At 41.7% G+C, this 72,089-nt stretch overlaps 1 pseudogene; it reads left to right on the top strand.

Annotated features, from left to right (window-relative positions):
- The first annotated feature begins 21,274 nt into the window (after positions 1-21,274).
- Positions 21,275-45,495, top strand: LOC114261001 (actin-like; annotated as a pseudogene).
- Positions 45,496-72,089: the final 26,594 nt, after the last annotated feature.

The raw sequence follows: 72,089 nt of genomic DNA, 5'->3' as shown, positions 1-72,089 counted from the left end.
GAGAAAGACGTGGGGTTGGAAGACATACATCATACACACGCACACTTATTACAGTTGTGCCCTCACGCAGAGGGTCCAAATAAATAGTACAGTCCAAATAATACAGCCCAAATAAATACAAATTCCTAATTAATTTACAAATTAACTAAGAAAAATAATAAACTGGCATGCAAGCCAAAGACTGCCTTGACTCTTCTGAATGATGTATGTTTGAGCTGCCTTGCGCGGAAATCCACTGGGATGCCCCAATTAGCCTCTGTTTTGCAATTATTCTTGGAAAGCGCGCCAATCCCCGAAAGACTGCTGATTCTTGATTTGCTGCAACAGAGAGCATGAGAGGGGCATAGCAATGTATTTTCACAGATGTATGCATGTCTCGATCCTCGTGCCACCAATCATGCATATCGATGCATGATGGCCGAGGAGTAGATTTGCATTACTTAATATAGAATGAATGCACATGAAAACTCAACTAAAACCTAACTCCATCATGGATAATCCGGAGTGTCGGTGACTGGGAATTGAGACACGTTCCGTCACTCGAAGTACGAAACGTCTCTCGTTTTCCGTGCTCGGGCTAACTCCTATCCCGAGCACGATGCAATATGCATGATATGCATGAAATGCAACTGATATACAACCTAGCATGCACAATGCTATGAAATGGCATACATGATGCACGAGATAACATGGCATACACAATGCGCTAACATACGACCTAGCATACGCAATGCTATGAAATAAGATGGCATACACAATGCATAAATGGAATTATACTAACACGAGTGGACCTCAGCCACACTCACATAAGAGGCCATCAGATGAAAATAAGACAACTCGAGATGCGTGCACGCATGCACGTAAACCGAGGACCGACCCTAAGGCACAAAATGCCACTCTAACAAGACATGGCAAGGCATGGAATATGATATGCAAACATGCAAATTTCAGCACTAAAATATGACTTGAAACAGCCCCGAATCATGAACACATGGCACCCGATGCATGAAAATGGTCCCGAAATGCAAGATTAAGCACATGAAATGACTTGTAGCTATATCAAACATGCATTATTTGATCATGACACATGAAGAAAGATTCAAGGCAGCCCCAAAATAAGCATGTTTACAGTTCTAAGTAAGGTCAAACAGCGAATGAAAATGGGGCTAATCTAGCATGCAAAAATGGCCCCGAAAGCAAGCTAATGAAGCAAGTCACAGCTGCAAGCCTCAAATAGATGAGGGCCCTTAAACAATGTTGAAGAGGGGCCCAAAATATGATATTTTACAGTTCTGAAAAGAGCCCAAAAATAAACACAGGTATGGCTAAGCTCTCATGCAAGAAATGGGCCAAAAGATGGACAAAGAAGCAAGTGAAGGTTTCTGGCCTCAAACACAAGAGGGTCCTTCGAAAAAGTTGAAGAGGGACCCAAAAAATGGCATTTTATAGTTGGTGGCCAGACCCAAAACAGCATATATACAAGCCAAAAATACTATGCAAAATATGGCCAAAAATGAGAGATATAACACAAAGTATAAAAAGGATACCTCAAATAGTGAAAGACCCTCAATGAAACATGAAGAGGGGGTCAAAATAAGGCTGTTTTCAGTTCGGACCAAAGTCCAAAAACAGAAGCACAAGAGGCTAATAAATCATGCAAAAATGGATCCAAAAAAGGGATATAAAGGCAAGTGGAAGATAGGAGCCTCAAACAGTGATGATCCCTTCAACAACATTGAAGAAAGGCTCAAACTAAGCCTCTTTACAGTTTATGGCATGTCTCAAAACAATTTATACATAGGCCAAAAATACTACGCAAGAAAATGGCATACAAGAGGGATAATGAAGCAAGTGCAACAACAAGGCCTCAAACAGTGAGAGGCCCTTAAAAAAAAGTTAAAAGGAGCTCAAAATAAGCCTAACTCCAGTTAGGGTCGGAGCCCAAAACAGCAAGCACAAGGAGCTAGAAAAGCATGCAAAATATGGACCAAAAGGAGGGAAATAGAACTTACCCTTGAAGACCAATCTTTTGGCAACTCTTGGCTTGAGTTTGGTGGCTCCTAGGCCTTGAAGAACAACCTCCAGCTGCTGGAATGGAGGATAGAAGGGTGGGGGTTGGTGGTGGTGTGGAAAGGGGTATAGGACTTGAAAGGTTTTTTGAGCTTGGAATAGAGAGGGAGAGAGATATGATGCAAAGGGCTTAAGGCAAAATTTTCCAACCCTAATAACAGAGCTGGAGCTTCTATTATATAGGCAAAGATGGGAGGAAAAAAGGGGGAAAAAATAGAGGGAAAACCAACCAAGTTTCCCTCCAAAATGCAGCCCCCCGGATACAGAATCTGGGGGGAAAACAGATGCATATCTGCACTGTAGATGATGTAAGGATTCTGGCCGGCCAGTTATCTAGGTTGCAGGTGGCCGGCCGGCTACTTCCCATGGCCGGCCGGCCAAGGGTCAAAACGGTCAAGTGTGATTAGTGGCCGGCCACCACAGAAAGAGGGCCTCCCATGTGTGCTCAACACAGCCCTGTGGTCAACAATTGGAGAAAGTGAACCAGGAGAGAGAACAATCCACTTTTCAAAGGGGTTCAAAAGGTTCAGCAACAATTACTGGCCGGCCACCAAATATTGGTGGCCTCCCAGATGTGTACATCACAGATATGCGGTTTAGGGTGCAAGAAAATGGCCCAAGGATGGTCAAAATTGGCTTTGAAGTGGACAAAATCGGGCGACGGAGGGCGATGAAGGGATAAAGTTGGCTGACAGAACAATTACTGGCCTCCTACCCTTATACGGCCTTCCTAGCAATGAAACAGAGGCCCCTGCCAAAAATGAACCAAAACCGATGCAAAATGAAGGTTCGGGGGCCGAAACGCGCAACCCGAGGCCCCGAAAACTGACCGTTAGGCACCGGGAGTGGTGTTCGACCACGAAGTTGGTCTCTCGGATCACAGTGTCCCTTAAAAGGGAGCAAATAAGATGTATGCCAGAAACCGGAGCAAATGGAGATGGTTAAGCAGTCCCGAACCGAGGCACACGGCCAACGGCTCCGAAAAAAACGGGAAACCGGGCTCCAAACGGGCAAAATGGCCTACGACCACGAAACGTAGCCTACGGCCACTGAGAGATGATCTACGAGACCTCTCCCTTCCTTCGGGAAAAGAAAATAGAGAAAACCAAGCCTGGTTCGCAAACCGAGGCAAAGCACAAAAGAGCCCGGAAGTCTGGAGACAAGGCTCGCAGCCGAGACTCTGAAACTTCTGAGCAAGCACAATATGCAATATCACCGAGTGCTCAACTGGTGACGTCTGAGTCTCAAGGTCGGTCAAAAATGGGGTGTCTACAGTAATTTACTAGTCTCTTTCTCCTAATCTCTCTCTTCATTTTCTCTCTCCTTGGAAATACATAACTATGCCTTTGTACTATGAATAATATGAATAGTTCTCTAATAGTTTTACTCCACTGCTGGGAATTATTCGAAGACATCATTGAAGGCACGTGATTTACCCGCATAATCCATGAATTTGGTTTGAGCGTAAAAGGTATGCCCGAATTCGTTTATTTCCGCTGTGTATTATTTCTTATTTTTCCTACATTGATATCAGGTCAGTGTTTGGTGTTTTCGTGTTATTTGTGCATGAATATATGTATAGATATGATTTGTGCATAAAATTGATATTTTTCAAACCATCTCTGATCGTCATAAATTTCATATATGTTGTGGTCCATATAATATAGAGCATATCTGCAACGTTTCTCAAAATTCGGACGGTGAGATTTTGAGAAAAAAATAAAGATTTATTTATGATTTTCATAATTTTGACTGCATGCTAGTTTACATGCTTTATTTTCATATTGTGAAAATTATATATTTGAAATCCTTATTTCGAGACATTCAAAATGATAAATTATAGGCCTAATTCTGACTTACGACTAAGGAGAAAACTCAAATCCTACTTTTGGGTAGGGCTGCTCGCGGGTTGGTTTTGGCCGGGTGCGGGTCAAAATCGACCCGACCCGCACTTATGCGGTTGGGGAAAAATGGACCCGCAACCGCCCGCGATGCGGTTCGCGGTTTGTGCAAGCGGGTGAGGTTCGGTTTGCGGTTTAGTTTTTTTTTTTTTTATTTAACTTAAGCAAATTTGACATTTTTTGTTACTTTTCAAACACTTTTTTTTTTTTTAGAAGAGTTATAAATTAAATTACAAGATATACAATTCATGATCATAATAAATAGTCCACATGTTAGATAAAATGATATGGAACCATGCTTGAGGATAATAATTAATCTTCCTCCTTAGCTTCCAAAAACAAACCCTTAAAAGTCAAACTAGTAACACTAATTTAAATATGCAAAAACAAACCCTTAAAAGTCAAACTAGTAACACTAATTTTAATAGTGGATTAATCTTCATTGTTTAGTTTTTAATATGCAATAATGTGATAATAGAATGACAATTCAAAATATCATATTTAACCGTGTCTACTAGACTAATGGAATATAATGATTTTTTTTATATATATATAAATAAAAGTCAAACTAGTAACACTAATTTAAATATCATTAGATCATGATAATGTATATAAGTGCCTATATAATAAATTTTACTTTCATCCAAAATGTAAATATAAAAATAATAACTAGTTATCTCCATCCATCCAAAATGCAAAAAATAATAATAATAATAACTAGTTATTTTTTCTTTAAAAAAAAAAAAAAGATGCGGGTTGCGAATTGGGATCCTCCCCTTCATTTTGGTCCTTCATTCCCTCCTTGCAAAGCCTTCGGGCTCACTTTTTGGCCATTTTTGATAATTCGAACCGTTCATATTTTTAGATTTATTTAGTATATCATACCTGTAAAAAATCAAGTTGATCGGATATCAGAAAGTATGTGTTCGGAAAACTGTTTATTAAAAAATAGTTTGTAGTCCCAATTTTCTGATAACATACTTTCTGATATCCGATCAACTTGATTTTTTACAGGTATAATATACTGAATAAATCTAAAAATATGAACAGTTCAGATTATCAAAATTGGGCTTCAAAGTAGACCCGAAGACCCCTGCAAGGAGGGAATGAAGGAGGGGGCTCAAGGAGGGGATCTGGACTCGCGGGTTGCGGGCGGGTCGGGTTCGACCCAAATCCAATCTTTTGCGAATTTCTTGACCTGCACCCGCTCGTCTACCTACATCGAAATCGCCTAAAGCACTACGAATAGGATAGGGTCGGGCAATTTATGCGGACGGATGGGTGTGTTACACAGCCCTACTTTTGGGTGAAGATGGAAGCCATTTGAGCCAATAGAAAAGAATACAAAATTGTTGACATCGTCAGCTCTGTTGACTTGACGCTAATAGATGCACTGACATCATCTGCTTAGGTAAGCGCTGATGCTGGCGCAATTAAGGCCCTGTTTGTTTGTTTTTTAATTCAAAACTACATTAATTACTTCTATATTATTCATTATAATTTTGATTGAAGCATGGCTTATACCGTTGAACTAGTAATTAATTTTTCTACAAGATGTTAAAAGTTCCAGAATTTTATGGAAAATAAAATATTTTTCATTTATGAATAATTCAATATTTTTACATTAAATTACTCTTGGGGGGGCATGACATGAATTCTAGACTTGGAATTTTTACAGTAAACTATTATTATGTAATCTTATTTACTGGTATACTTTTTGTATTTTTTCAGATTCTATAATATTTATTTCTGATTTTCTATGTAATTATTAATTACTTATAATTCTAGAAAATTTCAAAAAATTGCAGAAATTATAGAAATATGTTATGACATTATTTAATATTGTATACAACATATTAAGTTCTTTTAAATTATTAGAATTTGTAGTATATTGTTATTTTAAATAGCATAATTTTTTTATATTGGCGAATTTTAATTCTGTGATTAAATATTCTAGTATGTTTTCTTTTATAAATTATATTGAGATGTAATCATGTGAAATTAATATTTTGTACAACAATAGCAATACATGTTTTCCTCCTCCTCCTTTCCATTTTTAGTTTTACTGATATCAAAAGTACTATCTTTGCATGCTTTCATTTCTCTTATTAAATAGCATGTTTTAGACTTGTTTTAAATCATGTAGTATGCATGTATAAGTCCGATTTGATCATCATGTAGTTTTAGGTTATTTTTGCTTTCTTACTTGTTAGTTGCTTTCCTTGCATAATCATCATGTTAGTAACCTCAAACCGGGCATAAGATCATATTTTGTGTGTTTAGTTGCATATTAGATCATATTTATTTCAAGTATTGCTTGAAAGACGATTGAGTGGGCGTCTGGGTAAGTCTCCTTGAACTTTATAGCATAAGTTTTTAATTTATGTTTAAGGCTATGGATTGTCAAAAATTCACTGTTAGTGAAAAATCACTTTTTATAAATAATAACACAAAGAAAATGACTTTATTTGTTGAATCTAAAATATATGATATTCATTTTTAACCCAATCACATAGTTTAGGGCTTAAAATGAATTTATGTGAATAATTAACCATTAAAATCATAAAATAGAAAGTGAGTAGAGGTCAATTTTCGAATTGGTTAAGAGGGGATGCTATCATTCAATGATATTCTCCTCAATTTTTTTGGTCATGATAGACTGGTCCTTAAATTAATTTTCATTGTTAAAGATTTCTTAGTTTCCCTTAAATAATTAAGTGGCGACTCTTTGTTGGTTAAAGCAAATTAGTGTAGAATGCATGTGTTAGACTCGAAAAAGGCATGACACCCACACCCACTACCCAGTCTTCATTCTCTTCGTTTTTTGTAGACATTCTCTTATTCTCAATGTCGCTTTAGGAACATTGCGTCAACATGATAGTGTAATGGATTTCTATCTCCAAAGATTCTTCCCATTGTGCCATTCTAATTTCTGAGTGAATCTCTAGTTTAGCTTTTCTCTTCATCCATTCTTTCAAGATTTCTTTGTGAATTTTCTCCACTTCTTCCTTGGTCAAGTTCGGGCACTCCTCTTCTTTGTTTTTGTTAATGTACACCTCCTACACCACTAAAACCTACCACTACCACTACACACCTCCACTACTCCTCACCCACTCCACCTACCACCTCCATTTTACCTACTACCACCACCCACTCTACACCTACTACTCCCAAAACCTCTCTATATATAGGACTTGTAATATACAGATAAAAATAACAATACAACAATCTTGTAATAAATCAATCAATAATACATTGAATTTTAACATGGTATCAGAGCCAAGTTGAGAAGCTAGTAATTCTGCTTCACCGGCGGGCGGCAGCCTCGTCTTGGCCGCCCGCCGGACCTCAACACACACCTTCCATTCTGGGTTTCATCAGAACACTCATCTCATTCCTTTTCCGATCTCTGGTTCTCGGCGATTTTCTTGCATGGCCTATCCGACCCGACTGCTCTTCCGAGCCCCACTCAATCTCCAGCGGTTTCTCCACTGTCACCAAACCCTCAAATCCAACTATGCTCTCCTCCAAATCTCACCGGAAGGTCGTTCCGGCCGCCACAGACGGCGGCGACTCCGCCGACAAACTCGACCAACTCCTCCTCTCTGTCTCCATCTGCAACGGCGAAGACTTAGGCCCCTTCGTCCTAAACATCTCCCAGCCCATGCACCCACCAGCAGCCATGATTAACCCCAACACACGCATGAGGCAACACACGCCACCATTGCCATCACACACCACACCTTATCCGATTTGGAGCCCTCAACTGCCACATTTGTGACCTTGACCCATACCCAGACCTTGGTCTTCATTCCTTCTATGTTCGTAAGTTTTCCCCTCAAAAGAATGCCTTTTACTTGTGTTGCATACCTTATAACGGATGAGTCCTTGAACGAAACCTCGCAGGCAGAGGACAAGTATACAGTCAGCTTGGACTTTGGCTCATCAAATTCGTAGCATGTTATGTTCTGTGAAAAAAGACCTGGAGGCAAGTTGTATTCCCGCAGCAGCTTCTGCCCCAGCACCCGCTACAAACAGTATGGGTTCTGATGCTTGCAGTGTGCTGTCCAAGGCATTTCAGTAGGCGATCACGTGGTTACATTCATGTTTTCCACTTGCTTTGTCCCTTTTTTTTTTTTGCTTCTATTCCCACTTCTTTATTTATTTTTAATCATTTTTTATGTGACTTTCGGCACCACTTTTGACCCAACAGGGAAAATGATCACACATGGAGACCCTCACCCCACTCCACTGTCTTTTCTTTAACACACTCCACTTTCTTTTCTTTTTTTTTATATTTATTTTAATCCTTCTTTTGAAACCAATCCACCCCACTCCACTGTCTTTTCTTTTGTTTATATTTATTTTCATCCTTCCTTTGAAAAGAATCCACCGCCCACCTCCCTCATTTTTTTTTAAACTCATCTTTTCTTTTATTTTAATATATATATATATATATATATATATCTTAACATAATGAATCATCAAAATTCAAATCCTGTGCTGATTCCCCGTTATTTCTCACCTCTCTTTTATTTTAATATATATATATATATTTTTATTATACTATATTTTCCCTACTTTTCTTTTATTTTATTTTCTTTTATTGTTTTCTATCTTTCTTTTCCATCAATATTTCCTTATTATACCACTCGTCAGTGAGCATCATTTTTTTTTTTTTTCCATTATCTTCTTATTATTTTTTATATTCCAACAAAAAAAAAAAAAAAAAAAAACAAACAAACAAAAAAAAAAAAAAAAAAAAAAAACAAACAAACAAAACAAAAAAAAACACAACCCAAAACCCTTTACCCATTTGCACAACAACCATATTTTTTTCATCTCAGGGGTTCACCCCGATCCACATTTTACACCAGAACCAAAAAAAAAAAAAAAAAAAAAAAAAAAAAAAAAAAAAAAAAACAGAAAAAACCACACAAGATCCCCATCACAACAACAACAGATTTGTTTTCTTTTCTGCAAACGGCCACCCACCGACCTACTCTGCCGCCGGTCTCTTCTTTTTACCCCCGTCCTGAGCGGCCCTTGACGGTGTTGCCTCCGTACTTCCTCGACCACCAAGCCAATTGCCTCCTCCCTGCTCCTCCACTCCCGCATCTGGTGGCCCTCCAAATCGGAACATCACGGTGGCCTTCCGCTTCAGCTCCTTGTTTTCTGCCCTTAGCACGCTTATCTCTGCTCGCGCATCCTTATACATGCGTTGGAGCAGAGCCAGTTGGGCGTTTAACTGCTGCACCTCATTTGTCCTACTCTGCAGCCGGTTCGACAAATTTGTGACCGCCGTCATGCTTTCCACACATGCCTTCAAGGTATATTGATTGGCCTCCACATCCGACTGCACCGCCATTTTTTGCTCCACAGACCGCATCGGAAAGTTCAGCGGAGCAAACCCAGCAGTGTTTGGTTGCGGTTCATGGGCCACCGCACCAGTTCTCTCTCCTGTGGACTCGTTCAGGTCGGGAAAGAGAGTGAGCAGACCACGGGACGACGAAGCCATTTTCTCTCACAACAGAGTGTTACAGACTCTCTCTCTCAGCACAACAGTGTTACAGCCTCTCTCTCTCAGCACACCGAAGAGTTTTACAGAGGATTTCGCAGGTTTCTTGCTTCTGCCTCAGCCTCAGGTTCAGTCTTGGTTATATAGCCGAGGCAGCCACGCGCATCGCGCGCCTCTTCTCGCCGACAAACAGGCACGCCTTTTGATGCATTCGGGCACGCCTTTTGATGGCACGCCTTTTGAGGGTGCGGGCACACCTTTTGAGGGCACGACTTTTGAGGGCTCGATATCTACATCCATGTATATTTTTTTTTTTTTTGGGCAGCCTATATACACACTCATACAGTGTCTTTTACACCGGTCAGCTTTATCAATCCCTTTGTTTCAACCTCAAATAGGTTTCTATCTTCACACCTATTTGAGTTTGAGGGGGGGTTATACCAGTATAATGTATAAGTCGCCCATGGCGCACTCCCTAAGTCACCCCCTTGGTGCACCACCACAATCTGCTACAACGGTCCGACATGACCCCATAAACTGTCTTCTACATCGGTCTGACACGACCACACAGTGTCTTCTACATCGGTCCGACATGACCCCGTAAACTGTCCTGCTACAACGGTCCGACATGACCCCGTAAACTGTCTGCTACACCGGTCCGACATGACCCCATAAACTGTCTTATACAACGGTCTGACACGACCACACAGTGTCTGCTACAACGGTCCGACATGACCCCGTAAACTGTCTGCTACAACGGTCCGACACGACCATACAGTGTCTCCTATCCCATTTTTAATTGTCAGCTTATTTTTCTGTTTTGTTACTCTCTCCAAACTCAAGTTGGCTAGTACCTATCTTCCTTAAGTTTGAGGGGGGCTGTTAATGTACACCTCCTACACCACTAAAACCTACCACTACCACTACACACCTCCACTACTCCTCACCCACTCCACCTACCACCTCCACTTTACCTACTACCACCACCCACTCTACACCTACTACTCCCAAAACCTCTCTATATATAGGACTTGTAATATACAGATAAAAATAACAATACAACAATCTTGTAATAAATCAATCAATAATACATTGAATTTTAACAGTTTTCAACTCCGATAATTTTGTCATCTTTGTGTTCTTCGCTTCCATTTCTTTTGCTTTCATTTCTTTCTTCCATCGAAAATTGGGGGATCAGGCATTGGGAATCTAAAATGTATCGTACCTTGAGGAGGCGATGAATTTGGACTATGTTGATCAGTGTCGATTGTTGCTGTATGTTTTATATTATGAACATTGTGGTCAAGTTATAAATGTAGTGTAAATGATAAGAACTACATGTAGAGATAAATATTACGAATAATTTTACTGGAAAAAAATTATGTTTTCTTGTTATGTTTATTTACGTATGTTGTGATATGATGTATACGCTTTTAATAACAGACAATAATAGTTTCATAGAATTATAAAGTTTAATTTAATTTAATAGAAAATTAACCCTATAAAATAATAAATTTTAATATAAAATAAGAAAAGAATTTTATTATTGTTAGGGATGGCAATGGATAACCTACCATGTGGGTATCCATGGAGACCCAACCCAAATACATGGGTTTTCCCCCTTTTTTCTTATCCATTGGGTAGGGTAGGTGATATTCTTTGAATATCCACAGGGGATGGGTTGGGGATGGATACCCACTAATTTCCCTCTTTTTTTTTTTTTTTTTTTTTTTTTTTTTTTTTTTTTTTTTTTTTAAGATTCACAACCAAAACTAAATATACATTCAATCTTTTTTCTTTTATAACCAAAGCTAAATATATATTCAATCTTTTTTTATTTTATTTTTTTATTGTTATTTTTTATTTTTTAAGGTTTACAATCATTTTTTTTTTTTAAGATTCACAACCAAAGTTAAATATACATTCAATCTTATTTTATTTTATTTGGCTCAACAATAAAATCAAATACACTTTAATTAATATTGTCACATTATTCTTGTTAAATTTTATGCATATCTAGAATTTTTTTAATTTATTTAAAAAAATTAAGGATATTGTCTAGTGCATGTTTCAGTTTGCTTTTTTATGTTATTTTATTTTGTTATGTATTGTAATTTTTAGAATGGTTTGCTTGTTCTAAAATTTCAATTAACGAGTATAAATCTATTTGTTTTATATTATCACACAATTTATACAACATATATATACATATATATATATATATATATGAATGTATTTGAAAATAGGAAAATTGTAGAGAATCGAAACAAACATGAGTCGTGATTGGTTAGAAAGGATGGGTACAAAGATTTATGTGCTGGAAAAACAAAAAGGGGATACAAAGTTTTACTAAATAATTTTTTTTAAATAAAAGAATTTTTCTTAGTTATGAACAGATTTAACTGAAATCAGCTTGTTTCCCAATGTTATGCTTCATTTATTTAGATAGAAAATTTTTTTTAATGAAAAATATTTTTATAAAAAAAATTAAAAATACATTTTTTTTATATTTGGTGGTGGTGGTGATGAAACGAAGGTGAAAGTAGAGATTGTGACATAGTGGTGGGGTGATGGCGGTAGTGATGGTAGTGGCTATGGTGATGGTAGTGGCTGTGATGAAGGTGAGAATAGTGGTGATGGTGTTGCGAAATTAGTAAAAATTTAATTGAAAAAATACTTTTTGTTTTTTAAAAGTAACAAACAACAAAATTCGTGGGGGACTAAAGGAAGAAGATGGAGGATGGATTGGGTGTGGTAAGGCATAGATATCTTAAAATGAGTGGTTCAGATTTGTTAAAAGGTATAATTAGATTTTGGATAAATTAAAATGAATGGTTCAAATTTGCTAAGAGAAAGATGGTTGAATGTCTAACAGGTTCTTTCACATCTTATTTCTTCAAACAGGCTCTTATAACATTGTAAACAGGTTCTTATAACATGTAGAGGAAAAGAGTGAGAGAGAGAGAGATGGTTGTAATTTTTTTTTAATCTTCCACGTTCTTCCACATTTTTTTTAATTACTAAAACTTATTTGATTGTCTCAAAATTATATATTTGATTATTATAAAACAAACTTTTTAATTAATTAATTAATGTGTATTTGATTTTGTTGTTGAACCAAATAAAATAAATAAGATTGAATGTATATTTAGCTTTTGTTGTGAACCTAAAAAAAAATAAAAAAATAAGTTGTTAACATTAAATATATTAAAAAAGAAATAAAAAAGATTGAAGGTATATTTAGCTAAAACCTTAAAAAAAAAAAAAAAGAAAAAAGAAGTTATTAACATTAAATATATTAAAAAAGAAAGAAAAAAGATTGAAGGTATATTTAGCTTTTGTTGTGAATCTTACAAAAAAAAAAAAAATGTTAACATTAAATATATTTAAAAAGAAAGATAAAAGATTGAAGGTACATTTAACTTTTGTTGTGAACCTTAAAAAAAAAAAAAAAAAAAAAAAAAGAGGTTGTTAACATTAAATATATTTAAAAAGAAAGAAAAAAGATTGAAGGTATATTTAGTTTTTGTTGTGAACCTTAAAATAAAAAATTTTAAAAAAAAATTTGTTGTTAACATTAAATATATTAAAAAAGAAAGAAAAAAAATTTGAAGGTACATTTAGCTTTTGTTGTGAACCTTAAAAAAAAAAAAAAAAAAAAAAAAAAAAAAAAAAAAAAAATTGTTAACATTAAATATAAAAAATAAAAATAAAATAAAAATGGGGATTAAAGTGGGTTGGGAAAAATCCAAACCCATTAGGAAATGGGGAAGGTGGTACCCATGGGGAATGGGGAATGGGGAATGGGAAAAATTTATTATAGGAGAATGGGGATGGGGAATTAATATCCACCCCATTAATCCCCATTACCATCCCTAATTATTGTATGCATCCTTCCATGACATACGTAATATAATCATAACATTCCATAATAAACACAACAAAAAAATCATAAATTTTTCCACAAAAATAATTGGCAACATTTTTCACTACAAATGATTTATATCATGTATGCATCATTCATAATTTAATCACAGCATTGGTAATATAAATAAGAATTATTTATAATTTTCACTTTAATATGCACATTATAAATTTATTATTCATAACTTTTATCTGGAGTGACATAACAAGTTATAATTTTTTTTTATAATTTTTACTTTAAAAACAATATTTTATTTTAAAAAATGTCACATTTTAAGGGTAACTATAAATTTCTCCAATTATATATATGCAAATATCATTTTAGTTAAAAAAAAAAAAAACACATATGTGGGTCATTTACCGAAAAGACTTTGGCCCACTTAATTTTCTTCCACAAGAAGACAAGTTTCAATCTCAACTACAAGCTCATCTCATTAATGAGGTGGCACTCTCTTCGGTATATTTTTATTAAATAAATAACTAAATATTTTATATCAATGTAGAGTTTATATTTTTATAAATTTTATATTTATATAAAATATTTAATCATTTATTTAATAAAAAAATTTAAAAATTATGGCCTTGTTTAGTTTGTGTTTTTCAAAAAATTTTGAAAAAAATTCTCTATAAATAAGTTTTCAAAAGTAATCAAACCAAACAAATTTTTCCAAAATTTTTTTCCAACACTTGTTTGGTTTACAAGTTTTCTAAACAAATCTCTCTCTCATACACATCAAATCAATCATTTTTTTCAAAACTCTCTTTTAAAATAATTTTTCAAAATATTTTTTTAAAAAAAATCAAATCAAACAAATTTTCGTACTTTTTATCCCAAAACATGTTTCTCATAACATTTTTCCATCTTGATCCACAACGCCGACCCTCCTTTATGAATGACCAATACCCCTTCACTTTTATGTGACCCCACCTCGCCTCGACAACTTTATGATTTTCGTTTCCATGCAGGACCTATTTCAGTAACAACAATGTTAGGTATTATGAAAAACCTTTCATGAAAATAATCATGAAAATTTTGTAACCCTTAGATTACATTTAGAATAAAACACCACACACTAATCAAGGTAATCTAAGGATCATAAATTTTTCATGATCATTTTCATGACAAAATTTTCATGATCTGTAACTTTTCCCTTTCAATAAATTTGGATGAAATGGCTGCGGATGGTTGAACCCAAGTCATTGGTACTTTCTCCGGCGAGACAACCTTCTAGCCTTTCCCTAGCAAGAGGCAATATTGGCGAACAATCATCGAAGACCTCTCGTCCAGTGCAACCGCAAGATGAAGAAGATTGACAAATACTATCATGATTCACAAGAGATTCAATGAACCTTAGCAACAAACCGCAAAAGCCAACAACTATTATTTTCCTCTTTGGTTCACTTTAATGGCTTGGATTCCATGGAAAAGGATCCAAATTCTACCTCTATTACGGTCGATTCAATCCCCATCGGTGAAGATATTGACCATGATGAAGAAAATTTGTATCAGAGCATTAAGCATATCACTAAAAATCAGAGTATTTATGGGTCAACGAGTAATGGGATCGAAGGGTTTCGGATCAAAATTTCCAGTTGATCAAGTATGGTAGTGCTTTCGCGGATGAAGAATCAATAATAAATTTGATGGAAAATCGTATCCCAATGTTTACCTTACCCTAGAGATAGGTATTTAGAGAGGTTAGGGTTGAGGAAGGGAAATGGCGATGGCAGTAGTCATAGTGGCGGTGTGTCGTTGAAAGGTTAGAGGCGTTGGTGAAGGATGAGGAAGGGTGGGGGTGTTGGTTGATATTTTATAATGGTTAGTATTTGACATAAGCAAATTTCTTTAGATGATTGTTAGGCAACTTACAGTGGTATTTTGTAATACAATTATAAATCTTAGGAAGATGATGTACTTTTTAAAATTACAAAGTTTAACTTTGAGCATCTATTAATTTTTTTAAATTAATATAAAATCATTGTTCTATTCAAACCACGGCCACACAGCCTAACACTATTTGCATTTAAAATATATCAGTGGACAGCATACGGAATGTGTGTGTAATTCAGATAACTAATAATAAAAATAAATAATAAATAATTTAATATTATAATATATATGTTACTTAAGTAATAAGTATGTACTTAATAAAATTTAAAATTTTATGTTCCAAACTTACTTACAGTGCATAATAATTTTTTTATTTTAACAAATTTAAAGTTGTCACGTGATATGAAGAGAAAAAGATTTCACTAAATGAAGGCATGCACTTAATTTTTTTTTCTTTTAGCATATATAAAGTGATCACATAACATGAGGAGGAGAACATCTCACTAAACTAATTTAGATGTTTATTTAATGATAATATAGATATATGTATAAATTTTAAAATTGACATTGTATATTATATTATTTTTAAAATTTTAACACTTTCCATAAAAATTGGAAGGAGGGAGTAGTTGACACCACCACCACTCATCATGGGTAGGGGGTGTTCGCGGTTCAGTTGCAGAGAATCTCCAATCCGTCATCTATTTGTCGGATTAGCATATTAAAAAAAATCAATTCGCATTCATCTGTCGAATTGAGAGGATTGACGAATGAATGCAAATCAGTTTGGCGGTTTAAACTTTTATAAATTTTGAACATAATACAATAATTTATCAACATTTTTTTTTATAGATAACAATCTAACTCAACATAACTAAAAGTTTATCAAGTAAATTGTCAAATACCAATAATAAATATATATATATATATATAAGAAAATCATAAATTATCAAAATTATTTCATTACTTTTTTTTTTATTCAAAAACTATTTAATTTGATTTTTTTTTATTTTTAAAAAATGAAAAAATTAAGTCTCATATTTTCTGTGGAAAAATATCAAATATCAACAGTTGCTATTTGATAAAAGGATTTTTAAAATGAAAAAAAAAATTTAAAACATAACAGAATATCTAATTTTTTTTTCAATTCAAAATACAAACAGAATATCTAAATAAATTAAAAACACAAATTTTTGTAAATTACTAAAGTGCTCGCGGTTTGGCGATTCGGTTATGGCCAAATTAAAGGAACATCAAATCTATCATCTATTCAAAATTAGACAGATTAAAAAAAATCAATTTGTAATTATTCATTTGTTATCATGCATACGTCTAAAATGTGGCGGATGAATTCGATTTAATCGATTTAGAGCATCTCCAACAGTGAACTTCTTTTTTTACCAAATTTGAGTAAAAAATGACTCATTTTCTCAATTTGATATCAGTTGCTCCAATGGTTCATTTTCATCAAATCTACTCCGGTAACAACCGGTTGGTCGACCTGCCAGTCGACCAATAAGAGGAATTTTTTTGTTTTTGAATTGTTTGAACCAATAAATTTGAACTGTTTGAACCTTTTAGTGGTCGACCGGTTGGTCGACCGGCCGGTAAGGCAAATTTTTTTTTTTTTGAATTTTTTGAACCTATAAATTTGAACTGTTTGAACCTTTTAGTGGTCGACTGGTTGGTCAACCGGTCGGGGAACCGGCTGGTTGACCGATTCCTCCCTCCAACGGTCACGCACAGTGTTTTAATGAATTCTTTTTTTCTCAGTTTGATGAATCGTTTGGTGAAATCTCATTTTAATATTGATTTAGTGCAACCGTTAAAACACCAAACAATAACTTTTTCATTAAAATTTAAATTTGACATCAAATTTAATGAACCGTTGAGGATGGTCTTAACCGAATTGAAATATACCTGCGCACTCCTGCCATACCCTTTCTCCAAGTGACGTGTGGTCTTGTCCGTACATTTAGACTGCAAATTGATCCAACCGCTTGGATTAAATCTCTCCTCCTTAGGCCTCGTTTGGGAACAGGCTAATTTAGTAACTTTTTGGCTATTTGGCTAAAAAAGTAGGTAAAAAAAACTTGTATGTTTGGGATGACTTTTTGGCTAATTACGAAAAGATGTGCAAAAAGTAGAGAGAAAAGAGAATCTTTGACTTTTTGGTATGTGTTGTTGGCTTTTTGACTAATTTAATAACTTTTTGGCTAATTAGCTAAAATAGCCTCTTGCCAAACGAGGCCTTATTAACCCCAAACCATTCTCTCGTTTCGGGTAGACCTTTATTTGTGGCCCAAGAATCTTCTGTTCCAAAAGTTTCTCTCTCATATTCTAAATTATCCATAATTATTAAATTTCTCTTGAATTTTCGAATCTTAAAATTCTCAAATAATTCAATCATCATGACTTATTTGAGACAGGGAAACAGTGCAAATTTAAAAACAATAATATTACAATGATCATATGGGACAGGCGATCCTTGCTTTTATTTGTGCTTACTCATTGACTCTCCGCATTCTTAATGTCTCTCTCTCTCCTCTCTTTCTACACCACGAGTTCTAGAGTGTTTTTGTAAGGTAAGAGTGCAATCGCACTCATTTTCACTTGATCTCGTTTCGCCCTCTTTATCTCTTGGAATTCAATCCAAAAACCTCTGTTAGATCTATCTGGTAGTTTTTTTGTTTTTGTTTTTGTTTTTGCTTTTTTTTTTTTTTTTTTTTGAGGTGTTCGATTTGATTGTATCGGCACAAATTTGGAGAATTGGGTTTGTTAAAGGTGACAGCTCTCCAATGTCTGCTTTGATGCACACCCACTTGCTTACATTACATCTATATTTACAGCGTGCAATATGTATATATTTGATGTTAACTCATGCTTCTTTTGGATTTGATGATATTAGTATTGTCATTTGGTTGGATCAGTTTGAGATCGTTTGAGTTATTTCTCACTTGGGAATCGATGATATTAGTATTGTGATTAGGTCCCCGAATTTTGTTCCTTCCTCTCATTCTAAATCAGTTTGATCTGTATTTTAAGCACAAGAAAAAATAAGTTGGTCATTTTTGTATGACTATTAAAACTTCAGAGATGGACTTTCATTTTGAGGATTGTATACAAAAGCTTCTTTTATAAAAGAAGAATGAAGCTTGTAATCTTTGGTATTAGATCTTGGCCCTGTTTGGTAAGGATTAATTTCAGCTTATTTCAGCTTTTAACTTAATTAAAGCTATTTTAATGTGTTTGGTTCAATTTAACAATACTGCTTATAACTTTTTGTAAGTCAAAAATCAACTTATTCTTTGAGTGGGGGAGGAGAAATTTAATTTACAAGTCAAAAATCAGCTTATGTTCATAACTATAAGTTATAAACTGTTAGGTTATAAATTATAATCACTTTCTCACAGTTCTACCAAATAGGCCCTTAGGTAAATTACACTAACACCTGTTTTGTTCCTTCGAAATCACACCCCTTTATTTTCTGAAACAACAATGATTCATCCCACTAAAAATATCACCACTAATAGCACTAATGCATTAAAAAAGTAAAAAAAAAAAAAAAAAAATACAACTCCAAGACCAAAACATCACATCATTAATAGCGAGACCCACTACTACCTAATTAGTGGGAGCACTAATTAGTGCTCCCAAGCATTTCTCTTTCTGAAATATCATTGCACTCCGTTGCTTTAGACAATTTTGTAACAATTTGACCCAATCATTAGTCAACAGTCAATTCACTTAATAGAAAAACATTACATCAGCACAATAATTCCTAAAATGCCAACTTTGCCGCTATGAAGCTCTTCTCTTCTTCTTCTTCTTCTTCTTCTTCTTCTTCTTTATTTTTTATTTTATTTTTATTTTTTTTATTTTTTTTATTTTTGCAAGATCATATGGGTAGATTGAATTTTGTATTTGTTGCTAGGAAAAAAAAATTGAGAAGTTCCATAAGTTTATCAAAGTAAAAAGTTCCCATGCATGTATATATATGTTTGTATATACGAGATTTGGAAATCAATTGAGAATTGGGTTTTGTTTTTATTTGCTCATAATAAAGTTGAATTATTTGCTGGAAATCTAAAGAAAAAAATTCCTAGTATAAAATAATTTTTTATTTTTTAAAATTTCTTTTCTCAGCAATTAATGTTTTCTTATTTCTTGGTTGCTGGTGTTTGGTGGGGAATGCTATTAATAATGATTTCGGAAAGATGTTGAGGTTAGAGTAAAAGCATAAAGATGTGAGGAAGAAGAACAAAAACAAGGGCATTAAAGTAAATTAAACAAGTTAGTAGACATTGTTAACTAACAAGGGAGGTCAGTGGTATTTCAAAGAATAAAGTGAGTGTCGGTATGATTTCAAACAAACAAAAGAGATGTCAGTGTAATTTACCCAGGATTTTAGCTATTGTTTTATGGAGTTGACATATGAGGGTGGGTATTGGGTGTACTATGGAATTATTTAAGTGCTATAATAATATGTTTTGCATAGCATTTCAAGGTAAGAAAGTCGTCCTCAAAAGAAAATAATAGATCTATCAGCATTCGCGAATACTTTTGCTGAACAAGTGTTACACCAATTGCATCATTTGAATTGATTGATTTCATCATCAAATGCTTCCTGAATTATAATGCAGTGTGTCAAAAACAGAAACATTGGAGTAGTTTGTTAAATGTAAGGGCAATTGTTTTTGATGCTCTCATTTCCTTATTTTCTGCCCAATTCTTAGTTCCTTGATTTGTGACTTTTATATTGCTTTTGGCATTGAAACGACATGTATATATTTCGGATTTTGGCTCATTTCTTTTCTTTATCATTTATCATAATGATTTATCATAATGAAACAAATAGGATGGACATAAAAAATATTTCTCATACACTGACTAATTGATTTGGGGTGCAAAGGTTTCTTCAGATTATGAAATACTTTTTGAATACTACAAGGAGATTTAATAGAAGATTATTCTTGGTTGAATTTGTATGTAGTTTTAATCTGATATGTGATATTCCTATTCTTGTCAATTGTTATGAACTTCAGTGAGTCCTTTGAAAAGATGTGTTATTAAAGCAGGAAACATGTAAAACGGGGTAGTTTATTATTTAAGAAAAGTCTAGTTTTAAACCATGTTAGCTTTTAGAGGGGTTTTGAAAAATCTACTATTGTGATTACTCATATTCACCAGTCATATTGTATGATGTTTAGGTAACGGCTAGTGTTTTTGTATTTAATTTGTTGTGGTGGAAGCTATTTAATTTATCTTCAGATTGCTCCCTTTTCTTCTTGGAGAGCTCTACAGAAGCTCTTAGTGAAACAATTGTCCTGTGTTTTTCTTGGCTTCTGTATTTTATTCCCACGTTATTTTTTGTTAGATTTTTTTTACCCAGAACCCTTTTGTAATTTTTTACTGCATGCTTGTTGTCTGCATGTTTCACTAGTACGTTGACTACATAGAAATCCTGCAGGAAATGTGTGCTAACCAGGGTGAAGTCTGGGTTTCCAGTCATGGTCTGAATTCTCACCAACTGGGTTTCCAGCCATGGTCTGAATTCTGCGGCTGCCCATGGTCTGAATTCTCACCAACTTGTTCTCATGGTTGCTGATCTGTTACACTTTTCTTGTTCTTGTTTTGTTTGTTGGTTTCTCACCAACTGGAGCTTAGAGCTTCAATAGCTCCAAGCTCCTTTTTATTGATGTTCTGTATCTTACTTACATGCTTTCATCAATAAAGATTTTCTTTGTCGATAAAAAAAAAAAAAAAAAAAACATAGAAACAGTTTTGTGAATGAGGCATAACTATATTTTGAGCTTGTAGGACTAAATGTTGAAAACCCGCCCATGTATCTTGGTTGATATTGTCAATTGTGGACGTGTTAGCTTGGAGATAGGAAAAATGCCCCCACCCCCTTCAAATGCTTAGGGAAAAGAAAAAAAAGGAAGTAAATGATGAAAAGAAGAAATATTTTTTTTATTGCGATGTTCTTGATCTCATGAAAACTGTATTCTTATCAGGAGGTAGTATAGGATGGCAGAAGCTGAGGACATTCAGCCACTTGTGTGCGATAATGGAACTAGAATGGTTAAGGTATCAGATGTTGTTTTTCCATTTAAGTTTTCTAGCAGAGGATGCTTCTTTTTTTATTGTAAAGTTAGATGTAACTAATTATTTCACCACATGCTAGGCTGGATTTGCCCGTGATGATGCTCCAAGGGCTGTGTGCCCTAGCATTGTAGGTCGACCCCGTCACACTGGTGTGATGGTTGGCATGGGCCAGAAAGATGCATATGTTAGGGACGAGGCTCAATCCAAACGTGGTATCTTAACCTTGAAATACCCAATTGAGCATGGTATTGTAAGCAACTGGGATGACATGGAGAAGATATGGCATCACACACCTTCTACAATGAGCTACGAGTTGCCCCAGAAGAACACCCTGTTCTCCTGACTGAAGCACCTCTCAACCCCAAGGCTAACCGTGAGAAGATGACCCAAATTATGTTTGAGACCTTCAATACTCCTGCTATATACGTTGCTATTCAGGTTGTTCTTTCTCTATATGCTAGTGGTCGTACAACTGGTAAGTAATTCAATTAATTGACAACTCGTAAGGCTTTTAATTGAATTTCAGATCTACATGACAGAAATTGAATAAGGCAACCACCAAACACCTGAGATTTGTTTGCTTAATGTTTTTATACATTTCAGCTTGCCTATAACTTAAATTCCTGTGTCTGGGCTATGGTGGCATCATATAGCATGTTTTTAGTTGTGACATTTGCAGGTGCAAACTGTGACAATTTTTTTTGCTCAGTTTCTCGTATAAGAGTTTTCTTGAGGGACAAAAGGACTTGTAAAATTGTTTTCATTAGTCTTTATATTTTGTTTAACGAGGCATGGAGATAATGCATTCTATGTTTGTCCGTGCATCCATAGTTCTAAATATCGGTCGGTACGGTACGTATCGACCTATTCATACCGGAGTACCGTACCGGCCGATTCGTACCGGAAAATCATAGCACCGATTCGGATATTCACCAGTATACCGGTGAGAACGAAATTCACAGCCGTAGCGTCCGAGTCCCGGTACGTAGCGGCGTGAATCCGATATACGGGCCGATACAGTCCGATACGGTCTCTGTTTTTGTTGTTGTTGTGCAGCGGTGTGAACATTGTCTCTGTTTTTCTTCTTGATGTGTGCTCTGTTTCAGGTTTTTTTTTTTTTTTTTTCGTCGATCTAAAGCTAAAGGTGCCTGGGTTTGGCTTCCGGTCAACATTTTGAGTGTGTGAGAGAGAGAGAGAGAGAGTGAGAGAGAGGTGGTTGTATTATGGTATGAAAGTCTGAGATTGAAGTGGATATACATGGAGGTGGATTGGGAGTCTGAGATTGAGATGGGTAAGAAGAGAGAGATACTTGGGTACATGGAGGTGCATGGGTTTATGGTGGATTTGTAGATTCAAATGTTTAAGGTTTTTTTTTTTTTTTTTTTTTTTCTATTTATTTATTTATACACCTATACCTCTATTTATATTAATAGATATATATCTATATATATTTTTTTATTTTTTTTCTCAGTACAAGAAAAAATAAATATTCTAATCAATTTTTTTATTAAAAATTTAACATATGCCAAAAATAAATACCTATCATTTAGTTGAAAATGAGTAAAAAATATTCCTAAATAACGAATTTTTGATTAAAATGTAACAAATTAAAGTTTAAAGAGTCAAAAAAATGCATAAAATTTAGTTTTAGAGGGATTGTTAATGATTTTCAAAATTTCACAGTCACGACACCCGATTCCCGATACGTACCGTCCGATACTACCGATACCGATACTCCGCGATCGATACCGTTATGTTAGCCGATACCGCGATTTAGAACTATGTGTGCATCTTCCCCCATATAAAAAATCTTATGTCTCTTTGTGGGTGTGCATTGTATGATGTGTTGTTCACTATGTAGGTATTGTGCTAGACTCTGGTGATGGTGTCAGCCATACAATCCCATGCTATCCTTCGACTTGACTTGGCTGGTCGTGACCTCACTGATCACTTGATGAAGATCCTCACTGAACGTGGCTACTCATTCACCACCACAGCTGAGCATGAAATTGTGAGAGACATGAAGGAAAAGCTAGCTTACATAGCCCTTCACTAAGAGCAAGAGCTAGAGACTTCCAAGACTAGCTCCGCAGTTGAGAAGAGCTATGAACTGCCTGATGGGCAAGTGATCACCATAGGCGCTGAGCGTTTTCGATGCCCTGACGTCCTTTTCCAGCCTTCGATGATTGGAATGGAAGCAGCAAGAATTCATGAGACTACATACAACTCCATCATGAAGTGTGATGCCAATATCAGAAAAGACCTCTATGGAAACATTGTACTCAGTGGTGGATCGACCATGTTCCCAGGCATTGCTGACAGAATGAGCTAGGAAATTATTACGCTCGCACCAAGCAGCATGAAGATCAAGGTTATGGTACCACCAGAGAGGAAGTACAGTGTCTGGATTAGAGGATCCATCTTGGTATCTCTCAGCACCTTCTAACAGGTTTTTATCTTTTCATTCAAACATTTGAATATGTTAAATGTTAATGTTTGTTTTGGGTGATGAAGTGGGTAAAAATTAATCAAGTCTTGGTACTAGGCCCAATGCGATGCTCACTCCGAGATTGAGCTAGGTTGGACCTCGGCCCTATGGCCAACACCTGTTTCGAAGCAAGACAATCATAGGAGTTCGGCCCAATGTACGAATGTCACTCCAAAATGGGCCGAGCAACATAATGGACCTCTTGGATGGACAACCAACCACTCCGAAGTGGGTCAAGTAACATGTTGAACCTCCTGGTTGGACAACCACTCTGGAGTAGACCAAATTAAAGAAAGTCAATTCACTGAAGTTCTTTCTTGGGCCCACAAGAGACAAACAACTCTGTTTCTCTCCCTTTGTGTGAACAGAACGTAAAGACGAGGAGGTGCAGATGGACAAGGCGCACACATGACAGACCTGCATCTGAGTGTCAGGTGAATGGTCGTCCTCCTCCAATAACAAATGACCGCTAATGAGACAAACAAAATAGACCTGCACCCGAGTGTCAGGCGGAGTGGTCGTCCTCCTCCAATGGGAGACTACCACGAATAAGACACATTGGACAGATGGCGGAGAGAGAAGGTCTTAGAGGATAACCAGCCTTCTCCTATAAAATGTGAGCACTATTCACCCTCAAGGGATTCGAAATCCATACACTTAACACATACACACTCTTTGTATTCTCTCTTCTTCCTCTCCCTGAGTCCATGACTTTACCATCGGAGGGGTTTCCAACCAAACCCCATTCGGGCAACCTCATCGTTTGTTATTTTGTGCAGATCTTCCATTCCCAAAGCACGTTGTTCATCTACGAAGTTCAACCCTTCTTCATAGTGCGGAAATCACCCCCGCACAATTAGCGTCGTCTGTGGGAAAACCACTGCTTGTTTCGTAACAAACTCCGCCGATGGGAATCGAAGATACACCCTATTCTGGGCTAGCAGAGAATACTCCAATAACGGAGAGAACCAAAGATAAGGGTCTGGCATTCCCTCCAATGCACTATGACCTTATGGACCACGACGATCAGGCACCCAACGCAGTGAAGCGATGTCGTGTCGCTGCCATGGAGTCATCTCAGCATCTTTTTGTTGAGAGTGACCACTGTGATCACATCATCGACTCAATGGGTTTGGAGATCACTAAGATTCGCACCCAATTGATGAAGTTCATGATGAGCCCCATAGAGCTAAGAAAGTCTGTTGGAGGACCGTCGCAAAGGAGACATACTCCTACGCCGCCTCACAAGGAGCACTCCAGTCGTGGCCCTGCTCGTAGAGAGTGTAGCCCGCTAATTTCGGTACGTAGTAAAGAGGCTAGCAGTAGGACAAACAACCTACCAAAAAATAACCCATGAGAGAATTCTCATAAAAGGCAAAGGACTGTCAGCCGCCTATCTAAAACCTTTCATTGCTGCCGCGACGAGCGACCGCACGATTTGAGAAGTTGGCTGAACGATAACAGAGAAAAGGCACGACAGCTACGCAGAGGAGAAGAACATCGACGAGATAGGGAGGAGGAACGCCGGCTTGATAGGGAAAGAGACCAGTTGGATTGGTCCATACACCAACAAGAGCATCGCGCTCTAGACCAGTTGGTGTCCACTCCCTTCTCCCTAGAGATAGAAGCTATAGAACCTTTACGGAAGTAGAGCCCACCGAAATTCATTCTCCATGACGGGAAAATGGACCCTCTGACCCACATTAGCCATTACCGCCAAATGATGTCCCTCTGGAACCGCAACGATGTGCTCATATGCAAAGTCTTCCCTTCTAGCCTTGGAGAACTTGGCCTCCATGGTTTGACAAACTCCCCAGTGGCTCAATTTATGACTGGACGCAGCACTCTGAGGCGTTCTTAGCCCAATTTGTCTCCAACAGCAAAGTCTCAAAGTAGTTAGATACCTTGTTCAATATCCGAAAGGACAGGAAAGAGACTCTACGCCAGTACGCGCGATGGTATTAGGCAGAATATGGCGACTTGGAGGAAAATGTTTGCAGTGAACAATTGGTCGTGCTATACTTCAAGAAAGGCTTACCTCCTATGCATAAGCTAAGGTAGCCGTTGACGAAACGACCTGCCCCCACCATGAAGGATTTGAGGGCTCGAATAGAGCAACAAGCTCGTGTAGAAGATGACGCTGCTTCAGTACATGTTGTGGTTGCTAAAGAAAAAGTCAGACCGCCTCGACCACCTAGGACTGAGCAGCCAAAAAGGAATGAGCAGCGCAAGAATTATGGCCAAAAGAACTGCTCCATAGCAGAAAATGAAGAGAAAAGGCCTAAGTCTTATGAAGGCATCACTACCGTCTTCAAAGAGCCAATATACAGGCTCGTCGAGAAACTTAAAGGGGGAGCCTTCTTTATCTGGCCAGCTAAGATGCCTGGAGACCCTGCTCAGCATAATCAGACACTGCGTTACACCTATCATCGAGAGAAGGGACACAAGACGCAAAATTGCAGAGCTCTCAAACAACACTTGGAGGACTTAGTTACGGCGGGACACCTCCAACAATGGATAGACGTTGATAATACGAGGAAGAAGCAAGGACAAGACCAAGCCCCTCCTGAAGAGAACAATGCCCCGAGGTTGGTCATCAATGTTATCCATGGAATGACTGACCCCGAAAGGGAAAACACCATTCGAGGAGAAATCCAACGAGCCATCTACATTCAACAGGTAATATTGGTAAGACCTCTTCCTGAAAAGTCCAAGACAAAAGCCAGACCTTCTCGGTTTAACGTCGTGTTCACCGAGAAGGACCTACAGAGAATCCAGCACCCCCACACCGATGCCCTCATCGTTACAGTCGGTGTGGCCAACAAGTTCGATGTGAAGCGAGTCTTGATTGACCAAGGGAGTGCCGCAGACATCATGTATTATGAGCTTTTCAAGAAGCTTGGCCTCAGTGAGCAACACCTAACACCTGCCACCTCCCCTTTAGTTGGCTTCAACTCACAAACAGAATGGCCGCTCGGCTGAAAAGCTCTGTCTGTCATAGCTAAGTCCAAGGTGGTCTCTGTTGACTTCTTGGTGGTAAACACCCCATCTCCCTACAATGTCATCCTTGGCCGACCTTGGATTCACCAGATAGAGGAAGTCCCTTCCACCTATTACCAGCTCAATCCCTTTCCAACCAAGTATGGAGTAAAGGAGATTCATGGAGACCAAGTGGCGGCCGAACACTACTTCATTGGCTCCATGAAAACCAAACAAGTTTACGACCAAGTGCAAATGGTGGAAGTACCTAACCAGCCAGTTTTGGAAGACGTCGGCGTAGTGCTAACCGAGAAGATGGTAAAAGACCTAGAGACAGTCTTGGTAGAAAAAGGAAACCCAGACAAGTTCTTCCTGCTTGACACTTCCCTCACTGTTGGAGAGAAAGAACAATTACTGGCTCTACTTTGTAAAAACATCGAAGTGTTCGCCTGGTCGGCCTATGACACTCCTGGGTTGGACCCCAATTATGCTTGTCATCGACTCAACGTCCAATTAGGAGCGAGGCCGGTTGTTCATAAGAGTAGATGGTCATCCGCGCAGCACACCGATGCAGTGATCGAAGAGGTGGACAAACTTTTAGCTGCTGGAGTCATTCGAGAAGTGCAGTACCCAAAATGGCTGTCCAACACCGTCATGGTGAAAAAGAAGAATGGCAAATGGAGAGTCTGTGTTGATTTCACTAGCCTTAACAAAGCTTGCCTCAAGAATAGCTTCTCCCTTCCACAAATAGATCAACTTGTTGATGCAACGGCTGGACATGAGCGCATGAACTTTCTAGACGCCTACAGTGGCTACCACCAGATCCCCATGTTCGGTCCTGACCAGGAGAAGACGACTTTCATCAGCCCTAAAGGCACTTACTGCTACAAAGTGATGCCCTTCGGCTTGAAGAACGCTGGTGCAACCTACCAGCGAATGGTTGCCAAAATGTTCAAGGACCAGTTCAGTAAAACCATGGAAGCATATATTGATGACATGGTCGTCAAAGGCAAGTTGGCTGAGCACCATCTAAGGGACCTTGAGCAAGTGTTTGGAATTCTAAAGACTCACAAGCTTCGACTAAACGCCTCAAAATGTGCCTTTGGAGTACAATCAGGGAAGTTCTTGAGGTATATGGTGACTAGGCGGGGCATTGAAGCCAACCCCGACCAAATCAAAGCCCTCAAAGACCTCGAAGTGCCTATAAAGGCTAAGGAACTATAGAAACTTGCTGGCATGGCTACAACACTTAACCGTTTCATTAGTTGGTCCTCTGATCGGATAAAGCCCTTTTTCTAACTTCTAAAGAAGAAAACCAGTTTTGAATGGGGAAGCCAGTGCTCCGAAGCACAAGAAGATTTGAAAAAGTATTTGTCCTCTCCTCCCCTTCTATCTACACCTGTCGCCAACAAAAAGCTTTTCCTTTACGTGGTTGTTTCTGATCATGCTGTTAGTGCAGTGATGGTCAGCAAGGATGGAAAGGAGCAAAAAAATAGTGTATTATGTTAGCAAGACCTTCTTAGATGTCGAAACTATATACTTTCCATTGGAGAAATTGGCATATGTCCTATTAATTGCCTCTAGGAAGCTTGTTCACTACTTTCAAGGACATACCATCAATGTCCTCATTGAATTCCCCCTCAAGTCGATGTTCAGTCAAGCAGATTTCTCAGGCCGAACAGCAAAGTGGGCGGTGGGGCTTGGAGAGTTTGACATCAAGTTCCAACCTCGAACGACCATCAAAGCTCAAGTCCTGGCAGACTTTGTTGCAGAATTCACTCTAGGACCAGCTGTCCTCTCCGAAGGGAGCTCGGCTTTGGTCACTATGATTGCCCAGCACAAAAGGCAATCCCCAACCGAAGCATGGAAACTTTTTATCGGAGACATATGGAAGCTGTTTGTGGACGGTTCTTCTAACCAAAAAGGCTTAGGGGCAGGAATTGTCCTTATTTCTCCTAAAGGATTCATGTGGGAACAGGCCATCCGATTGGGCTGGAAAGTTTCTAATAATGAAACAGAGTATGAAGCTCTATTAACCGGCCAGCGAAGTGCCGAACATTTCAACGCGGATGAGCTACTTGTCTTTAGTGATTCCCAATTAGTGGTCAACCAACTCTCTGGAGTTTACGAGGCTCGCGATGAGCAGATGGACACTTATGCAGAACAAGCCAAAGACTTGATCAAAAAGTTCCATGCCATCAAAGTTGAGAAGATTGGCCGAGAGGGAAATGGTCACGCTGATGCCTTAGCCTACCTGGGTTCCTCGGTCGACTCTAGAGACGGCCGCAAAATATGGGTGGAATATGTACCCCAACCAAGTATTCAACTAGTCAAAATGGTCCTCTACACTAACTTGGGCCCAAGTTGGATGGACCCACTCTTGGCCTTCTTGAAGAATGGCACCCTTCTTGAGGGAAAAAAAGAAGCGCACAAGACAAGGCACAAAGCTGCTCGGTTTTGGGTCTCCCCATCTAGCAAGCTTTATAAGAAGTCCTACATGGGCCCTTATCTATTCTGTGTTCATCCAAGTCTGGTAGAGAATGTGCTTTACGAGATCCATGATGGAATTTGTGGAAGCCACACTGGTGGTCGGTCCTTAGCACACCGAGCCCTAACACACGGGTATTGGTAGCCACACATACAAAAGGAGGCCCAACAGTATGTTCGCAAGTGCGACAAGTGCCAAAAGTTTGCTCCTCTCATTCACCAGCCAGCCAAAGCTCTAACCCCCCTCACCAGTCCTTGGCCATTCGCTCAGTGGGGCTTAGACATTGTTGGACCATTAGCCAGGGGAACTGGGAATAAAAGGTTCTTTATCACCGCAACTGACTACTTCACCAAGTGGGTGGAGGTGGAGGCCTTGTGCAAGATCAAAGAAGCAGACACTAAGAGGTTTGTTTGGCGCAATGTTGTGACTCGATTTGGCATTCCCAAAGTCCTTCTCTCTGACAATGGCACACAATTTGATGGCAAGATCTTGAGGAGATTTTGCGCTGACTTGAAGATAAAGTTCCGAAACACCACTCTAGCCTATCCACAAGGCAATGGCCAAGCTGAGGCGTCGAATAAGACAATCATTGATGGGATAGAAACGTGTCTTGAAAAAGCCAAGGGTAAATGGGTGGAAGAGATACTAAATATCCTCTGGGCCTACCGAACTACTCTTCACCGGTCGACCGGTGAGACACCTTACTCTCTTACCTATGGAATGGAAGCAGTCATCCCTTTGGAGGTTGGCCTTCCTACCATCCATTCTGAGATCTTTGAGCCAGCAGACAATGATGAAGCCATCGCCCAAGCTCTGGACATGGCCGAAGAGCGTAGGGAAACTGCCCTTATTCTATTGGCGGCTTACCAGCAGCAGCTCACTAAGAGCTTCAACAAGAATATGCGTCCAAGGAAATTCCTACCAGGTGACTTAGTACTCAGGAAGGTGATGGATCACAAGAAAGTTCCTGGAGAAGGGAAACTCAGTGCTAACTATGAGGGGCCCTAAAGGTTACTTCAGCACTTGGCAATGGCGAGTACTATCTGGCCAATTTAGCAGGGAAGGCAATCCCTAGACCATGGAACATTGCCAACCTAAAGAAGTACTTCCAGTGATGTGATTCTTAGAATGAAGTATTTTCAGTAATATATATTTCTCAGAACATGCCTTGATGTAATCAAAAGTTCTAAGTACCAATGAATGGAAATTAGTTTTACAATTTGTCTTTATTTACTTGTGTTATACATTTATGCTCGGTGGAGCAAATTGGCCACGGGTCTTAACTCATGCCAAGCCCAGATGCTCGACCCTTTGGTTAGAGCGAGGTGCCAAGTGGTTTAACATGGTGGAATTTGTGTCAAGTATCGTTACTTGGAGCACGGTCCATATTCACAATTTGCGCTCGAAGAAGGGCCGAATTACACTCTATGATGGGTTAAATCATGCCAAAACTTGACCAAGTCAGGTGGCGGCTGAACAACATGATAGAAAACTTCACAATTTTTTCCCTCCTAAGGCATGAAGCATGGTCTGACCGAACAGATAGCCTTCTGAGCCATAGAGCTCATGCTCGACTGGAGGCGTCAAAAACTCACTCAATTTTTTCTAAGGCACGAAGCCTAGTTAGAGCGAACAGATGGCCTGCTAGGCCACAGAGCCTTTGCTCGGCTGGGGGCAAACATTACATACAAGCAAAAATTGAAGATAAGCAGTTTAACACTTGCAAAAATGTAAGAACAAGTGCATTGAAATAAAACTTCAATTACCAAAAAGAGTTCGGCCTTACAAAAGAAGAGGTCCAGCCGACCGAACTCCAAGACAAATAAAAAAGTGTAAGTTGTAAGTTCCACATTTGGCAAATTTAGAAGGTACTTCATTACAAAAGCGAGCTCGGTTTGTATCATAGCTTACCCAACCAAGCACTAAAGCAAAAGTTGAAGATACTTCATTAACTTCCAAGTTTCATTACAAAAGAATTACTAAAGCAGAAGTAAAAGCAAAAACTTGAGGCATCCTAACAACTTACTCCTCACGTTGCTCCTCCTCACAGCATCCATCCTCGCGGTGCTCCTCCCCTGTAGGATCGCCAATCTGCCTAACTAAAGAAGAGCTCAGTAGGAAAGGAGAAAGGTCATAAGGATCAACATTCGTAGCTCCATCCCCCCGAGGCCTTCTCCTCCTAACCCTTGCAGCGGTCTTTGAAGGGACTGGGATATCATCAATATCATAAAGAGGAGAAACCTCTTCTACATTAGTAGCGCGCAGAGCCCCAGTCCAACCCTTAGTAAAGATCTTGTCCCTCAACTTCGAGATCTCCTCCGAGTAGATCTTTTCGGCCTCGTCATAACCCCTCTGTTCCGCCTCGTCCACCATTCCTTGATAATTAGCCTTCAAAGCAGCATCGGCATCTGCAGCCCTCCGCTCGACCATGAACATCAGTGCTTCGGCCTTCTTCTTTGCATCTTCTATCTCCTTTAGATCCTCTCTGGCCACCTTCAAGGACATATCAGAGTCAGCTAACATGTTGATCGTCTTAACCCTCTCTTACTCCTCATGATGCTGCCTTTTATCCATGATGTGCATCCTCTGAATGCACTGCACCAAACCGAAATATCATGCTCTCAACAACCAAATTTAAGGAAATGACAAAGACATAGAAGAAGACTTACTACGGTTAGCATCTGTACCGAACCCTTGATCAGCACGTCGCTCGAAATGTTTTGCTCCGCCATGTCCAAAGGTAGCAACAATGCCTTTGATAAGTCAAAGGCCAAGTCGCTTGAGTAGATTGTGTTGTCCGATGTAGTGATTGCTCGGTCGTTATGCTCCAAGGGAGGCACTCATTCTTTAACCGAGCCCTGCTCATTACAACCCCCAGCAACTTCTTTACCTTTGGACCTCTTCTTTTTTTAGGCCCTATCAGCAGGAAGAGCAAGAGTAGCAACGGGAGAATGAGGAGCAACATGCTTTATTCCATCCTTAGACCTCTCAATCGGTGGAGAAGGAACTCGTGTGTTGACTGTCGAAGTAGCTAGAAGGTCCTCATCATCAAATCCAAAGAATAAGGCATCAAGATTGAGCTTGCTAAGTCTGGCGACGGAGAGTAACCTCTACTGAGTAATCCACTTGATGAACAAAGAACTGTGGAAGAGAAAGCTATGGTGATATGGCCAACTTGCTCTTTGGTTTCTATCTCAGGTGAGTCCCTCAAGAAGTCATTTACTTTGAGTTTCTGTTAGATGAGATGTTTGTAAGTTCGCACATAATCAAGCGAACGTAAGGCCGACCAATCTTCGTACCTTAGTGCAACTTTGATATCCCTCGGATACTCTTTCTCTAGCCTCCTTTTTAGCTTCTTTGAACCTGCAAATATGAACAATAACACAAAAGAAAATCACAGGCGATAAGCAAATGGACAAAAGGAAACTAAAATAAAGAATGATCGGGGTGGCCATTCTCTCGTGGAACCTGCTTCGATCGGCCCACCTCCTCGGCCGCAAACTCCCAATTACCTCCGACTTGAAGGATATCAGAGCAATGTTTGTCGTTATCAGGAAGTTCAGTGACGAGTTAGAGGTCCAACGACTGAACTTTGACATAATAGGTTTTACCGCATTTATTATGACACAAGGAGTAGCAATGAAGGATATCCTAAATACCCAAGTCCAAGTCTAAAAGGTCGTTCAAGACCGAGACACCGTTTACCACTCTAAATGTGTTCATTGATATTTGCATTGGTGTAAGTTCAAAATAAGAAAAGAATCCACGCAACAAAGGGTTCAATGGAAACCTAACACCCCTTTCTACGATGGAGGTAATTAAGAAGGGCATTGTGGTGCTCGTACACGACCGATCCGCGTCCACTGCCGCCAATGTCAACGTGACATCATTGGGAATGCTATATCTTCGGCGAAACTCATCCATTCCTGCCGGAGTATCCACTAAGTTCCGAAACTTACCCATGGGATATGCAACGTTCCACCAAACAATTACACTAAGGATGACTTGCAAGATTGGAGGTACAATGGCCGACTGAGCAACCGTATGCTAGACAACTCTCAATGTTACACTTAACCAAAAAAGTAATGGTGAATGTGGAAAGGAAATACATGGGTTCTATGACTTACAGTGTCAAAATCAAGTGAAACTCGATGGCGAGCGTCTCCGATGAAGCAATCCCACTGTGGCAACCAAGAGAAAAATTGTGAGTTGCATGAAAAAAAAAGTAAATAAATAAATAACAGTGGCCTGAAGACTTATAAAACCAGTGTTGGCAAGGCAAATTAACAAGTGACAACGATAAACACTATGAGAGAAGGAACACTGGCACAAGAAATGGCGCTGAAATGCCGTCAATACCGTCGAGAAAATAAGAAATTCGGAGCTTACGACGCTGGAAATGGCAAAGCTAGATAACGGGGGCAAAATGGACAGGCCATAGGTGATGAGACGGCGGTAGGATCACCCCTTCACCATCAAAAAAGTGTTGTTCAAGGTGTTTGCGAAGCCTCAACCAACATGAAATAAAGAGGAGATTGGTCTCTCTGACTTGAAATTCTAGAGAGAGAAAATGGGAAAACCACAACGTTGGAGCAAGCTATCAACTTTCTAGAAACAAATTTAGAATTTATAGAAAGAGTTCCAAGGTCAAGCTCTCAAATTTTAAAATTGTTTTAAAGTTCCAAGGAAAGAAAACGTAAAGATAAAGAAAACAGAGTACTTTGTTCTCAAAAAGGGACCTGTGTTTTTCTGAAGTAAAAAACTGGAGGCAAGATGGGTTTGGTTTATTTTTCAAAAATTGATGGGTCTTCTTCACGTCACGTCAGAAGCCCAACCCACTAACAAGACATAAACACGTAGCAGCTCGACCGTCGAGTATATACGTCCGCCAGTGCCGAGCTTGGAGTCCAATGGTAAGACGAAGATGGTGGCCAACCGAGCATTGCGCTGAAAAGATAAAACTGAGCACAAACTAGTGGCCATTGAGCTGGTCCATGCATGTACCAATAAATTGTAGCAGTCCCAGCAAAGAACACTAAGCGAAGACTGAAAACCGAACTAATGGCTCGAAGAAAGGGTCGACCAAAACTTAGATTGGACAACTCAGTCGATCAAAATGGTGACATCAAACCAACCCAAGTAGTCGATAACCGAGCAACGTGAAAGAGTTAGTACGAACCAAGCTACGGATTAACGGTAACCGACCGAACTCATTCGTCGATGACAACGAATCAAGCTAGCGACCGAGCTGCGAATTTGATGGGTTACTCCTCTAAGGCTGAGCAACGTAAAACCCATGGCCGAGCAACAGTCCAACCGGGCTAAAGTGTACGGGACTCGTAAATTGGCCCTACATTTCGATATGTACAGCAAACCAAGCTTGTACCGCGCACGACCTCAACCGTCCAAACGGACCATGGCCATTTCGAACTAGAAACAGAAGTTGCATTCTGTGATGACTGAATGACAACAAAGACAACCAAATAAAAATAAACCGAGCAGAACTGGAGTTAACCGAGGGACACAGAACAAGAACTTAAAGACCCAAATAAAAAGATCGAGCTGGGTAAGTGTCGTGCGTAAATTAAATAAGAGTTGTTCAGCCCATCAAGGGTCGACCAAGCAACGACGATAACCGACCAAGTTGTAACATGCATGAGGTAAGCCAAGCTGGGTGTGAGCAGAATCTATGAACTGAAATGAATCGAAGCTGCTGCGTTGGACCGAACAATGCAAAAACACATCCATGACCGACCAACAAAGGTAGAGCTGCAGGCAACAACAAATGGGCCAAACCCATTTTTATTTTTATTTGTTGACAATAAAATGCTTCACAGATAACCAACATACACACTATGTATATGCAAGAAAGAGCTCAGGTGGGACTTACCAAGCATACACAAGGCCGAGCCATTACTCAATCTAGGAACGTCTAGTCATGCAATTTGAGATCCATCAGATTACAAACCTATTCTTATAAGTGTAGACGTCCCCGAATGTCTTGAAAGGGAATCCCATTCTGTTCATTTGGGCTCACTACAGTTCAGGACTCAAATTGTCACGGTTCTTAATCTGATCTCACAATGTGCGATGTAAGATTGATTATTCACCAAAGAGTCCAAATCCGACAAATCGTTTTGAAAAATAGATTTTTTTTTTTGAAAGAAGTGCCAAACATGGACTGCATTGCCAGATACAGAGTTGCCACCTAAATGTTTTATTTTGGGGGAATTTAGGAAACTTTGACTCGTTGCCTAAGGCCACGTGTCCGTCATCACCAAAGTTACCTCGGCTCGGGAACTTGGGTACGATTGGGAAAGGTCAGCTATGAACACCCACGCTCGCCCGATCCGAAGATCGGCCTGTACTAACCATGATATCTAGTTTTAAAAACATTATGCGTTCTTATTCCGGTTATTAGCCTAGATTTATTATGTGATGTGCATAGCATACAAGTATAGACTGGATCGCCTGAATTGGAACAAAACATTTCATGCTTGTTTTGAAAACGGTTTGCTACTCGCAAGTAGGCTAAAATATGGATTTGCCACTCTCAAGTGGGCTTTAAAACTCACAGTCAATGCATTATTCCAATTCTGATAATCCAACCTTCACCCACAGGCATTCAGGCATTTATATCATATAAGCATATAGCCTCATGGTAAGCATGCTGTCATGTTAACATTCACACTCATGCGAGATGCTAAAGCATAAACACTTACAGTGTACTCCGAGCCAAAACAAGAAACTAGTTAGTAATCATGCATGATCCTAGTTCATGTTAAGATGGCTAATGCAACGCATGGAAAATGCAGCTAGAATAGGCTTGGCTAATCTATGGATAGCATGTGAAATGCAACAGATAACATGTATTCAAATTAGATTTGAAGTACTATGCAATTAGTATGATGCGCCGAGCCCGGTGCATGCAATACAAATGAATGGATGCAAACATGCTATCATAAGTATGCTAATCAAAACATGTCCTAATACTAACCATCAAAACCAGGCAAGTAAAGGAGAGAAAGAAGTGGGGGTTGGAAGACATGCATCACACACACGCACGCTTATTACACAATTCGCCCTCTCTCGGAGAGACCAAAAGAATAATACAAATTTAACTAACTAACAAGCTAATTAAATAGTTACAGACCACTTAACTAGTTAAGCAAATTAACTAAGCTAATAAAGCGGTAAAACAGCCTCGGGAAGAGGGTCCAATGCATGCGTGCTTGGCTCCGCTCGGAAATCCACCACCATGTACAAGCTGCCTCTGTTTACACTGCTCTGCATCTCTGAAGACTGCACAAGTCCCAAGGATGCTTCAGCATCACTCCCTGATCACTGTGGAAGGTCACTGACCATGGTAAAGTGGTCATCGACCATCTATGATGCTCTCGGCCATCCATTATTGGTCGATCGGCACTGAAAATGGTCGGCCGACCATATCTTCCTGCAGAACCCTATTTTGATAGCAGCAGGGGACAGACAAGACATGGCAATGCATTTCACATCAAATGTTTGCACAACCAACCTCCCTATTATGTCATGGACTCAAGGGAGTTTGGTCCTCGACCCTCGGGCCACCAATCACGCATTTCAATGCATGATGGTCCAAGAGGTCAAAGTGTGCAATTTCAATGTCAAATGGAATGCACACAAAACACATAAAGGACCCAACCTCTATCATGCTTGATCAAGAGGCAAGCCATGCATGATATGCACAATGTTATGCATCCTAAGCATGCAAGCTAAGTATGCAACATGAACATGCAAACAAGCAATGTGTACTAGGCACACAACCTAAGAAAACAAGCATGCGAGGCATATAACAACAATGCTAATGACAAACATGCAACAACATGTGAAGGGGACTTAGCATGGAAACATGTAAAGCAACTTAACAAAGAAAATGCATGCCAAATGCAAAATGATTCAAGCATGCAACAACATGCGATAGGCCGAGCATGCAACAACACGCAAGGCGAGCATGCAACAACATGCAAAGGATGGACTTACACCAAGATGGACAGCTCTCTACTAGGTCCAAAACAGTGGCCAATATGCCAAGGAAATTGAGGCAAATGTACATACAAACATGCATGCATACATGGTCCAATACTTAAGCATAAAGAGGCAACTTTTAAGCACACTTAAAAGGAACAAACATGGACAAATGGCATACATTGTAAGCTCTGAAATCATGTTAAAAAAAAAGGTGTCAAACCAACTAAACAAATCAAACAAAGCATGCAACAAAGTCCAAGGCTCAAGGCTAGCCAAGGGGCTCAAGCCATGACCATGCCAACCAAGCCTCAAAGGGCCAAAGGGACTCAAAATAGTCCCAAGGCAGACCAAAACAAGGCCAAAGACACACTTAGATGGCATCCCAAATGCTTACACATGATGGAATACACAATGGCACAAACATAGAGCATGAAACACAAACTCTTTAAGACATTAAAGAAGCATCAATTGTGAGTAAACAAGCATGCCATATGGACTGAAATGACATGGTAAGTGACTCCAAGTCACTGAAATAATGCAAGTAAAGCATGCTAAAGGATCCAATACTCAAAGCCTACAAGTTAGGTTGCATGGTAGCTATACAAAGCAAGTCATGGATGACCCAAACAACCAAAATCAGACCTTAAGCATACCAAAACATGCATAAAAGCTTCACAAAGCTAAGCCAAAATCATGCTAGAAAGTCATTGTACATCATGATGCATGTTAAGGCAATTTCATGGCATTACAAGACAAGTATGCAAAGCATGCATGGTATGTCTAAACCAACTTAAAACAGTGTTATATCATGACAAAATAAGCACAAATACCGACTGAAATGAAGCTAAAGCAAGCTAGGCATACAAGCTACAACACAAGCTATTTGTGCAAGCATCAAAGTGTAGACACCCCATTTTTGACTGCCCGTAGAGACTTGGGCACTATTGATGGCCTACTCAGTGGTACAGGCTATGCTATGCAAAGGTTCAATTTCTGGGGCAAAAGGAGAGCCAAGTCCCAACCTCACACCCCATTTTGGACCAAAGCTATTTTGGATAGATTTTAGACCTTAAAATCCTCTCTTTCAAAATATTTTTGAAATAAAGTTTTTACGATGTTCTGAGGCTTGCATTTTGTCAAATGTTACGCTTTTCGGTAAACCGAGCAAGGACAAAGTGGAAATGAATGAAAGAGAGATGAAATCTTTGAAAAATATTTCAAAACACCTTGTTCGGGGGTTTAGAGTTGAAGAAAAGAGGAGAAGAGAGAAGAAAACTAGTTTGGGAGAAGTTCGGCATGAATCCGGTTGGACCGAATCTGCGCGGCTTCACCGAAACGGGCATAACTCTTTGCACAGGAGGAATTAAGATATGAGGCCACCACCATTGGAAAGATTACTTCCGGGCTTCATTTTGCACTCAAGAATCTCCTAAGGACAAGTCCGAGTGGGGGAGATATGGTTGGTTGAAATCCGTTTGGACCAAATCTGCGTGGCTTCACCAAAACTGGCATAACTTTTTGCACAGGAGGAATTTTAATGCAAGGTTTGCGGCATTGGAAAGCTAACTTCAAGGGCTTCATGGACGACTAGCTTTGGGGCTTGAACCTTTTGACCCCTGGTCGGCCGACCAAGCCAAGTGGTCGTCCGACCACCTTGGACCTTTTGAACTAGTCGGCCAGCTTTGTCTCAGTGAGTGTATTCCAGCTGTGCCAGCTATTTTCCATTTGCTGCATCCTCCATACACGTGTATGGAGGATGTTTAACCTAGTTTTAAAGCTTCTTTGAGAAGCTTTAGCCCCTCTCTTCTATAAATGGAGGCCTCTTCTTCCATTGCAAGGGTTCAACATTTTTGGTTAAGAGATATACATACATCCCTCTCTATCTCTCTCTTTTGTGCTCAAAAGTCCATTTTTCTTGAATATTTACACTACACCTCTTAGCCTAACACCTCCAATACCAACCTAAGCCTTTTGGAAGGTCTTGAGAGGTCCTAAGGGACTGTTTTTTGGGACCAAAAAAATGTTGGAAGTCTTCTCTGCAAGGGTAACACTCTATTTCCCTCTTTTTGATCATTATCTTGCTTCATCTATTAGCTATACTTGCAAGCATTTTCAAGCCTTGGTGTAAACTGAAAAGTGTCTTATTTTGAGCCCCTCTTGAACTTTGTTTAAGGGTACTTTCCTGTTTGAGGTCTCCTACATCCTTATATGCTTCATCCTTCTTTTAGGGCTTATTTTGCATGATATCTTAGCCTCACTTGTGAGCATATTTGGACTTTGACATAAACTCAAAAAGTCTTGCTTTGATCTTCTAAACATGTTTGTTTAAGGTCTCTTTTCTGTTTGGGATCATCTTCCCCCTTGCATGCTTCATTTCCTCATGTTTTGAGCTATGCATTAGAGCATTTACATTGGCCTTGGTTTGGCCTCTTAGCCACTGAAATCCAGTGGATTTTTAGTGGCTTAGATGTGTCTTTGAGCCTCAAAATTAGAGAGGGGTGTCCCTCTCACCCCTTGCTTTCTTTACTAGCATTGTTGGCCTTCCAAAGGGACTCTTTTTTACATGCACTGAAGTCATGTTTCAGGCCTCATTTTTTGAGTTTTAAGGTCTATCTAAGCTCTTTCAAGAGCCCATTTTGCCATGTTTTATGTCTATGATGCATGTGTAGAGCAATCCCATTCAAGGCCTTTCAAAGGGACCTTTCTTTGCATGTTTCCTAGACTGATTTCATGGACTATTTGGTGGGTATTAGGGCTGTCATAACCTATTTCCAGAGGTTTTTTTGCCATCATTGATGTCCATCATGTATGTGTTGAGTAACCCTTTTATTGGCCCTTCAAAGGAGCCCATCATTTTTGCATGCATTGACTAAGTTTCAGTGATTATTTGGGCATATTTTGATATGGCATACGTCTGTTTTTGGCTGGTTTGGTGAGCCCTCATATGCTTCATATAGTTGTAGAACAACTCATGGTTCACTAACTTTCTTTACATGCTTTGTTGGACCTTGATGTTAGCACTTTTTGGCCATACCTTAAACTGATAATGTACTTATTTTGGACTACCCTAGCTTTGTTTTTAGGCCTCATGGTCGAATGATGTTTGTTTTGCATGTTTGTAGTTCAATACTCATGCTTAACTTTGAGTTTTGAGCTCCATTGCATGCATGTGCTGAGGTGTGTTCATGTTTTGAGGTCATTTTTCATCATATTTCAGAGCTGGTTTTAATTCCAATTTCCATGTTTTGTACTCTTTAAATGCGTTTGAGAGTCGGGCTTGTATGCTTTGTTTTCGGACCATTGAATGAGCTCCATTTCGTTGCATTCCGAGCCATCATTTTAGGCCATTTCCCCACTATTTCAGACCTGCCTAGGGTCTGTTTGGGGTTGGTTTTGCCTTTGGTGCATTGTTTTGGGTACCTCTTGAGTAACGCACTTCACTAGTTTCGATACCCGGGACCCCTAACTTGCATAGTGTGCCATGTTTGCATGATTCGGGACCATTGTTTATCATGTTCCAGTGCTGGAAATTGCATGTTTGTATGCCATCTTTCATCCCTTGCCATGCTTTGGTAGAGTGGCATTTGATGTCTTAGGTTCGGTCCTTGATATTCGTGCATGTGTGCACGTATTTCAATTGTCTCATTTTCATCTAATGGCCACTGATGTGAGTGTGGCTGAGGTCCACTCATGTTGGTATAAGTCCATTGTGCGTTGTATATGCCATTTCAATCCATAGCATTGCGTATGCTAGGTTGCATTTTAGAGCATTGTGTATGCCATGTTACATCACACACATTGTGTATGCCATTTTAGTACATAGCATTGCGTATGCTAGGTTGCATGTTAGTCGCATTGTGCATGCTATTCCATTTGCATAGCGCTTGGAATAGGGTTTAGTCCAAGCACGAGAAACGAGGGGCGTTTCGTACTCCAAGTGACGAAACGTGCCTCGATTCCCAGTCCCCGATGTTCTTGATTATCTATGATAGAATTTTTGGCTTCATATGTTCATACTTGCATTCATGTCATATTAAAACCTGCAATTCGGTCTCTCGGCCATCATGCATTGAGATGCATGATTGGTGGCTCGAGAACCAAGGGCCACACTCCCTATAGCTTATGCAAGGACGGAGAGAGTGGTCACACACACACATGTTGAAAATACCTTGCCATGCCTCTCTCTTGCTTGTCGTTGCAGAAAAACAAGATCCAGGGGGCAAAAAGTGGTCGGCCGACCAGGTTTTCTGGTAAGCCGACCACCTTTTTTGGTTTTCACCATGAGGGGTGGTCGGCAGGGGGTTTCCAAGCCAATACCTGGTCGGTGGCTTTCCCAAGGTGGAGTTTCAGCCTCTTGGAGCTTTTGTGTAAGTTTCTGAAGTCAATTGCAAACAGAGGCGAATCGGGGCATCGCAATGGATTTCTGCGCAAGGCAACTCAAGCATGCATCATTCATCATTTGGAACAGAGCTGAGGCGGTCCATGGATTTGCGTGCTAATTTACCTGCTTTCCTAGATTAATTTGTTAATTAATTAGGATTTTATATTTATTCGGATTGTACTATTTATTCGGACTGTATATTATTTATTCGGACCCTCCGAACGAGGGCACAACTGTAATAAGTGTGCGTGCGTGTGATGTATGTCTTTCAACCCCACGTCTTTCTTCCTTTTATTTACCAGCTTATGATGGTTAGATTAGGGCATGTTTCAATTAACATACAACATGATAGCATGTTTGCATTCATTCATCTGTTTTGCATGCACTGGGCTCGGCGCATCATACTAACTGCATTTGTATTTCAATTCCGAGTTGAATACTTGTTAGTTGTAGCATTTCACATGTCATCTTTAGAATAGCCGAGCCTATCTTAGTTGCATTTTGCATGTGTTGCATTAGGCATTTTTGTATAGTTAGGACCATGGATGGATTTCTAATTAGCTTCTGTTTTGGCTTGGAGTACTCGGTAAATGGTTATGCTTTAGCATTCTTGCACGCGTGTGAGTGACTGCCATGATAGCATGCTTTACCATGAGGCTATTTGCTTATATGATATAATTGTCCGAATGCCTGTGGGTGAAGGTTGGGTTATTTGAATTGGAATAATGCATTAACTGTGAGTTTTAAGCCCACTAGATAGTGGCAAAACCATCTTTTCTAAGCCCACCCGAGGGTGGCAAAATCTGCATTTCAAGCCTACTTGCGAGTAGCAAACTGCTTTCAAAAACCAAAATAAAATGTTTTGTTCCAATTCAGGCGATCCAGTCTAATACTTGTATGCTGTGCGCATCACATAGTAAATCTAGGCTAATAACCGGAATAAGAGCGCATAATGTTTTCAAAACTAGATATCATGGTTAGTAGAGGCCGATCTTTGATCGGGCGAGCGGGGGTGCTCACGAAGTGACCTTCCCCAATCGTACCCAAGTTCCTAAGCCGAGGCAACATTGGTGATGACGGACACGTGGCCTTAGGCAACGAGTCAGGGTTTCCTAAATTCCCCCAAAATAAATATTTAGGTGGCGACTCTGTATCTGGCAAAGCAGTCCATGTTTGGCACTTCTTTCTAAAAAATCTGTTTTCCAAAACGATTTGTCGGATTTGGACTCTTTGATGAGTCATCGGTCTTGCATTGCATTCTGCGAGATTAGATACAGGACCGTGACACAAATTGAGTCCAAACTGTAGTGAGGCCCGAGGGCGCGTCTACACAAAGGCAACATGGAGAGGGGATGATCCTCTCCCATTTAGGACCTCAAAACCACCTCTCTACCACTGAAAATCCTCTGGATTTCAGTGGTAGAGAGGTCATGCAAAGCTCAAAGCGAGGGCCAAAAGGTATGGCCTTAAACAAGGCCTAACAAGGCCTTGGAGGGGGGAAACAACCTCAAACCTCAAAGTAACCTAAACAAAGTTCTAAAACACACAAAATCAGAAATTTTATTAGTTATGCACTAAGCTTAAAAACAGATGCAAGATAGGTCAAAAGCTTGTGCAAAAATGGGGAATAAAGGGGTAAGGTTCTTACCCTTGAAGACCTTCTTCAAGAAGACCACTCCAGCAGCCTCCTTAGGTCAAAACCAGCTCAAAAACTCCAAGAACAACCCTTTGACACCTCAGCAACAAAGGTATGGTGTAATACTAGGTGTCTTAGTGCAAAACTAAGAACAAAACAACCTTTAACGCGCACAAATATGCAAGGAGAGGGAGATATAGAGATAGATACAAATATCCTAACCCTAGTTTTCAGACCTCTAGAACTTTTTGGAACCCTTGAGGGAGGAGAAGCCCTCCCTTTATAGGAATTCCAATCTTGCAAAGCTTACAAAACAAGCTAAGCAAGAGGGAAATCCCTCTATACATGTATATAGAGGGGGGCATTGTGGATGCCAGCTATCACAGTTGGCATAAAATATCTGCCAAAAGCAGATGAACAGTGGTCGGTCAGCCAAAAATGACAAATTAACCAAAACAATGGTTGGCCGACCATAAAGAGTGCCGACCGGCCATCACCAATGGCCGATAGCAACAAAACAGGGCCGGTGGCCTCAAGCCATGGCCGGTGAGGTGTGGGGATGGCCAACAAGCCATTCCCTGCCCTCAGAAGCAAAACAACAAGTGTTTGGTGCAAAACCAAACACAAAACAAGCAAGTCGAGAGATCCTAAGGCAAGGCGCGTAACCGAGACCTCCGAGAACTCAAAACGAGCACGAACATGGATGATCACCAAGTGTTCAAACGGTGACGTCCAAGTCTTGAGGACGGTAAAAAATGGGGTGTCTACAATAAGGCATAGCCATTCACAAAAAGTCAAGTAAGGGGCCCACTGAACATTCAGGGTAATTGTTTATATAAGTTAATGGTCATGTGCAATGTGCTGAGAAAAAAAAAAAAAAAAAACAAATGAGTTGCCTATTGGAGCCCACCTAATTTTACTTTATAAGATCAAGTATTTGATTTAGCAAATATAAAGCATGGCAGCCAAGCAACTTTTATACAAACTTGGCCTACTAAAAATTTTTTTGGGTGGGCCGAGGTGTACTTATATATTTGCGTATAAATATATAAATCTAGTTTTCTTTTAAATTCGAGGGCCGAGATGCGTCTATAAGCACGAAGGTCGAAATACACTTTGAACAAATTGGGCCGATGAACAACAATGGCTTCCACTCAATAAATTTGAATGCAGGCCAGGGGGCAAATGAAGTGGGTAAAAATTAATCAAGTCTTCGTGCTAGGCCCAATGCGATGCTCACTCTGAGGTTGAGCTAGGTTGGACCTCGGCCCTATGGTCAACACTTGCTTCGAAGTAAGACAATTATAGGAGTTCGGCCCAATGTACGAATGTCACTCCAAAGTGGGCCGTGCAACATGGTGGACCTCCTGGATGGGCAGCCAACCACTCTGAAGTGGGTTGAGTAACATGTTGAACCTCCTGGTTGGACAACCACTCTGGAGTAGACCAAATTAAAGAAAGCCAATTCACTGAAGATCTTTCTTGGGCCCACAAGAGACAAACAACTCTACTCCTCTCCCTCTGTGTGAACAGAATGTGGAGACGAGGAGGTGTAGAGGGACACACACATGACAGATTGGCATTTAGGTGAGTGGTCGTCCTCCTCCAATAAGAAATGACCGCTAATGAGACAAACCAAACAGACCTGCACTCGAGTGTCAGGCGAAGTGGTTGTCCTCCTCCAATGGGAGACGACCACGAATAAGACATATTGGACAGATGGTGGAGAGAAAAGGTCTTGGAGGATAAGCAACCTTCTCCTATAAAAGGTGAGCACTATTCACCCTCAAGGGATTTGAAATCCACACACTTAACACATACACACTCTTTGTATTCTCTCTTCTTCCTCTCCCTGAGTCCCCAACTTTACCATCGGAGGGGTTTCCGACCAAACCCCGGTCGGGCAGCCTCACCATTTGTTATTTTGTGTAGATCTTCAATTCCCAAAGCATGTTGTTCATCTACGAAGTTCAACCCTTCTTCATAGTGCGAAAATCACCCCCGCACAGGTGAATAGTTAAATGTTAATGTTAATGTGGTCTTCTTGGCTAGTTTTGATTTCTTATTGTCACTCTTTGTTTGCCTTCTTTGAGTGTAGATGTGGATTGCAAAGGCAGAGAATGATGAGTCTAGGCCATCAATAGTGTATAGAAAATGCTTCTGATTGTGCAAAGGACAATGGTTAAAGGACATGAATATTGATGAAAGAGAAACTACTTTCCTAATATTTCTGGGAGAGATGCAGCTAGCTCGCGACCTTTCATCCTTAGTTTGTTTTCTATAAATTTTTATTGTTTCACTTGTGTTGAGGTTGCTAAACATAAGAAGGCGAGGAGCTTATTATTATTAGTAGAATGGTCCAATTCTTTTATTTTTATATAATTTTAAAATTTTTCTAAAGCATCACCAATGCCAACCCATTAGGCATATAATACTTGTTAGTCAAAATGCCTAATATAACTCACTTTTTTTAACTCTAATATACTAGGCATGTGATTAGGCATTTTGGCTTAACTCTCATTCACTAGTTACATGTAGCTAGCCTTCAAAGATTATACAAAATGTATTTAATCCTTATGATCATTTTCCTCCACCTTTGCTGTTGATGTGGCATTCTATAACATTACTAGTATTTGGATGAATAGCTAACATAAAGAGCATGGTATGGACGCCGTGCCATTTTTGAGTCTAAGACTCGTTTCCACACAAGCATTGGACTAACTTGCTTTAACAACAAAGAGTCGCCACTTAACTTTTAGAGGGGAATTAAAAAATCTTTAATGATGAAAACTAAGTTAATGGTCAGTCCGTTATAACCAGAAAATTTCTAGGCTCAGGAATTTAAGTATACAAGGGGAAGGTCATTTAAATGAAAGTATCACTTTTTGTCCAATCCGAAGATTGGTCTCTACTCACTTTCTATTTTATGATTTAGTGGTTAATTATTTCATACAAATTCATTTTGAGCCTAAAATTTTTATTTGACCCTAGAACTAGGTGATTTGAATAAAATAAGTGTCATTCATTTCAGTTATAAGAATAAAGCCATAACTTCCATAAAAATAAATATTTTTCATCAAAAATGGATTTTAAATCAAACATGGCCATAAATTTGAATTAAATAAACAACATTTATAAAACATTCAAAACATTCAATTTTGCATAGAAAAGCATATAAACTTGGATTATTCAAAAGGACAATGCAAATAAACACAAGCACATGCTATGAAGGATAAAGGAACTTACCCGGTTGCTCACTTTCAGCGTCTTACATGCAAAACTTAAAATTAAACATGACCCTAGTATGCAACTAATCATACAAAGCGTAAACCTAGGCTTGGTTTGAGGCTACTAAATAATGCTTCTACATAAAAAGGCAAATAACAAATAAAGTACAAAAATACAAACTAACTACATGATGATTCAAATCGGGTCTGAGACATGATTCTATATGATTACATGGTCCTAAACATGTTGTTCTAATGAAAATAAAAGGAACATGATGAAAAAGACAAGAAAAAAGAGAAAAATATGCAAGCTACATGACATACGAATGAACTAAAACCCTAAACGTGGTTTGCTACTAAAAACATGGACAAAAAGGTACTGAAATAATAAAAGATGAGAGTATTACCTACTGTTTTGCAAAAAGTCCAAGAAAATGGTTTTCTTGCTTATAGGCCTCCCTCAAGCAAGGGTTGTTGATTATAGTCCAAGTCTCCAAGCCTTAGAAGGTTTGCCATTCACCTCCTCAAGCAAGGGGGTGTTTTGCCCAATCACCTCTCTTTACTCATCTTTTTCGAATAAGCCCCTATGAACCAGGCCTCATCCACCTTTGCTCAGTTTTCTTTCTCTATGTTCTTCCTATAGCACCTCATAGCCATCAACTTCTAGGTGCAATGAGCCTCAGCCAGCCCAGCATTCCTCCATTTTAGTATTTTCCTTTTATCCTGGCAATCAAGGGTTGGCATTTTCCTTTTCCAAACATTCCAAATAGACTCGCAGATGTTAGTTATCTCCCAATCCTCCAACTCTAAGTAGCCTTCTACGTAGGTTTTAGTTTCTCCTTCTTGCCATTTATCATTCTCTTCTCCCTCTTTGTTGCTGTCATTCTCTTCCTCAAATTCACTCCCACATCCTTGATTCTCCACATGTTGGGACCTATCAAAGTCATATGGGTGGCCCAGAAGATCTTCTTTGATGGCATCTACCGCCAAGAAATCCACATCCATGGATTCAGGGAGAACCACTTCTGACCTAGGCCCACTAGCAGGCACAATTTACATGCTAGGATCATATGCTTTTGCGGGTTGGGGTTGTTGTTGCACTACGGAGACTACAGATACTTCTTCAGCCAGTTTAGTTTTTCCCAATACGAGATCCAACCATTCATCCTCTATAAGGCCCCCTGGTAGCACTATTTGTTTTACATATTTCACCTCTGTGATTAACTCTTCTATCTGAGCAAGGAAGATTGCTATATGATCAAGATCATCCTCTTGTGACCTCTTTTGGATGACATTTATTTCCACTTCTTCAAGCATAGGCACTAGTGGATTGGGTAGATCAACAGATATGATGAATTAGGTTCGAAAATAGGAGTGGTCTGTATGAAGTTGATGCTTGAGAAAGATATAACTTTGTCGTGTTTAGGCAGAGAGTTGATCGGCTCTCGTGGTGGTGCTATGATTTAGATGTCAATGAGATCTTGGATCTTTTGGTGGAAGTTGGTGCAATGGTCGATTTCATGGTCAGCTTATTGATGGAAGGCATAGTATAGGGTATGGTCATGATTGCTAATAAAGGATCTAGCAAATGTTTTGGACCAAGGGGTGTCAAATGCCTCTTGCCCTTAAAGATTGTAAAGCTTTAGATAAGGACATATGAAGTGGATGAAAGGTTCTTTAGGTGGAGTCTTTGCATGACCCTTGACAGAATTGCACAGAGAGTGCTTGTATAACCTCAGCTTTTCATCTTGCGACAAAATCATTGATGTTCCTTTGTGATTCCGACAGTGGTAATGCAGCCATTTGGGGTTGCAGCTCATTTTAAATCTGGATCTGGGCATCCACAGCCATGGTCAAGGCATCCATGGATCTCTAAAGTGCATGGATCAAGTCAGTTATTTCTCGGGCTTAGGCCATCGAGATTTCCAACTTAGGAACTTGAAAAATTCTAGGCTTGGGCTTGCAAACCTTCTTCTCTAGTGGCTTGAGTGAGACTAACATAGGTTTTCTGTCAATTATATCTTGAGTATGAGACAATAGCTGAGTCTGGCCCGCTTAGCTCGAGAAATTTCCTTTCTAGGAGCGATGATTACGAAACAATTCTGTGAATAGACAGATGTACACACTCAAATTCTTTTAAACTCACCATAGGATCTCAAAATCATCATCAATTAGGTGATGGTTTCCCAACCAAGGAGTTCGAGGAATTTTCAGAATTTTCACTAAAGTGATTAACCCAACAATTTCATTTCCATTATTTATTACCTAACCATAGAAAAATATCTCATTTTTATTGAAAAGCACATGATCAAATTACTACTTCCTTTTCTTTTGTTTTTCAAAATTGTTTTTTAGGGTAAAATTGTTGACTAGTTCCGATTTTATTTCAACAAATTAATCAAATAATCATCTCTTAGATAAATATCTCATAGAGGAATTAAAATTTTATTCAAAGTGAAAATTTTGGTCACCACTTCCTTACCCACCATTTTTCCAATAAAATTATGATTCCTCCAAAATTAGCAGCCCAAAGATTTTTAATTAATTAAAAACACTACTCAAATTTTATTTCAAAAATTTTCTAAAGAACTCTAGATTTCATTCCAAGCATGTAATCAAACAATCACTCTCTAGTCAAATGTTTTCTAAGAAAATTCAAAATTCTATTTCAAAGTGAAAGACTTGGTCATCACCTCCTCGTCTAACACTTTTCCATAAAATCAAAATTCCCTCCAAAGTCAATAACCTAAATATTTTCATTCAATCAAACATCTTTCATGATTTCCAAAATTCTACTTAGATTTTTTTTTTTTCAAAATTCTTTTCCCCCAAGGAACTTCAGATTTTATTTTAAGCACTCAATCAAATAATTATCTTCTAGTCAAATACCCTTTAGGGAAATTGAAATTTTATTCAAAATGGTAGACTTGGTCACAACTTCCTTGCCTACCAATTTTCCATAAAACCAAAAATCCGCCCAAAGTCAATAACTTAAAAATTTTCATTCAATCAAAGTGGAATTGAACTTTAAGGAGATGAATTGAACTTTAAGCTCATGATGGGCAACCTTTTCAGAAACAAAGTGGAAGCCAATTTCCATATGCTTAGTACGTGCATGAAATACCGAATTGGCAGACAAATATGTTGCATGAAGGTTATCACACCACAAAATTAGAGGTTGAGAGAGAGGAACACCAAGTTCTTTACAAACTCTTTTTCGAACGGGTTGACACACTAAAATGCTCAAGCAGTGTCTGATGTCAACGAAACTTGACACACTTGACTAACTAGGCACAAATAACTTTTAGGAGAAGATGGGACTCAAAACTGTTTTCCGGTTTTGAATCTGGAGCTTAATTTCCATTTGTAAAAACTTGTCATTTACAAACTCTTTTTCCAACTGTGTGACTCACTAAAATGCTCAAACGGTGTTGGATGTCAATAAAACTTGACACACACGAATAACTAGGTACAAATGACTTGTACAAAAAGACGGGAATTGAAACCGATTCCAGGTTTTAAATCTAGAGCCAAATTTTCGTTTGTGAAAACTTGTCTTTTACAAACTATTTTTTCGAACCGGTTGACACACTAAAATACTCAAACAGCGTCGGATGTCAACGAAACTTGACACACTTGACTAATTAGGCACAAATTACTCGTAGGAGAAGATAGGATTTGAAACCGTTTCCCGTTTTTGAATCTAAAGCCAAATTCCCGTTTGTGAAAACAAGTCCTTTAGAAACTTTTTTCATTTTTTGTGCTTATTCTATTATTGTTAGATTATAGGACAATGTGTAGACACCCCATTTTTGAATGACCTTAAGACTCAGACGTCACCGATTGAGCGCTTGGTGATGTTGCATAATGTGCTCGTTCAGAAGTTTCAGAGTCGCGGCCGTGAGCCCCGCCTCCGGACTTCCGAACCCTCTTTTGTGCCTTGTCTCAGTTTGCGAACCAGACTCGGTTTTCTCTGTTTCTTTTCCTGAGGGAAGGGAGAGGTCTCGTAGACCATCTCTCAGTGCCCGTGGGCTACATTTTGTGGCCGTAGGCCATTTTGCCCATTTCGGAGCCCGGTTTCCGGTTTTTCAGGACCGTTGGCCGTGTGCCTCGGTTCGGGACCGCCTAACCATCTCCGTTTGTTCTGATTTTTGGCATACTTCCTTTTTACTCCCTTTTGAGGGACACTGGGGTCTGAGAAACCCACTTCGTGGCCGAATGCCACTTTCGGTGCTTAACAGCCCATTTTTGGGACCCCGAACTGCGTGTTTTGGTCCCCGAACATTCGTTTTGCATCGGTTTTTGTTCATTTTTGGCAGGTACCTCTGTTTCATCACCGGGAAGGTCACTGGATGGTGGGAGGCCAGTAATTATCTTAGCAACCAGTTATATTCCATTTTCGCCCTCCGACGCCTGTTTTTCTCACTTCCGAGCCAATGTTGAACACCTTGGGCCCTTTTTCTTGAACTTTGAACCACATATCTGTGTTGTACACACTTGGGAGGACCCTAAAAGTTGGTGGCCGGCCTTTAATTCCATTTGACCCATTTGACCCCCCATAAGAATGGCCTATTCTCTCTCCTGTTTTGGAGTTGTCAATTTTGAACCATAGGGTTGTGATGAGGGGACCTGGGAGGACACCTTTTTGTGGTGGCCGGCCAGAAAATCAACTTGACCTTTTTGACCCCTAGCCAGCCGGCTAAAGGGGGTGGCTGGCCGGCCACCTGCAGCTTTGAAAAGGAGCCGGCCATGATCCTCACAAAACACACTTTACAGCTGTATAGCTGTATCCCCCAGAAAATATCTTAATCCAGGGGATATTTTTTGGGGGAAAACTTGCCTCCTTTTCCCCCACCTTTACTCCCCTTTCTTTGGTCCTTATAACCAGGAGGTAGCATTGAGTTTAGGGGTTAGAAAAATTGTCTCAAGCATAGATATACCTATCTCCCTTCATCTCTCTCATTTTCCTTGAAAAACTCCTAAGTTCTACCTCATTTCTTCATCATCATCAAGCTCTACCACCACCACTCCATTCCAACAGCAAGGGGAGGAATTCTAGCAGCTTAGAGTCATCAAAGTTGGTCCAAGAAGCAACAAAAGTATTGGTCTTCAAGGGTAAGTCCACTTTCCCTCTTTTCTAGCTCATTTTTGCACCATTCCTCTAGCCATCTTGCTTACTGTTTTGAGCTCCGGCCATAACTGGAAGTAGTGTTATTTTGAGCTCTATTTCATGTTTCATTAAGGGACTTTTGTCATTTGAGGTCCATATATTGCACTTGCTTCAATGTCCTTCTTGAATGTCATTTTCTTGCATGATATTTTTAGCTTGTGTGTGATCTGTTTTGGAGCATGATGTAAACTGAAAGTAGGCTTATTTTGAGCCCCTCTTCAACATTGAAGAAGGGCTCATCACTTTTTGGGACCTCCATGTGCCACTTCATGTTATATCCCTCTTTTGGTCCCCATTTTTGCATGACTTGGCAGCCCCTTGTGCTTCTGTTTTTGGTCATTTTACAGAACTGGAAAGGTCTTATTTTGGCCCATTCTTCATGTTTCATTAAGGGCCTTTCATGGTTTGAGGCATCTTTGGTACACTTCATGTTATATCTCTCTTTTGGTCCCCATTTTTGCATGACTTGGCAGCCCCTTGTGCTTCTGTTTTTGGCCATTTTATAGAACTGGAAAAGGTCTTATTTTGGCCATTTTATAGAACTGGAAAAGGTCTTATTTTGGCCCATTATTCATGTTTCATTAAGGGCCTTTCATGGTTTGAGGCATCATTCATATACTTTCTGTTGTATCCCTCCTTTGGCCATATTTTTGCATCATATTTTTGGATTACATGCATGCTGTTTTGGGACCGGCCATAAACTGTAAATGTGCATATTTTTGGTCCCTCTTCAGTGTTTTAGAAGGGCATTTTTCAGTTTGGGTTTTTCATATACCACTTGCTTCATTGTCCCCTCTTGGCCCCTATTTTTGCATGCCACTGTTGCCCTATCTTTGCTTGCTGTTTGGCCTTGATTTGTACTGATAAAATGCTAATTTTGGGACTGCCTTGCTACTGTCTATTCATTGCATTTCCATATTGTGCATGTTTGGTATAGCTATAGGCCATTTCGGGTGCCCAAATTCATGTTTCGGGACTATTCCATGCATCGGGTGTATTTTCGCCTCATTTCGGGGCTGTTTTCCCCCACATTTTAGTGTTGAAATTCCATTAGCATGTCTGCATATCATTTTAGCCATATTGCATTGCGTATGCCATTGCCTCAGTTGGCGTGCCCGTGCGCACGCATTTCGAGGCACTTCATTTTCATCCTTCGGCCTCTTATGTGAGTGTGGCTGAGGCTCTCTCACGTTAATGTAAGCCCACATCATATTTCCATGTCATTTGCATTGCGTATGCCATTGCCTCAGTTTGCGTGCCCGTGTGCACGCATTTCGAGGCACTTCATTTTCATCCATCGGCCCCTTATGTGAGTGTGGCTGAGGCTCTCTCATGTTAGTATAAGTCCATGTTGCATTCTATATGCCATTTTAGCCATATTGCATTGCGTATGCCATTACCTCGATTCGCGTGCCTGTGTGCACGCATTTCGAGGCATCTCATTTTCATAGCGTTGTGCATACTAGGATTGTATCTTAGTTGCATTTCATGCATATCATGCGTATTGCATCGTGTTCGGGATAGGAGTTAGCCCGGGCACGGGAAACGAGGTGCATTTCGTACTCCGAGTGACGGAATGTATCTCAAATCCCCAGTCACCGACACTCCGGATTATCCATGATGGAGTTAGGTCTTGTTATGTTTTCATGTGCATTCATTCTATATTGAGTTGTGCAATTCGACTCCTCGGCCACCATGCCTTGGTATGCGTGATTGGTGGCACGAGGATCGAGGCATGCATATATTTGTGAAAATACATTGCTATGCCCCTTTCCTGCTCTCTGTTGCAGTTAAATGAAGAATCAGCAACTTTTCAGAGTTTGGCACGCTTTCCAAGAATAACTGCTAAATAGAGGCTAATTGGGGCATCCCGGTGGATTTCCGCGCAAGGCAGCCCAGACATGCATAATTCATCAGAAGCAAGGCAGTCCCTGGCTTGCACGCCAGTTTTACAGTTTTCTTAGTTAAATTTGTAATTTAATTAGGATTTTGTAATTATTTGGACTGTAATATTCTTTTATTCGGGACTGTATATTTATTTGGACCCTCTGCGCGAGGGCACAACTGTAATAAGTGTGTGTGAGTGTGATGTATGTCTTCCAATCCCACGTCTTTCTCCCTTTTATTTATCCGCTTATGATGGTTAGATTAGGGCATATTTCAATTGGCATACAGTATGACAGCATGTTTGCATCATTCATCTGTTTTGCATGCACCGGGCTCGGCGCATCATACTAACTGCATTGTACTTTCAATTCCAAATCGAATACATGATAGTTGTAGCATTTCACATGCCATGTTTAGAATAGCCGAGCCTGCTATAGTTGCATTTTGCATGTGCTGCATTAGGCATTTCTGTATACTTAGGATCATGCATGATTTCTAATGTAGTTTCTATTTTGGCTTGGAGTACCCGGTAAGTTTTATGCTTTAGCATCCTTGCATGCATGTGAGTGCTGCCATGAATAGCATGCTTACCATGAGGCTATGTGCTTACGTGATATAACTGCCTGAATGCCTGTGGGTGAAGGTTGGGTTACTTGGATTGGAATAAATCATCAACTGTTAGTCTTAAGCCCACTAGATAGTGGCAAAACCATTGTTTTTCTAAGCCCACCTACGGGTGGCAAAATCTGCATTTTAAGCCTACTTGCGAGTAGCAAATCATCTTTCAAATAAACAAGCATGAAATGTTTTGTTCCAATTCAGGCGACCCAGTCTATACTTATATGTTGTGCGCATCACATAGTAACCTAGGCTAATAACCGGAATAAGAACATACAATGTTTTCAAAAATAGATATCATGGTTAGTAGAGGCCGGTCTCCGACCGGGCGAGCGGGGGTGCTCACGAAGTGACCTTCCCCAATCCTACCCAAGTTCCCGAGCCGAGGCAACTTTGGTGATGACGGACACGTGGCCTTTGGCACCGAGTCAGGGTTTCCTAAATTTCCAAAAATAAAATATTTAGGTGGCGACTCTGTATCTGGCAAAGCAGTCCATGTTTGGCACTTCTTTCAAAAATCTGTTTTCTCAAAACGATTTGCCGGATTTGGACTCTTTGGTTCAAGATTAAGAACCGTGACATCGAATCGAGTCTGAGCTGTAGCGAGGTCCCCCCGCGGGCTTGTTACAGTTTCTGGCGACTCTGCTGGGGATTTAGAGAACTTGACTCGAACTCATGATATCTGTTTTTGACTACACTTGTGTGTCTCTTTTCATTGCATTTGCATTGGTGCGCCTAGGACACCGTGTTTGCCATCTGCTATTCCTGAACGGTTTGCCGGAGGCTTGTCTTGTCAAGGCATGACCATAAGGCTGACCGATTGTGGGCTCTGCCAGTATGGGAACACAAACCCCGGTTTTACCGGGGCACCCTCTTTGACCATTCGACCTAGTGCATATTCGGATCCATAGTGACCATTCCAAACTAGGACAGGTTGCTTACCCGTTTATAGGTTGTTTGAAACCACTGCGTGCGTAGTGAACCCCTAGCTCCTGACAAAATAGGACAGGGAAACCCTACCCCAACATAGGGGTGTTTTGGCTCTCACTTATCTGTTATTTGCTTTAGAGTACGTCTCTACAGGAATGTATGTATCAGTATATGAGTTTGGGCATCAGGCCTGCGGGCATCAGTTCAGTATTGTGAGTATCAGGCCTGCGGGCATCAGTCAGTATTTGAGAATCAGTTATCTGCGGGTATCAGATTCGGCCTTTAGGGACAGTGATACAGGGATAATAATCAGTGTTTGAGGACAGTGTGTATTCAGCTTATTGACTGTGTGTTGTTATGCCCGACTGTGTGTCATGCATTTACTTTACGCTGTTATGCTGTCCGTTTATCTGTTTATTTATTTCCTTATTGCTTTATTTATCTTTTGTCTAGGGCAGTTCTAGCACAATTGCTTCAAACCCAACAGATACCCCCCAAGCACTTTGGACACGAGGTCGCTGACTCAATCGATCTGAGGATCTAATTGACGGACAGCCAGTGTTCCATTCTCTACCCCCTGTTGTCAAAAGAAGGCAGAGGAAGCGTAGTGTATCGGAACAGAGATCACCAGAACAGTGGTTTCCCCCATTAGTGGACAATCGGATTGAGATCCCCATTGTTGCTGTAGAGATAGATCTGCCAATAGTTCAGATAGATCAAAACAGTATGGCGGCACCAACAGGAATTGAGGAGATGGTGCGCCAAATGCAAGAAACCATGCGGGCCATGCAGCAGGATGCCGTACGCCGAGATGAACTCGCCAAGCAACAGGCCGAGATTATGACCCAGTAGGCTGAGCTGATTACCAGACTGCAACAACAGAATGCAGCATCTGCTTCACACCAAGTGCCTCCTCCGGCAGGGGCTCCATTACCTAAGCAGACACCTGCTGTTCAGAACGCTCCTCCAAACACCCAGAATACTGTGCCAACTATCCAGAACCTACAAGAGGACACGAACCTCCCAACGGGGCCAGCTCCGCCCCCGCTTCCGCCACAACTGTCTAAGGCCAATACACCCAATCATCCGGACTCCCCCTTTGAGTTTGAGATTGACCACACAGCTCTGAAATTGAGCAAACTTGAGAAGCTCTTCAAGAAATCCCAAGGGGTAAAAGCCATTCCGGACATCGGGGATGGATATACCGATGTAGCCGTGACATTGCCCGACAGGTTCAAAATGCCGCAAATTGACCGCTTTGACGGGTTCGGGGACCCCATGGTTCACCTTCGGCTATTTTCAGACATTCTGAGGCCAATGGGCCTAACTAGACCTCAGAAGCTCTCACTTTTTGGTCGGACTCTGTCGGGTGTGGCCGCCCACTGGTACGCAAAGCTAGAGGATGAGGTCAAAAGAAATTGGGATGAAATGGCTGAGGCCTTTGTCGCACAATACTCATATAACATCCAGATCGAGATTACTACTCGTGATCTCGAGACGACAAGGCAGGAGCCCAAGGAAGCCTTCTCTGATTTTGTAACCCGGTGGAGGGCAAAGGCGTCAATGATGACCTTGAGGCCTACCGATAAAGATCAAATCCGAATGATTGTGCGCAATCTCCAACCAAAGCTGATGCAGAGAATGATTGTAATCCCCTTTCCCACCTTCTCAAATTTACACGAGATGGGGGTGCAAATTGAGGATGCCATGAAACAAGGTCTGATAGACCAAGACCGAGAGCAACCCCGGAGAACATTCAATCGGAACAACAATGCGGGCCCGAGTGGCACCGCGACTGCAAGAGGTATAGAGGTGAGGATGGTCACCACCATTCCCCCTCCCCTTCCAAGGCCCATAGCGGCCACACCTTTCTCCGGCGCGTCCGGAAGCAACACACAAACCACCAGATTCCAACCTCGAGGCCAAAGAACCTTCACTCCACTATACATGCCCCTGACCAAGGCTCTAGGGGTATTGATCAGAAAGAAGCATTTGAAACCTCTGGAGCCAAAGCCACTACCGAATCCACTCCCTCCCTCTCACGACCCGTCAAAATACTGCGCGTATCACCAACAACACGGTCACGACACCGACCATTGTTACAGATTGCATCATGAGATCCAGGATCTTATTGACAAGCAGGTGATTGCGCCTCCCGACAAACCCAATGTCACAACCAACCCTCTCCCACCACATAACCAAGCTCCCCCTCCCAACAGAATCAATTTTATCCAAACTAGGGTCGCATCTTACGATCCTAGTATCTATATCACCCCATCCCACCTACCCAAGCCGGAGGTGTTCCTCCCCGATTGCACCGACTTCTTGTGCATGGTGGACATCTCCAAAACCCAACCAGAGCCGATGGTGGTGACCGTCGAAGAAGGGGCAGGGCAGATTTCGGGAGAGAATGAGATTGTTGAATCTGGGGCTGAACAGAGTTTTGCTGGGGGAGCCTATAATCTGAGCGAGTATATCCTATCAACAAGCCAGACTGGGTTAGGCATAGAATTGCCAGAGATGGGAGAACTGTGTGTAATCCAAGGAGATGGATTCAGGCAAGGGGCAGATGATCTGACAGCTATAGAGGATGACTTCGCCAACCTGTAATTTTTCGATGACCAGGAACCGGGGGATGCATCAATCAACTGGTTCGACTATGAGGAATCGGCAGAGGCCACTGGATGGCTCGAGGATCAACCAGATGAAGTGGGGGAATCCCAACCAGAACAAAGCCCGGCAGGGGCAGGAGTATCAGCTGTGGCCGGAATGGCCGGAAGTCAAGTTGTATCCCCGGAGAGCGCTGGTGCTAAGAATTCCGCTCGAGACTTGGGCATTATGGATGCAGGAATTGTTGAATAACCAGCTGTACTGACGCAGTTGGAACAAGAAAAGTTTGAGGACGCCGAGAGAATTAGGAAAGCAAAGGGCCCTGAGGGGATTGAGAGTGCTGTGTGCACGAAGATAGAGAATGCTGCGAGCATGTGGACGGAGAGCACTGCGAGTGCGAGTGGACCGGAGCCAGACAGGTGTCTGTTGGCTGCCAGCGGGATGTGGTGGGAAGACGACGACTTATGTCTTGCCCACACCGACGAAGACTGGGGAAATGGCCAACCGGATGATACTTGGTATCTTGATGAGGTGGATCACATGACGAGAAGTGGGCGGTATTTCAAGCCCCCACACATAGACCAACCCGTGGCATCCGGGAAAGACAAAGAAGCCGAAAGGCAAAAGGAGAAACAGATTGAGGAGGAAGCTGTGCTGAGACAGCTAAAGAAGATACAAGCAGACATCTCTATCTGGGGACTGCTTATGGCTTCGCGGGTGCATAGGCAAGCTGTTTTAACTGCTATGGACAAATCCAAACTCTCCATCGATACTACACCAGAGCAGCTGGTTGGGCTGGTCTTCCCGGGAGGAGGTTCCCCGGCATTGACCTTTTCAGACAAGGAACTACCGCCTGAGGGCATAAATCACAACAAACCCCTCTATATTTCTGTGGAATGTAGAGACAAGTGGATACCGGTGGTACTTGTTGATACCGGGTCCGTTATTAATGTCTGCCCAACCAGAACAGCGTATGCAATCGGGTTGAAGCCCGCGGACTTTGTGCCGACCACTCAAGTGATTAGAGCATACGACAACACTAGCAGGGATGTGATGGGGACTGTCAAGATCCAGACCCAGGTTGGTCCAGGACAACACAACATCGAATTTCATGTCTTGGACGTTCCCGCAACCTTTAACCTACTTTTGGGGCGACCGTGGTTGCACCAGGTCAAGGCAGTCTCTTCCACTCTACCTCAGATGCTGAAGTACCCTCACGGGAAGGGGGTAGCAATTGTTTTTGGGAATTCGTCAATCCACCCACCACCGGAAGTGTCCAAACCAGTATTGGAAATCGAGCACGGCACTGAGGATGTGTTTTTATCCGGGTTCACTTTGGCTGAGGCTCGAGTGGTACAGAATATCATGGCTGTGAATGAGGGAATGTACGTCAGTGCTCAATCAGTCTACCTCATGAACAAGCTACAACACATCTCCGGAATGGGATTGGGAAAGAGTGGCCGGAAGGACGTCTCAGTGTTGGCCGAAGTGCCACACAACCCTCACACCTTTGGACTGGGTTATCTGCCCACCAAAGAGGACTGGGTGAGGAAAGGAAAGGAAATGGCCGGAAGAGCCAGAGCTAAGCAGGCTGGGAAGCCTTTCGAACTAATGCATAGGCCCATCTGGGGTACCCTGAACGGACGCTTCGTCCGGGAGGGGGAAGATTTTCCATTTTGCGGCTTCCCAGAACCATGGCTGAATGCGGAGAGGAAGCGCGTGCCTGGTTTCGAAATCTTCTTCGACTTGCAATTATCTGGGGATGACGTTGTCGAAGTGCAGACAGACCCACCAGCTGAGGTTGAACAGAGCAAGGCAGTGCAGTCTGAGGATGTTGAACATGAGATGGGGGTAGCGCTGGCGAGTCTACTCTCAGATCCTTCGATCGACCAAATGTGCTTGGGGGATAACTCCTCGGTTTCCGTGATCGGGGATGAAACGGCTGCGACCCTTCCAGCGACTATCTTGGATGCATCTATCGCACCCTCTCTCATATGGCAATACGAAGAGGGATTCTTATCCAACAGTACCGAGTCAGGTAGTGAGCCGGAATCTGATTCCACCGAGTCCTGTGAGTCGGAATCAGGTTCCAGCTCGACTGAGTCTGAGTCTGGTAATCCTGGGGGTGATAACCCGGATACCACAATTATGTCCAGGTCGTCTTTCTCTTTTTCATTTGAGTCTAATGTAACCGAGATTTCGGACGATTTGGATGAGCTTAATGAGAATCAGGTGACTGTGGTTTCTGAGTACTTCTCTGTGCCCTTAATTTATTGCTTAAATTCAGACTTTCAAAATTTTGATAAAAACGACGAGGACGAAATTCCTTCGGTTTTGCAACGTTTGATTGAGCAGGAGCAGGAGAGATTTGTCAAACCTTTAACTGATGAAATCATTACCGTGAACATTGGTATTGAGGAGGACCCGCGGCTGGTCCAGATCGGGTCCACGCTGTCTTCGGAGGAACGCGAGCGCTTAGTCGCTTTACTAAAAGATTTCAAAGATGTTTTCGCATGGTCCTACGAAGACATGCCTGTGATCGATCCTGAGATTGTACAGCACCGGATCCCCCTTGACCCCGAGGCCCGACCTGTGAAACAGAAACTCCGAAGGATCCGCCTCGACTGGGCTCTCAAGATTAAAGAAGAGGTCACCAAGCAGATCAACGCAGGCTTCCTGCAGGTATCCGAATATCCGACTTGGTTGGCCAACATCGTTCCAGTGCCGAAAAAGGACGGCAGGATCCGAGTATGTGTGGATTTCAGGGATTTGAACAGAGCTAGTCCGAAGGATGACTTTCCCTTACCGCATATTGATGAGTTAGTGGATTTTACGGCAAGGCATGCCTTACTTTCATTCATGGATGGCTTCTCAGGGTACAATCAGATAGTGATGGCACCAGAAGACAGAGAAAAGACTGCATTCACCACCCCGTGGGGAACATACTACTACCGGGTAATGCCATTTGGGTTGAAGAACGCCGGAGCTACTTATCAACGGGCCGCGACCACCATATTGCACGACATGATCCACAAAAAGGTTGAGGTGTACGTGGACGACATGATTGTCAAGTCCAAGGAAAGAGAGGGCCACTACACCGCCTTGCAAAAGTTTTTTCAATGGATCAGAGAATTTCGGTTGCGGCTAAATCCTCAGAAATGTACTTTCGGTGTCACAGCGGGGAAAATGCTGGGGTTTCTGATTACACAGAGGGGCATCGAGGTCGACCCTTCAAAGATTAAGGCCATCTTAGAAATGCCACCGCCAAGGACTGAAAAGGAGGTGCGAGGCTTTCTGGGTAAAGTGCAATTCATAAGACGGTTTATCTCAAAATTAACCTTGACTTGGGAACCACTTTTTGGTCTACTGAAGAAAGGAAAGAAGTTCCAATGGGATGGCCGATGTCAAGCTGCATTCGAACAGATTAAGGAATACTTGCAAAATCCGCCTGTGTTGTCGCCGCTAGAGCCGGGGAAACCGTTGATATTGTACCTCTCGGTGACGGAGACCACAATGGGTTGCATGCTCGCACAAGAATCAGAAGATAAGGTGGAGAGGGCAATCTATTATCTGAGCAAGAAAATGCTAGATTATGAGACCCGCTAGACTCCACTTGAGAAGGCTTGCTTAGCTCTGGTATGGGCTACCAGGAAGCTGCGGCACTACCTGTTAGCTCACTCCGTAATGTTGGTTTCACGATTGGATCCAATCAAGTATCTTTTCGAGAAACCGGTACTTACGGGTAGGCTAGCTCGTTGGCTGCTGTTGCTCTCCGAATTCGATCTGAAATATGTGACACGCAAGTCAGTTAAAGGAAGAGCAGTGGCAGAGTTCTTGGCCGACCATCCAGCGGAAGGAGGTGAAGCAGTCAAGTATTCATTCCCAGATGAAGCCATTTTGCATATCGACGACAAATATTGGACGATGTACTTTGACGGAGCGTCAAATCAATACGGGTATGGGATAGGAGTGTTGCTGATAGCACCCGACAATTCCCGTATCCCTCTAGCCTTTAAACTCCGATTCAAAGTCTCGAACAACGAAGCTGAATACGAGGCGTGCATTGCCGGCTTAGAAGCGGCCCTGGAACTAGGGGCAAGACGGTTGGACGTCATTGGGGATTCAAACCTAGTTGTATCTCAAGCAAACGGAGACTGGAAAGTCAAGGAAGAAAATATGATGATGTACCACCAGACCTTGGATTCGTTAATCCCTCGGTTTGAGAAGTTAAACTTTGCTCATCTTCCAAGAGAGAACAACAGGTTCGCGAACTCTTTAGCAACTCTATCTTCCATGATAGACATCCCATTTGGAATCCGGATGCGTCCAGTCGTCATTGACCAGAAATTTGCGCCAGCCTATGAGTCGATCGCCGCTATAGATGAAGTTCAGGACGAAAACCCCTGGTATTATGACATCTGGAATTTCTTGGAAAAGGAAGTATACCTGCCAGGGGTAAATGCCAAGGATAAAAGGGCAATTAGAAGAATGGTTGTTCAGTTCATCATCTGTGGGGCTAAGCTGTATAAGAGAGGCCATCTGGGAATGCACAAGCTGTGTGTAGAAGCTGAAGAGTCAAAGCGCCTGATGGAGGCCATCCACGGAGGAGAATGTGGTGCACACATGAATGGGGTAATGCTGGCACGGAAGATCCTCAGACAGGGTTACTACTGGTCCACCATGGAGGAGGATTGTATTAGTTTTGTTCGGCGATGCCACAAGTGTCAGATCCATGCGAACAACATGAATATCCCGCCGTCGAAGCTGTACAACATGACTTCGCCATGGCCATTTTCAGTCTGGGGAATCGATGTGATCGGGGCTGTCACCCCGAAGGGGTCAAATGGGCATGAGTTCATCCTGGTTGCGATAGATTATTTCACGAAGTGGGTCGAGGCCCAATCATATGCGGTGTTGAAGGCGTCACACGTCGCAAAGTTTATCAGAAACAACATCATCTGTCGCTACGGGGTCCTAAACGAGGTCATCTCAGACAATGGTTCCCACTTCAAGAAGGAAGTGATAGACTTGTTGGAGAAATACAACGTGGCTTTTCATAAGTCATCTACATACCGGCCGCAAACCAACGGAGCGGTCGAGGCCGCCAACAAGAATATCAAACACATACTGCAGAAGATGGTGGAAACCTACCGGGATTGGCTAGATAAAATGCCATTTGCTCTGTGGGGCTACAGGACTTCAATCAGTACTTCTACCGGGGCGACTCCGTATTCATTGGTTTATGGAATGGAGGCCGTTCTACCTATTGAGATTGAGGTCCCATCGTTACGAGTATTGGCCGAGTGTCAAATAGCCGAAGCAGATTGGCAGCAGAGCAGATTTGAGGAACTCATGCTCTTTGATGAAAGAAGATTGAAAGCACTGTACCATATTCAAGGCTATCAACGCAGAATTGCCCGAGCTTTCAACAAGAAAGTTAAGTCCAGGTATCTAAAAGAAGGAGATTTGGTGCTCAAGGACAACCGAGCTCCCATCCACAACCCAAGGGGCAAGTTCAAACCCAATTGGACTGGTCCCTACGTCATCAAAGCTATCTGGTCAGGTGGAGCTGTGGTTCTGATGGATCTAGATGGCTTGGAGTTCTCACAACCGATCAATATGGACAAGTTGAAGAAATATTACCCTTGAGAGGCTCGCTAGGCCGAAAACCCGAAAGGGCGACCTAGGCAAAAGTTAGAGCACAAAAAAATTTGAAAATATAAAAACTGAGCTCGCAAGGTTGAAAACCCGCAAAGGGCGACCTTGGCAAAAGTTAGAGCGTAAAAGGAGAGGGAAAATACCCGAGCGAACCTAAGCCTGAACTACGTAAGGCTTGATTCCCATCTTTGGGATACGTAGGCAGCTTCACATTGAAGTTCAGCCATAAACTTTTCCCCGATCAACTTTGTCCATTTTGACCATCTCAGTCATCTTTATCCATCAATATTTATCGTGATCTTCGGTACAGTGCTATTCAGACTAGGGGCAACTTTCTGTTGCCACGACGGTGCAGCATTATTGAGACTAGGGGCAACTTTCCGTTACCATGCAGTGCCGCGGTACTCTTCAAACTAGGGGCAACTTTCCAGTTGCAGGGATCTGGGGTTGTGCATCTCAGTGACAGATCTTAGGCGTGTCCAATTCTGATCCACATCGAAAATAGTTTTGAAAAGTTTTAGTAAAAGTTGACTTTGTTCAAATTAATCTCTTTACAACTGAGACCATTTTTGGACCAAAGCGGAAAATTTTCAGTACCACAACCTTCAATTTCATTTATTTCAAAACAGAGTTCTCCTGCTCTTGCATACAATTGAAATTGCTTTTTATTACATTCATAAAGAAAACTTGAAAGTACTAATAAAGCAATAAATCTGGGGCATAGTCGAGTCAAACATCCCTGCGCCCCCTCCCAGAGCTGGTCGAAGCCTCCGACGCCAAGCTAGGCCCAACCTGTGCTTCCTCGTTGAGCCAATCCAAGCACTCGTCTGACAAAGTGCAATTGAAAGTGGGAGCTGGAGCCAAAAGTTCTCTAGTCCTCCATGCTGTGGCATATCGCGCAAGTTGTGCGCCTCGGACCGGGAAAGCAGCCGGGTACTCAATCCCCTCTGGTGGGCAAATCTGATCATGACCGAACTGGCGCAGGAACCGGAACGGGAAGTAGAATACACAGTGGGTGAGACCAACCAACTGGATCCCGATCAGCCGGGACATGCTATAGCTCATTGCCGGGAGATTGAGCCAAGGACAACGCCAAGCAATGCTATCTGCGGACAAATTGCACATCCAGTCAAGCCACCACCTTTCATCAAGGGCATTGACTAGGTGTTGTCGAAAGAAATAGCCTCTAGCTGAGTAGGCCGGGCAAGAGTCCACGACCTGTAATTTGTCCATTAACCATACCTGGGGAGGGATCAAAAAATGAGAGAATAAAGAACAGAGAGATGTACGATGAGAGAAAAGTAAGACAAATGTTTTGTGAGAAAAACCGAGCCTGAGGGCCGAGTGATGTGAGGAAATACATATGTAAGATGGGGTGGGAAACACTACCTGCAGCAGCAGCGGACTCCCGGCAAATCTAGTCGTCTCCTGGCGATGAAAAGCATCCAAGCCCATCAACGTCTCAGCCAAGGTCATGGCAATGCAACTCTTCCCTTCTCCCAAACCTTGGGCAACTTCGATCAGACAAATGCTAGCTCCGCCGAAGCCCGAGGAAAGCAGAAAGTGGGACAACAAGCACAAGCAAAGGGCGTGTTGTCGGAAACCTTGCCAATAATGGTTGCTGCGGTCACCGGCGTCAGAAAAACGATGGATTAAACCAAGGATGTCCAGCCCTCCATTACAGACTAGAGATCGAGCATCATGCGCGGTGAGTCCGCACATCCGCCCCAGAGCCTGGGCATAACCGAAGCGAATCTGGGGCAAGATCTCTTCAAGGCCTTCAGATTCCATCAAAACATGAAAATCTTCAAAAGTCGGACATATCTCTTGCCCGCCGAAGCTAAAGACGTGCGTCACCGGGTTCCAAAACCTCGCCGCGGCATGGAGGAAAGGAAGGTGCAGCGGAGTGCGGCTTAGCATGAACAATGCATTCAAGCCGAAACCCCGGAAGTTTAGCTTTTCGGAGCCATCTAGAGAAGCGATCCAAGCTGTGAGGTTTTCAACAAGAAATGCTTCCATTTCTGATGCAAAAATGAGGTGATTGAATGAATCATGAAGCTGGGGCTTTTAAAGAGGGAGAAATACTATTTAGGAGGACACGTGTCAGAAACTGAGTGGCTGCAGGAATAAGTGGCCGGCCGGCCACCTTTTCTGGCTGGCCGGCCATTTGCTTTTTGAAAATCAGCCGGCCACCTCCCCCTCTTCCATAAAACTGGCCGACCATGCTCCAATGTATCCCTTTGGCCCTGTTTTACCCTCTGAGGGAAAGTTTCAAGCATTTCCATGCAATGGGAGAGTCAAAGGCATTCATCTCCCTCTGTTTCGGATGCGTTCCGATGCCCAGATCGTCCGGAGTACACTTTGTTTTGTTGAGTTTTGTTTATCGAGTTGTTGTTTTGATTATCGAGTTGTCGTTTTGCTTATCGAGTTGTTTGTCGAGTTGTCGTGTTTCGTGTTTTGAGTCATTGCTCTCTATTTAAGCAATCCTTTGTTTAAGTCTTGTTTATTTGCGTTGTCAACGTTATTATATTTCGTTTATCGAGTTGTAAACTTACTAAGATTCTGTTACATCTGAAAAAGTTAGGTTGTTACGTCGGTTCACTACCTGACTGGGCAAAATGCACAATACACATTTCCATTCAATCTCATTTTGGTGCAAAATGATGCGATATGATGCTAAGTGTTTAAAGTACAATACTTTTTTCAAAAGCTGTTTCATCCCATCATGCCTTGCTTGTTACAACATTTTACAGACTAAGGCAAGTTTTACAGAAAATAAACTGCCTGATAATGTACAAATGTGCTACAACTACTAGCAAAAAGATAAGTAAAACAGGAAAGCAGACGCGTCTGTGATCTCAGGAGCGGGAATGAGAAGCCCTCCTCGTCCTCTTTTGCGGGACAACCTCTGCATCACCGTCATCATCCAGGTCGGAGCTTTCGTCCTCAAGATCCCCCTCAGCCTCGTCTCCACTCCCGGAACCAAGACCGGAGCCCCCCTCCTCAGTAGATGTCTCTGATTGACGGTCTGTGGCCTCCTCCTCCTCCTCCTCATCAGGCTCCGCCTCTACAATATGTGCCCTGCGCCTGCGGGAGGACCCTCCTCGAGCTCCACGGAAAGGCCTGGATGGCCTAGCTCCTCTGAAAGGCCTGGATGGCCCCGCTCCCTGAAAAGGCCTGGATGGGCCGGCTCCGTAAAAGGGCCCAGATGGCCCAACTCCCCAAGAAGGCCCAGGTGGCCTGGCCGGCGGCTGAGCGTACATCGGAGGCATCTGAAAATAAAAGGGTTCAATTCAAATACATCAATCCAAATGTGTACATCAGATGCAGATACAAGCAGAAACTACTTGAAATAAGTGCATGTAAATACATACAGTGTGCAAGTGGGGTGTGTGTCAGATGTGCTCTACACAAGTAGCCTATCGATGCAGTAGAAATCAGCATGTCATCAGAAGTATGATAAATGCCAGAAAACTGAAGGATACCTAAATGCCCGCGATAGACAACTGTGCCTCCCTCCGCAGGACCATGCCCTCGAGTGTGGCCACCAATCCAACCACCTCCTCCACGTACCCTCGGGGTGGCTGCAAATATGAGCTCATAATCATCAGTGAATAAAGGAATGTCTAAATGTTTGAATGATGAATGAAAAAAAAAACAGTGGAGCATACCAGTGGTGAGTCGGGATCAATGGCGTATCGATCACCGGGCATCGGAGGCTCTAACGGAATCGGAGTCGGAGAGGTGGCCCCATACTGCCACCCCATCAGCTCAGTCGGCATGTCTGGCCATCCAGGATGATAATAAGTCGGAGGAATCGGGGGAACCGGTCTACCCCCACCTCTAGATGTACCAGCCCTGCTGGTGGAAGGGGCGTCTGCAGCCCGAGCTCGGGCCTGGCCCGAAGATGGCGTACCAGCAGACCTCGTCATCGGAGTGCGAACTCCCGCCAATGGAGGCATCAAATATGTATAACGGTAAGTGGCGTAGTCCCCCTCCTCGAGATGTAACAAGGCATCACTACCCAGCATAGCGCCGACTATCTCCTGGTGAGAGAGCCTATCAGCAGTCCGCATACTGACTGGAGGTGCTGCGGGAGGGTCCTGAGAATCGTACCCCCATACCTGACGTAGAAAGTGCTCCCCCAGAAACCATGCTCTGCCGACCGGTCCTTCAAGCAGGACCCTGTACTGGGAGATGCCCGATCCTCCAGCATACTGAAATCGGAGACCGCCACCCAAAGGCGCCCAGGGCTGCCATGTGATCTGCGGATAACAAATGCATAAGTCAATCAGAAATCGGGAATATGCGGGGCAAATCAAAGATGAAAGTGGAAAGAACTGAGAGTTTTGAAATACCTCCGATGGGCGCACAGTGTCAAAATACTATCGCAGATAAATGAGAGTCTCTCGGGGTCTCGGCCGGTGCGGGCCCTCGAATACCAGTGAATACGGGGTCATGAGAACCCCTGCCACCTCCAACTCTGGGCCTAACGTCGGGAAGTATGCGTAGACCCATAACTGAGAAAAGCAGTGCAGAATGTAAGTACAAAGTGCTGAGAGCAAAATACAGACTGTAAAGTGCGCCGTGTGTGCAATGTACAAGTAATGAGGAGCAGAAATGTAAATCAAGAGGACAGAAAGTACCTCCCAGGCCCTCCAATAACCGCCGAGTAAATCTCCCTGCCCGCGGGAGGTCGCGCTCATATAGCAGTAAAGGGTAGCCAGGCCGGCGCCACCCCAGTCATATCGACTGACCTGTGATAGGTCAACCAGAGCGCTCAACAGATATAGCCCGACCATGTTCCCTCTATCGGCAAACAGAGTAGTCCCGAAGAGGAACATAAGGAAACCACGGGCATACTGCTCCGTCTCCTCAGGAGTCTCGGGCTCCATCTCCGCCCGCCGGAAGTGGGAAGAGAACCAAGTGTATCAGACCCTCCCAGAAGCCCTGTCAACAGGCGGGCGAGCCCCCAGTAGATATATCCAGGCGGCCTCCCACTCGCCCATGTCCTCGTCATAGGGAATGGACCAACCTCCTATGTCCAGGCCGGTCAACACAGCAAAATCCAGAGGCGTCATAGTCATGTCCCCAGTGGCAGAGAAATGAAAGGAGTTGGTGGTGTCACACCATCTCTCCACCAGAGCCGCCATCAGTGTCCTCCTGGCAGGACAACGTGATAATCCAATGCAGAAGGCCCCGAACCCTGCCAAGTCTACTAAATCCCGGACACCCTCCGGGAGCTCAACGTACCAATCCCTCGCGGCGGTGGAGCCATATCCAAGTACACTGCGAGAACCAACCTGCATTCAGAATGAACACCCGTGTCAGAATGAAATGAATGGGTTGTGTGCCAATGAAATGAATGGGCTGTGTGCCAAAGAAATGAATGGGCTGTGTGCCAATGAAATGAATGGGCTGTGTGCCAAAGAAATGAATGGGCTGTGTGCCAATGAAATGAATGAGCTGTGTGCCAATGAAATGAAATGGGCTGTGTGCCAATGAAATGAATGAGCCGTGTGTTCAGAAGTGAAGTGTATGAACTGTGTGTTCAGTATGAGCTACGTGCAAATCAAATGTGGGCTGCGTGTTCACTATCAATCTGGGCTGCGTGTTCAGGAAATTAAAGTTTAGGCTGCGTGTTCAACTTTCAACTAATGTGGGCTGCGTGTTCACTATCAATATGGGCTGTGTGTTCAGGAAATTAAAGTTTGGGCTGCGTGTTCAACTTTCAACTAATGTGGGCTGCGTGTTCACTATCAATCTGGGCTGCGTGTTCAGGAAATTAAAGTTTGGGCTGCGTGTTCAACTTTCAACTAATGTGGTCTGCGTGTTCACTATCAATCTGGGCTGCGTGTTCAGAAAATCAGAGTTTGGGCTGCATGTTCAACTCTCAACTAGTGTGGGCTGCGTGTTCACTATCAATCTGGGCTGCGTGTTCAGGAAATTAAAGTTTGGGCTGCGTGTTCAACTTTCAATTAGTGTGGGCTGTGTGTTCACCTTCAATTCGGGCTGTGTGTTCGACAAATCAGTGTGTGAGCCGTGTGTTCATTTCATAATTAATGTGTGTCGTGCGCTTGCAATCAATTAATGAGCCGAGTGTTCAGAAATTCAAGTGCTTAAGCTACATGTTCAAGATGCAAGCAAAGTACTATGTCATAAGCTAAACTGTGTGTTCAAGCATGGCAAAGGCACGAAATGTACGAAAAATGCAGAAAATGAAGTAAATTCCTCTCGTGCCTCGTAGGAGAGGTGATGCTCAGGCTCCCGCAGGAGGAGATCCGCAGGTGCTCGCTCGTCAAAATCCGTAAAGTGACGGAAAACGGCCCCAGGAAGGACATGCGCCGGCGGAGCGTACCTCCCGGGAATAAAGGGTCGGACCCTCGGAGGCAAAGACATGGCATCAAAATCATCTCCGGCACCCGGAAAACCTCCACCATGAGGAGAATTACCCGCCATTTTCAGAGAATCTGCAAAAGGAGCAAAAATGAGCCAAAATTAGAAAAAGTCAACAAAAGTCAACTCTCGGGAAATGAAAAAGTCAACAAAAGTCAACTCCCGAGAAAATCTTCCAAATATTGAGACAAACTCACCTCAAGTGGTGAAAATGAGAAAAGAAGCCCCGAAGCCAAAATTTACTCGTTTCAAAGTGCTTGAAACTGAATATTTTCGCGAAAACAACTTGCGTGGGATGTTGGAAAACGCGTATGGAGCTCAGATCTGGGGGAGAAAATGTTGTAGGAAGCAAGGGAAGAAGATCTCATGGCTGCATTTATAGGCTCAAGGTGTTTGGATGAGGGAGCATAAAGAAAAGAGGTGAAAGGACCAAAATGCCCTCGGATTTGGGCAGATGGCCGGCCGGCCACCTCCCATCCCTCATAAAACTAGCCGGCCATGTCCCCCACATGCTCATCTAGCTCTCTGCAAAATTTGAGGAAGATTGGAGTTCCCGGGACCTGAAAAAGTTCAAGGAAAGTGCACTTTCTGTCGCGAAATCGCTCCGCCGGAACGTCAGCTTCAAGTTCTGACATGTGTCTCATCATCACTCGTCGAAATCAAGATGTATCCTTTTTGAATGTGTTGTGGCCTTTCCAGGGAGTGGATCGGAGGCCGTGATCGATTCGCCTTCGCCGAAACACGCATTTCCTTGCTCGTAATTTCGTAACAAACAGGCATCTTGATTTATGCTCGTTTTACACTGTCATGCACGTAGCTTGCATTCTCATGAGCATACTTGCATTATTGTGCACTTTTCTTGATATTACCATACCTCTGTGCTTGAGCATGCGTTGTCACGCACGTTCCTTTCTCGCATCGCGATGCATTCACTTGCCGACACTGCGGGTGTCGAACTTTCAGAATCACATTGAATATATGTTGTTAGCATATTGGTGCTTGTTGAATTCCTCTCTTTTGCAGGCACGATATTGTATGTACGGTTCATTTGAGGCTGGTGCGACCAGACGAATCGCTCAGGTATCGTATCTTCTCCGTGTGCGACGTGGCAAGGATTGAATAATCCTTCGCATTCTTAACTGCATGAAATGTAGTTGTTGCTTTGCATTCTTGCTTAAAACTGTTGCATCTATTTGCAAATACTTGCTTCATTACAGCTTGCTGCTTTTGCACGATCATTGAGTTACCTTCGGCTTCTTGCATTGTCGCTTTGCATTTTGCCCCCTTGCCTGCGAGTATGCCTGCGGGCACATCTTTGTTTATCTTGTACGTTTGTCTAAGTCTTCGGCCTTGTCAAAAATGGGTCGTCTCTGGGCTTTGACATTCACTCTCGTCACTTGTGACTTCCGAGTTCTGTCAAAGAGGGGCAACTGCAGACACCCCATTTTTGACCGACCTTAAGACTCAGACGTCACCGATTGAGCGCTTGGTGATGTTGCATAATGTGCTCGTTCAGAAGTTTCAGAGTCGCGGCCGTGAGCCTTGCCTCCGGACTTTCGAACCCTCTTTTGTGCCTTGTCTCGGTTTGCGAACCAGACTCAATTTTCTCTGTTTCTTTTCCTGAGGGAAGGGAGAGGTCCCGTAGACCATCTCTCAGTGGCCATGGGCTACATTTTGTGGCCGTAGGCCATTTTGCCCATTTCGGAGCCCGGTTTCTGGTTTTTCGGGACCGTTGGCCGTGTGCCTCGGTTCAGGACCGCCTAACCATCTCCGTTTGTTTTGATTTTTGGCATACTTCCTTTTTACTCCCTTTTGAGGGACACTGGGGTCTGAGAAACCCACTTCGTGGCCGAATGCCACTTTCAGTGCTTAACAGCCCATTTTCGGGACCCCGAACTGCGTGTTTTGGTCCCCGAACATTCGTTTTGCATCGGTTTTTGTTCATTTTTGGCAGGTACCTCTGTTTCATCACCGGGAAGGTCACTGGAGGGTGGAAGGCCAGCAATTATCTTAGCAACCAGTTATATTCCATTTTCGCCCTCTGACTCCCGTTTTTCTCACATCCGAGCCAATGTTGAACACCTTGGGCCCTTTTTCTTGAACTTTGAAACACATATCTATGTTGTACACACTTGGGAGGATACTAAAAGTTGGTGGCCGGCCATTAATTCCATTTGACCCTTTTGACCCCCCATAAGAATGGCCTATTCTCTCTCCTGTTTTGCAGTTGCCAATTTTAAACCATAGGGTTGTGATGAGGGG

This window comes from Camellia sinensis, chromosome 8, assembly GCF_055761805.1.
Source record: "Camellia sinensis isolate YWXY chromosome 8, ASM5576180v1, whole genome shotgun sequence".
Classification (NCBI taxonomy): domain Eukaryota; kingdom Viridiplantae; phylum Streptophyta; class Magnoliopsida; order Ericales; family Theaceae; genus Camellia; species Camellia sinensis.
This window is presented reverse-complemented; position numbering and strand designations above follow the sequence as displayed.